General features: G+C 46.7%; 1 protein-coding gene, 1 long non-coding RNA gene and 1 pseudogene across 4 annotated transcripts; 2 read left to right on the top strand and 1 right to left on the bottom strand.

Moving 5' to 3' along the window:
• The first annotated feature begins 16,086 nt into the window (after nt 1-16,086).
• Nucleotides 16,087-16,961, top strand: LOC101950498 (olfactory receptor 5J3-like). The gene has a single exon (XM_065582391.1). The coding sequence runs from the start codon at nt 16,087-16,089 to the stop codon at nt 16,846-16,848; it is 762 nt and encodes a 253-aa protein (XP_065438463.1). The 3' UTR covers nt 16,849-16,961.
• A 35,228-nt stretch (nt 16,962-52,189) lies between these two features.
• Nucleotides 52,190-56,747, bottom strand: LOC135981226 (uncharacterized). 3 transcript variants are annotated; one of them, XR_010598158.1, is made up of 2 exons: nt 54,838-56,747; nt 52,190-53,480 (listed from the first exon to the last, which is right to left on the bottom strand). It is a non-coding gene; the product is annotated as an uncharacterized LOC135981226 (long non-coding RNA). The 3 variants fall into 3 exon arrangements; XR_010598160.1 differs by having other exon boundaries at nt 52,190-52,479; XR_010598159.1 differs by having other exon boundaries at nt 54,846-56,747.
• Nucleotides 56,748-61,047: 4,300 nt separating this feature from the next.
• LOC103307346 (olfactory receptor 5J3-like) lies at nt 61,048-61,975 on the top strand (annotated as a pseudogene).
• Nucleotides 61,976-71,821: the final 9,846 nt, after the last annotated feature.

Raw genomic sequence — 71,821 nt, 5'->3', positions numbered from 1 at the left:
AGTGACAGGTGGGAGGGACTACGGGTCAAGGCGTGGGGCTTAAGGAGTCAAGGGGTGGTGGTTGGGGTTTGATTGGCGGTAGGGCCCTTATAGTACTGATGGGTGTCCGAGTCAAGAATGGTGGAGTAGGTCCAGGGACGGAGGTTGATTAAAGGAACCCCTACATTTTCTAATGGTTAAGAGTGGTGCTAGAATCTAGGTCCAGGGACACACCAGGATCAAAACCGAGATCAGAGTGTATCAACAATTTTTTTTTTTAAGCAACTAACAAAATCATCCAAAGCCCAAGATTTGGTGGTGATGGGGGACTTCAACTATCCGGATATATGTTGGGAAAATAACACAGTGGGGCACAGACTATCCAACAAATTCTTGGACTGCATTGCAGACAACTTTTTATTTCAGAAGGTTGAAAAAGCTACTGGGGGGAAGCTGTTCTAGACTTGATTTTAACAAATAGGGAGGAACTCACTGAGAATTTGAAAGTAGAAGGCAGCCTGGGTGAAAGTGATCATGAAATCATAGAGTTTCCAATTCTAAGGAAGGCTAGAAGGGAGAACAGCAAAATAGAGACAATGGATTTCAGGAAGGCAGATTTTGGTAAGCTCAGAGAGCTGATAGGTAAGGTCCCATGGGAATCAAGACTGAGGGGAAAAACAACAGAGGAGAGTTGGCAGTTTTTCAAAGGGACACTATTAAGGGCCCAAAAGTAAGCTATTCCGCTGGTTAGGAAAGATAGAAAATGTGGCAAAAGACCACCTTGGCTTAACCACGAGATCTTGCATGATCTAAAAAATAAAAAGGAGTCATATGAAAAATTGAAACTAGGCCAGATTACAAAGGATGAATATAGGCAAACAACACAGGAATGCAGGGGCAAGATTAGAAAGGCAAAGGCACAAAATGAGCTCAAACTAGCTACAGGAATAAAGGGAAACAAGAAGACTTTTTATCAATACATTAGAAGCAAGAGGAAGACCAAAGACAGGGTAGGCCCACTGCTCAGTGAAGAGGGAGAAACAGTAACAGGAAACTTGGAAATGGCAGAGATGCTAAATGACTTCTTTGTTTCGGTCTTCACCGAGAAGTCTGAAGGAATGCCTAACATAGTGAATGCTAATGGGAAGGGGGTAGGTTTAGCAGATAAAATAAAAAAAGAACAAGTTAAAAATCACTTAGAAAAGTTAGATGCCTGCAAGTCAGCAGGGCCTGATGAAATGCATCCTAGAATACTCAAGGAGCTAATAGAGGAGGTATCTGAGCCTCTAGCTATTATCTTTGGAAAATCATGGGAGATGGGAGAGATTCCAGAAGACTGGAAAAGGGCAAATATAGTGCCCATCTATAAAAAGGGAAATAAAAACAACCCAGGAAACTACAGACCAGTTAGTTTAACTTCTGTGCCAGGGAAGATAATGGAGCAAGTAATTAAGGAAATCATCTGCAAACACTTGGAAGGTGGTAAGGTGATAGGGAACAGCCAGCATGGATTTGTAAAGAACAAATCGTGTCAAACCAATCTGATAGCTTTCTTTGATAGGATAACGAGCCTTGTGGATAAGGGTGAAGCTGTGGATGTGGTATACATAGACTTTAGTAAGGCATTTGATACAGTCTCGCATGATATTGTTATGGATAAACTAGGCAAATACAATTTAGATGGGGCTACTATAAGGTGGGTGTATAACTGGCTGGATAACCGTACTCAGAGAGTTGTTATTAATGGTTCCCAATCCTGCTGGAAAGGCAAAACGAGTGGAGTACCGCAGGGGTCTGTTTTGGGACCGGCTCCGCTCAATATCTTCATCAACGACTTAGATATTGGCATAGAAAGTACGGTTATTTAGTTTGCGGATGATACCAAACTGGGAGGGATTGCAACTGCTTTGGAGTACAGGGTCATAATTCAAAATGATCTGGACAAATTGGAGAAATGGTCTGAGTTAAACAGGATGAAGTTTAACAAAGACAAATGCAAAGTGCTCCACTTAAGAAGAAAATATCAGTTTCACACATACAGAATGGGAAGAGACTGTCTAGGAAGGAGTACGGCAGAAAGGGTTCTAGGGGTTATAGTGGACCACAAGCTAAATATGAGTCAATAGTGTGATGCTGTTGCAAAAAAAGCAAACATGATTCTGGGATGTATTAACAGGTGTGTTGTGAGCAAGACACGAGAAGTCATTCTTCCGCTCTACTCTGCTCTGGTTAGGCCTCTGCTGGAGTATTGTGTCCAGTTCTGGGCACCGCATTTTAAAAAAGATGTGGAGAAATTGGAAAGGGTCCAGAGAAGAGCAACAAGAATGATTAAAGGTCTTGAGAACATGACCTATGAAGGAAGGCTGAAAGAATTGGGTTTGTTTAGTTTGGAAAAGAGAAGACTGAGAGGGGACATGATAGCAGTTTTCAGGTATTTAAAAGGGTGTCATAAGGAGGAGGGACAAAACTTGTTCACCTTAGCCTCTAAGGATAGAACCAGAAGCAATGGGTTTAAACTGCAGCAAGGGAGGTTTAGGTTGGACATTAGGAAAAAGTTCCTAACTGTCAGGGTGGTTAAACACTGGAATAAATTGCTGGCAGGGACTGGACTCGATGACCTCTCGAGGTCGCTTCCAGTCCTAGAATCTATGAATCTATGAATAAACAAAGCAGAAACAGAACCAGAGCCAGTGTCCAAGTCCAGGCCATTACCCCCTGCTGTGAATCTCACAATTGTTGGCTCACAGGAAATCGGCAAAGCTTTTCATCCAACTTCATCTGCGAGGATTTCCAATCTAACACTTATTTGGGCAAGGGACAAATGGAAGACAGATTTCAAAACACACTATGGACATTTTAATTGTCTGATATGCCATTGGAGCTAACTAAGAGTCCCCTGACCTTGCAACCCTTCATCAGTGATGTATTTGGGGACAGTGTCATCTATTGAGGTGACCTACTCCTCTTTTTGGAAAACCCAGAGCAGTACACACACCTCATCCGAACTTGGAGATGTTTCGGCAGTGTGGTCTCAACACAGAATTGGAAAAGCGTACCTCCAGCCAACTCTCCACAGAGTTTTTGGGGTACATCCTCTCCCCAGAAGGTGTTACGATTGATGCAAATAAGGTGGAAGCCATTCATAAATGGGACAAAGTTTGAAGTCCTCAAGAAGAGCAGCGCTTCCTAGACTTCACCAGCTTTACTGCTGCGTCGGCCCAGGGTTCTTAGAGCCAGTAACCCCCACGAGAGCTCTCCTCCACAAAATGGCCGCATTCGTTTGGTCATCCAAGTTCTATCAAGCCCGCAAACAGCCCAGAATTGCCTTCACCACTGCATCTATTCTGACGCACAGCATTCGTCGTGAAAGTAGACACATCTACTTTGAGTACCAGGGCCTGCTTTATTTGGTGTTGCCAGACGTGGGCCGAAATTCAGACTTAGCTTGACTTTCCCTCTGTGCACGAGTACCTTCGGCTGAGAGGACAGATCAGCTCCAAATTTCCAAAGGCCAATGACACCTTTGTTTTGCTAACTCTAGATTTCCCACTGATTTCATGCCACACTACTAATGGCCTCTCCGAACTTCCCAGCTATTGACCTGGGTCAACAAATCCATTACATTCAAGAAGAACGAAGGGAGCCCCTCGAGGACACTAGGAAGGAGTCAGATATTATACAGACTGCTGATGACAAGAGGGAAGCCATTTGCTGAAGGGAGGTACCAAGTCCCTGGCACTGACCCAATCCCTATGCCCCGTCTGTTGGAGCAGTTCCTGACCCATCCCCCTTGGCTGACCTTCTGATCCCATCCTCCTCCCCTGGCTCTAGGGAGCAAACTCTGGGTCCCTTCCCTCACTCTGGCACAATCCATGCCCAGAGGGACCGAGCCCCTCACAGACAATGGGACTGTCCTCCCTCCTCCTGCTTGTGGGGGAGTCTACTACCCCCATTTTACAGACAGGGAATGAAGGTGATGAAGTGACCTCTCCAAAGTCAGACCTGGAAATGTGGAGGAGATCTGGGAACTGGACTGGGTTTTACAGGAGTGACCTCCCCACAGAGGCAGCTTCACTTTCTGCCCTTCGTTCTCTCCTCCCCTCGTGGCCCGTCTTCGATGGGGATCTCTGAACTGGAAATGAGCAGGGGCTTCCTCCCCCTCTGTCTCCCAATGTCTGGGATCTGTCCACAGCAATGCAGGCTGCAGCTGGCCAGCTTGGGGAGCCATCGCCTCATCCTGTGAAATCGAGAAGCGCTGGCTCTCAGTGATGCTTCGACGGAAAACCACGCACCCCACACAGAGGTTGGAACCAGCCATTCCCAGGTTGTTCTGAGGAGCCATGATTTCTCCAGGAGCTGGGTAAAGGGCACAGTGAGCAGTCTGTCAGAGGTAGGGGAGGATCATGTAAGGGGAGGGTCTAAGAGAGGAGGAGCGTCAGCTAGGCTCTGTATTTGAGCTTGGCAGGGATCAAGAGAAGGGACAGGGGCTATGAGAGGGCAATGCGAGGTGCAAGGGGTGTCGGAGATGGGGGCAAGGCCTGTCAAGTTCAGCTACTTTAGATCAGTTGTGCCAGAGAATCACCGGTGGAGGTGACTGAAAGCTCTGAACTGGGGCTGGCCAAAAGCATCCTCCTCAGATGGGAACATCCCAATAATCTGCAGAAGCTCAGCCTCTGAGGTGAACATTGTGGCCCAAACCTCTCTCTGCTCTGTACCTCGCAGGATTCCAGCCGGCTGTTCCAATCCAGGAGGAAAACTCTGCCACTGAAATCTCACAGCCCCTGTGCAGTGACGTGCCACTTAAACCCGCTGTGATGCACAGAGCTTGGCCTGGCTGTCCGCACAGGCCTGAATTTCACCCCTTCAGAGTGTAAGGAAATAATTGGCTGAAGGCCTTTTTCTTTTTGGATGGCTGTCTAGTGGGAAAAAACGATGGGGATTTTGAACCTGTTTCACTCCCATGACTGGTGCTTCAATGATGCAGAGAAGTGCTGATGCATTGGTTGATTTCCCCAACTTTTAATCTACTTTTTTCTTCTCTTTTAACAGGTATTCGAAGGGCACCCAATGCTTCATATGGGCATTCTTGGGTGGGCAGATTGCATCAGACCTGCACCCGAATAAATAACAGTGAATGAAATATGCAGACACTAAAGTTCTGCAGCCAAATTCTCAGAAACCTTCCTCCTGAATGTAGGAGCAGGATTTTGTTTCTAATTGATTTTTTTAAAAAGTGCTAAGCAGCTACTACACTGTAATAAGAGGAAACAGAAGCAAAAACTGAAAGGATGTTACTTAAACCAATGAACAGATGCAGAGAGTGGAAGCACGGCAAAGCACACAAATGAATACTATGAGTAAATAACCTGAAAGCAAATAGGGAAGAAAACCTCATCTGGGTAATTGTGGCTCTTGGGACAAAAATCAGGTTCCTGGTACGTAGCCTGGCTGAGATCATCCCTTTTCCCTGGATCCCAGACATGGGATTCAAACGTCATTCTCTGTATGGTGTTGTCCTTATTTTATTCCTAGGAAAAGGATCCCCAAAGGAGGTGTAAGGATCCTGGACTCTAATGTCTGCAAGAAGCTTCAGCCACCTTCACAGGTAGAAGTCACTGTCTTTCCTACAATGCCACTAGTGCTCTTTCTGCTCTCCAGATCTGCTCCCTCCAGCAGGACAGAGACACTGCTTAACTCCCCGAGTCCTAATTTCCTGCCATTCTAGGGTTTGAGGGGTTTGCATTGCCCCCACCCCCACCATCAGAGACTTTTCCTATGGGAATCTCCCTAGAGCAGGGGAGAAATCTGTTCTTCCATTAGAACCAGACTGCTCAGTAAATCCACCCACACTGACCTCATCTCAGCTGCTTTGTTTATCCGAGATTAGTGGTATCTTTGGAAAACCCTTAGAGTGCCGGGGTGTGAGGTGGAGCAGGGGAGACGGGAGCTCCAGGAGATTCTCCTGAAGAACACCACCCTGTCTTTCTCTGGTCAGGTTAAAGTTCGCCATCCATTAGGAGGTGAAGACCAGATGGGAGCTGCTGGATTGACCTTGATATACCATGTCCTTGAGTGGATGAAGGACCTACATCTCAGGGATGGCCAGCAGCAGATGTAACACATGTGTCCAGGAATAGGCTAAACAACCTACACTGATAGGTAAGTACATTCATGGCCACATGTAAACATCACAGGAAATGGTGGGGATTGAACCAGGGTCCTTCAGCACAAGCCCCTCTCACTCAGTGTCAACCAATCCAGCTCCAGCCATTAGACCGCGCCCCCTTCCAGAGCTGCTGAACCCAGGAGCCCTGATTCTCAGACCCGGGCCACACATCACAAGGCCAAACCTCCTCCCATTATGGGCACTGTAGAAGGGACCATTGGCAAAAAAACCCTCTTCATTCCCCCTATCAGAGACTGCAGCCACGGGTGACAAGTGAATGAGCTGAGATCTCCCCTGTGGGAATCCGAGGGGCTGCGCATTTGGGTTTCACAGGGAAGGCCTCTGGCAGCCGTTGACAGACTGTTCCTGTGAGGAGATTTTTCCATCTCTAACAAAGGGTTTCTGTTCCCCCAGATCTCAGCCGCTCAGCAGAATGCGGGAGAGCCGAGTGCTGATGGGCTAGAGGGATCCCAGGAGTCGCTGTGCAGCCGGTGCAGTGTCTGCAGTCACCATGGGCCAAACCCTGCGCTCCAGACAACCCCGGCTGTTCCCCTGGATTGCGAAGGGGACTTTGGCTTGGGGAATCGGTGGCTGGTGCCTGTATCCACAACTGGGACGTTTTCATGAGGCTACTGAATGGTCCATGAAGCGCCATGCAAGCAAGGGGAGAATGGACATTAGAGAGCGCGGCTGGGACCTCTGTGGAGCTGCTGCAGTCGAGCATCCACAGCCAGAAGAGAGACGACGGGAAAGGCGCTTAGATGGCTGCCACAGCCGCAGCAGCTGTCTCACCAAGCTCTGCTCACGCGCTAGCCAAGAGAGGCAGGACAAAGAGCCACCCAGTGACAGCCTGGGTTGCAATTCGCAATACGCGGTTTTTTCAGTGGATTCTGCTGTCCTGACTGTCTATTTCCTGTAATGTGCACATCCAGCCTCCCCGGCTGACCTCAATGGGAGTTAGGTTCTCCGTGCCCACAGGACAGGGCTGGCCTTACCATGAGGCGAACTGAGGTGGCCGCCTCAGATGACAGACTGTGGGGGGGCACCACTAGGACCCAGAGTGTAGAAAATGGTGTCTTCTGCTGGTGCATATGTATTCTCCCTGCTCCAGATGCACAGAGATGGCGGCGTGCTGGGCTGGAGGAAGGGGCCATCCCCCCCATCTCTCCCCAGGGAGCAGAGCCTCCTCTGCCTGCAAATCCTGCAGCCCGCCCGCAGTCGGAGCATGCCATGCAAGCCGGCCCCGGCTGCACCGCACGGACAGCACAGCTCAGCCCCAGCAGGGGGCTACAAGGGAAAGGAGCCATTACTGTGTCAATGTACCTATCTGTATCGAGTCACACGCAAAGGCCTTTGCTGGCTTTCTAAAGGGCATGAAAGCAATTCACTGGGAGTGTGGTTCTTACCATACACGTCCTCCCTTCCTACAGTCTGCGATCTGCAGCCAGCGTCTTGATTGGCAGCGGCGCCCCCAAATCTTGGCGCCCTAGGTTGCACCGTGCAGGCAGTCAGGAGAAAAGGTGAGAGGAGAATAACGGAAAGTAACAGGAGTTGCAGGGAGAGAAAGGAGGAGCCTCTTATGCACCTCTCTAGCACCTGCAGGAGCCTGGATTGATTAACATCAGCTTGTCAGGGAGCTTCCTGTTTCCTGCTGCTTTCCTGAACCCACTTGAGGAGAACAGGTGGTCAACTGAAATAGTAGGAGCCAGTTAGGCCCTTAAGAGGCTGATTTCTTCCCTCACTCAGGCCCTGCTACCAGCCTGCTTATTTGTCCCCTTCAATTGAGTGTTGAGAGCCACTCTAGCTGGCACAGAACAGCAGTCATGAGTGAAAGACGAAAACGCCCCCCTGGGGCAGCATTGAGAAAAAGAAAGCAAGCAAAGGAAGCTTTTCTATCTAAGCAGGAAGGAGCTCTCCTGAGATACACAGACACACATGTTCACGGTGAGCCTTCCGGCCCCAGTGAGATGTGAGTGGTGAGGAGATGCCTGATCTTCCAGTTAGTCAGAGTGCAGGTGACCTGGCAGCTACTGCAGCATCCATATCTCCATCTCAAATGGATGTAACCGTGCACATTCCTGAAGAAAAGTGTAGATCAGAGAAGAGTGTGGTGGAGGCGCAAGAAACAGCTGCTGCTGAGTTTAGTTCCTTAAATCTAGATGATCCAGGACTGTGGACCCACTTGAGCAGTAGCATGAGGGACTTCCTTGTACTGCATGGGCCACAGCAAGTAAAAAATTTCATGTCCTCCAAAGAGAATGAAAATAGAAGTTTCCATCCAACACAGTCCTGATGTGAAATCCCCAATGGTGACAAAGTGGAGAGACCATGGCGTATGTACTCAATAACCCAGAATGTTGCATACTGGTTTTGTTGCAAACTCTTCCAATGACACAGGAGAGGCTGGTCGGCCTTGCAACCATCTCAATGGAGCATGAGCTGGCCCAGACTGTGAACCTTCTGCAGGAAGCAGTTCATACCTTTGCAACCAAGAAGGCGCAGAAAGCACCACTTTGATTATTCAAACAGATAAAAATCCCAGTGTTTACTATGCAGACAAGAAAAGTGACATTTGCTGGTCAGGCATTTGAAAGTTTGTTACTTAAAATTTTTGAACAAGGCATTTTAAGTTTTTAGTTCTCCTTTATTGGGGTAGGTAGCAGAGCAGCACCATGAGAGGAGCAGAACAGGAAGAAGGCAGAATCGAGACCTTTCAAAGTTTTGGCCCAAGCTAGGGGTTATGGGGGCGTCATTTGAGCTCCCCGCCTCAGTGCCAAAATGTTGTGGACCAGCCCTGCCATGGGATCAGTGCTCAGTGTGCTCACGCAGCAACCTAGCATGCAATAGTGGAATATGATAGATGCAATGGTCCAAATAGTTAAAAACCCGTCCTCCCTCTTTTCGCTGCGGTTTTCACGTTTGCAATTAAAGGAAGCCAGATATCCAGCTACTGGAGAGCTCCCTTGTTCCAGTCAGTCTGAAGATCAGAGCTAGCATGCGCACAAATCATTATAGGGAAAAGATGGATTTTTAACTCAAAAGCCATACCCAGTTCAGCCACGTTTTCACAACTTCCCAGATGAGGCAGTGTAAGAAATGGCCGTGCTTTTGCCTGGATTTAACTCACTGTGCAATGACACATCACATTACCCAGAGTTGGATAACTAAGGGCCTATTGGACTGCAAAACGACCAGCAAATTAAACTGGAGGTGATCTTGTAATAATAAAGTGTTTATATTAACTATTAAGCCAACCTCTGCCCACGTCCAGGCATGCTTTGTGTTTGAACCCTAGGTAAAAGCCAGTGCATTCAGGCCACCCTGGGAGTTGCTGTTTGAAGCAGCTAATCTGGGCTTTTCAAAGGAATTTTGGAAAGTTCGATGTACTGATCCATTGCCGTCACATACTCCTCAGTAGCATGACAATTGCCCACCTCACAACCTTGCATGTATTTAGCCTCACTACACCCCTGTGAGGTCGGGAATTATGACTGTCCCCATTCCACTAATGGGGGACTGAGGCCCAATGGGATAAAGCAAGTTGTGAAGATAACTCAGGAAGTCTTTGACAGAACAAGTACTTGAATCTGGGTCTACCAAATCTAGGATTAACCCCTCAGCCATGGGAACATCCTTATGCCTGGCTCCCTTACCCTCCTCTGTATATCCCCGTCCTAGTTTAGGTTTCTTCCACTGCAGTTTCCTGTGCCTCCCATATGTTATTCATTGTCTTTAGACTTTGAAGACCTAAAAGACATCTGTGCCAGCTTTAGATGAGTAGAAACACAGATCTACACATGAGTAGAAACACAATCCACAACAAAAAAGAAAAAAGCAAGTGCAGTGGCCAACTCAGCCAACACAAAACACATCTGGACACAAACGTAACCTCACCTGGTCTCCTGCAAAACATGTACATCTCTTGTAATCAGGACTGGTGGAGCTAGATCCTGAGATGGTATAAACTGGACTAGCTTGAGGATCTGTAAATCAAGCACTTTAATACTTTGAGTGTCTATTTTGTTTTAAGTCTTTAACAAATAAAAAAAATATATGCTGAACAATATACACCTCTACCCTGATATAACACTGTCCTCGGGAGCCAAAAAATCTTACCGCGTTATAGGTGAAACCGTGTCCTTCCCTGTCCCCTTTTCCTCAAGAACTGTGGTCTGCGCTCTCTGGGCTAAGCGTGTCTACTTTTTGATCAGAGGCACCGTTTCCCAGCAATTTTCCCTCCCCTAGAAAAACAATAAAGAGAGAGTTACTATAGTCATTAGCATCTCACCAAAGATCACTGCTCACAGAGTGAAATATGGAGACCTCGCTCACGTCTGTGCAGAAGAAAGCTTGGGAGGCCATTCAGAGATAGATGGTCTGAACGTTCAAGGTGAGCAGTTCCTTTTTATAAAACAGACACATAAAATTATACCTCAGTTAAATGTGACCTCAGGGGGCATTTTTCAAAAAGAAGCAGGAATGGTTAGACAATGGGAACATCCATCTTTGAGTCACATATGACAAAAAAAGTTTGTCAAACCAATAGGTTTCCAAGAAACATTTCAGTTTAGACTGACCGGCATTTTTCAACAGAAAATAGTGTAGTCAACAATTTTTCAACCAGTTCTTCACATTAACTTTCCAATTAGATTTCTCCTTTCTCGCCCCCGCTGCCCTGTATCACAGGCTGTAGGTGCTCTTCCTAATTTGAAACACGTACATCAAAGCTGAAGATCTGAAAGACAAGTCCTAAGTTAGAGAATTGTCTTTTGTAACTGTAAAAGTAACCTACAAGTTTCAACCAAAGACCTGCTGGAGGCATCAGCCCATCCACACATCATCCCAAATCAAGCCTGGGAAAGAAGATGTGCTTGACCACATTCCCAGAATGGTAACATAGCCAAAGGATTGTGGACCAAAGTAGAAATGAGTGTGAAAGATGGTGACTCTCTCTCCCCAAAAGATGCCCTGTCCCTAGCTCCCAATTTGAATCAAAATATTTCCAGAGTAAAAGTTCTTCTTCAGAAGATACCAAGAGGAACTGCCCTCTTTCAAAACAGTTTGCATCTTCTATTCTCAAGGACAGCAAGGTGCATATGACCTTTGAAAGAGAATTGCTCTCTGTGCTGACGTGGACCACTAGCTTCTGTGAGGGCAGCTTGACTTTACTGCTGTTGGTAAGTAATGGCAGGTGGTGGTCCTATTGAAAGAGGACCTCTTTGCTTAAAGGCAGCTTTAGCCTTATTCCTGTCGACAATTACGAGAGCTGGTGGCGATTTTGAAAGGTTGCAATTCTCTGAAGAAGAACGATTCACCATTTTCCAAACTTTCGGGAAATGTTCCCCTTACCTATGGAGTTTTTACACACATACACATAAATTCTTATGTATCAACCATTTTAGCAGAAAACTTCAGCTTTTTCTCAAAAAAAAAAAAAAAATAAAGCCTGAACTCTTGACATTTTTATTTCTCTTCTCTGGACTTTTTCAGTTCTAATATTTATCCCTTTCCTAATGGTTCCTAACATTAAATTAGCTTTTTGAACCACCACTTCACCTAGTTTTCAGAGAACTGTCCACAATGACTCCTAACATCTCTTTCTTGACTGGTAACAGCTAATTTAGACCCATCATTTTGTATGTCTAGTTAGGATTATGTTTTCTAATGTGCATTACTTTGCATTATCAACACTGAATTTCATCTGTCATTTCCTTGGGTGATTGCCCAGTTTCGTGAGATCCCTCTGTCACTCTTTGCAGTTGGGTTTGGACTTAAGTATCTTGAGTAGTTTTGTATCATCTGCAAGCTTTGAAACCTCACTGTTTACCCCTTTTCCCAGATAATTATGTTTAATGAACATAAACATAATGAATATGTTTAATATAGTTCTTTATGGAACCCCGTTGTTATGGAGATTCCACAACCTCCCTAGGCAATTTATTCCAGTGCCTAACCTCCCTGACAATTAGGAATGTTTTCCTCATGTCCAACCTAAACCTCCCTTGCTGCAATTTAAGCCCATTGCTTCTTGTCCTATCATCAGAGTTAAGGAGAATAATTCTTCTCCCTCCTCCTTGTAACAACCTGTTAGGTATTTGAAAACTGTTATGTCCCCTCTCAGTCATCTCTTTTCCAGACTAAACAAACCTAATTCTTTCAATCTTCCCTCATAAGTCATGTTTTCTAGACCTTTCATCATTTTTGTTGCTCTTCTCAGGACTCTCTCCAATTTGTCCCCATGTTTCCTGAAATGTGGCGCCCAGAACTGGACACGATACTGCAGTTGAGGCCTTATCAGAGCTGTGTAGAGTGGAAGAATTAATTTCTCTTGTCTTGCTCACAACACTCCTGCTAATGGTAGATTGTCTGTCACTTGAAGTCATTCCAAGTGGATATCTAGCTAAAAGATGTGTGAGAGCTAGAAAAGATAATAACTATAGGCTCGATACATAAATTATTGGGCAAGGTTTTGTTATGCAGGAGGTCAGACTAGATGATCACATTGACCTCTTCTGGCCTTAAACTGTATGAAAAATCAGTTTGACTCAATCAGGGGCAGTAAATTGTAAGGCACTATTAGGCACTAATTGTAAGGGTAGGGTGATTGCTTGGCATCTACACGAACAAAGTTATAGTTGTTTGTTTGCTGTAACTGTGCTTTTTCCATAGTTTAACACATCTGGATTTCTTTTAAGCCTAACTTTGACGCTGAATTCACTGAGTGCTCCCTACAGAAAGAAAGACTGAGCCATTCCTTTCCAGTTACCCTGCTCCCGCCTGTATCATATTCCTGTGTCATGGCGAATGACCTAGAGAGATGAAGGACCTGGCAGTGTGCACCACTAGTAGGCGTAAGAAACTGGGACTGGAGACAAGTGGCCAGAAATCTCCTAGAGCAAGGATAGCATAGATTGAAGGCACAGTTACTAATTCTCACGGTATTTAATGCTTCTCTTAAAACTTCAGCTCCTTCAGTCATGTGATCAGTTAAGAATCTAAGAAAAGCTTGAAAACGGGACTGTCTCCAGGGCCCGGAAACATTGTTCCATTGCAATTTGCTGACTGAGTGAAATTGGAACATTTCGTCAAGAAGGGCCAATTTCACTGTAGCACCACGGAATGGAGGAAACTCTGCCTACATCAGAATCCTGCCTGGTTTCCGCTAGTTCACCTGCCCAGCTCCTTTGCAGCCTGTCCAGTGGCCTGCTAGCAACCTCAGAGCTTCCAGAGTCCATGCCTTGGAGCAGATACACATGCAGATTGCCTTGGGGGCTGGGAACATCCAAAATTGTCAGTGTCCATGACTCCAGGGATCCATTCCCTTTTCCAGAGACTTTTCAAAACCTGTGGGTTTGTTCCTAAACCAAATTCTGAAATATAAAAATCTTGTAGAAAACAGAATTACACTTCCCTTCCCCTTCGCTAAACCCGTTGTGTATTATTTTTAAAAGATCTCAAGGTTTTAAGCCAATTGCATGATTTTTGGAAGCCTGATAATAGTTTTCAAATGCTTGGGATTAGCAGCACTGCCAGGGGACCGATTTCTGGGTCTTTTTTCTTATATAGACTCCAATTACCTCCCACCCCCATCCCGATTTTTCACATTTACTGTCTGGTCACCCTAATCTGGAAGGATTTAAAGTATGAGTGCTTTCTAACTTACCCTTAGTGAGCAGACAATATAAAGGACCTAGCTCAAACTCAAACCCATGCCAGGTATATTTCATTGGAGAAAATTTGTGATAATGTACATGAATCCGGAAATGCCCTTGTGACGGGTTGGATCACAGAAACCCCCTTGGGAGCTGCCACCCGATGTGCAAAGACTACCCCTGCTTCTGTTTTCCCTGCCAGCTCAGGACTCCAGCACCCTGTCTTGCTGAGCCAGACACTCCTGTCTGGCTCCAGACACAGATCCAGGGTCTGAATCACTTGTCCCAAAGCTGCAGGTTTACCTGAAAACAGCTCACAGTAGTGTGCTTGTCTTTAGCACTCAGATGCCCAACTCCCAATGGGGTCTAAACCCAGAGAAATCCGTTTTACCCTGTATAAAGTTTATGCAGGGCAAACTCATAAATTGTTCGCCCTCTATAACACTGATAGAGAGATATGCACAGTTGTTTGCTCCCCCAGGTATTAATACATACTCTGAGGGAATTACTAAATAGAAAGTGATTTTATTAAATACAGACAGTAGGATTTAAGTGGTTCAAAGTAGTAACAGACAGAACAAAGTAAGTCACCAAGCAAAATAAAATAAAATGAGCAAATCTATGCCTAATCAAACTGAATACAGATAATTTCCTCACCAGTTCCAGAGTGCTCCGTTTTACAGGCTAATCTCCTTTTAGCCTGGGTCCAGCAATCACTCACACCCCCTGTAGTTACTGTCCTTTCAGTCTCCTTCAAGTATCCTGGGGGGGGGGGCGTGGAGAGGCTCCTTCTTTAGCCAGCTGAAGACCAAATGGAGGGGTCTCCCACAGGTTTAAATAGACTCTCTCTTGTGGGTGGAGACCCCCCTCCTCCCTCCTATGCAAAGTCCAGCTCCAAGATGGAGTTTTGGAGTCACCTGGGCAAGTCACATGCCCCTGCATGACTGTCTTGTCACCATCCCCAGCATGTATAACAGCTTATTCCACAAATCAGATATGTTCCACATCTTTAAAGGGTTTACCACTAGTGTGAATTCTTTTGTTTTATCCCATAGGTGAATTAGCAAAAGACACAAGGTTAACAGCAAATGTACAGTGGACAGGCTTCGTTCACTCAATTTGACTTGTTTAGCATCTATTGCATTTTCCCAGTTCTCTGTGCCCTCTGGTAGACCCTCTGATGCAGATTCCTCTGCCTCTTTGGGGAAGACTTCTAGTTCGAGCATGTGCTTGGGTCTTTGGCCAGGAAAGGGTGTACACAACCATACTTGTCCTCGGCCCCTCCCTCTGGAGTTTCTCTGGGCTGGGCCCCACTCCCTTGTGAAGTTCCTCCCATGAAGAGATTCCCCCCCCCCCGCCCGTCTTGGAGAGAGAGTTTTATCTCTTGCAAGTGTAGCAAGAACAGCAGCTTTCCCTGGGGTGCTCTGGACCCCTTTGGGCACCCCACTTTCTGTTTCCAATGGGTCAGCTGGATAGACCAAATGGAGGGGTCTCCCACAGGTTTAAATAGAATCTCTCTTGTGGGTGGAGACCCCCCTCCTCCCTCCTATGCAAAGTCCAGTTCCAAGATGGAGTTTTGGAGTCACCTGGGCAAGTCACATGCCCCTGCATGACTCAGTCTTTGCAGGCCGACGCTATTGTCCACATGGCATCTTGCATGTCTCCAGGAAGACTTCTCATGTGGCTTGGAGCATTCCAAGATGCGTTGTTCCCCAAGTGTCTCTTGATCAGGTACTTAACCTGGCGAATTCCTTCCTAAAGAAGCTGACCAAATGCCTCACAAAGCTTACTTAGAAATCAAGCAAGCATACAGCCCATATTCTTAACCTCGAGTAGAAAATGATATATATGTACAAATAGGATGAATAGATATAGTAGACCATAACCTTTACGGAGATATGTTACATGGCACAGGCAGCACAAAACATATTCCAGTTATGTCATACATACATTTATAAGCACACCCTCCCCATAAAGCCTTATGGGGTACACTGTCACAGCCCTATCGGGAACTGGATGCCTAATTCCAGTCAATTTTATGGAGTCTTGGATGTCTAAATCTCCTAGACAGCCTTGAAAATCTCAGCCCTGTTAAAAAGGGAGTGTAAATTTAAAGGTCCATCCCAGCTCTTCCAAGACATCACGGCGGCTGGTTTACTGTAAGATATTCACTACCCACATTCAGGCCCGGTGGTGTCATTCAGATTTAATTCATGCCATGAAATTTCCTTCTTCCATGCTGCTCACTCTTGTTATCCCGGCAGGTCTGGTTTCATGCACCCCGTATAAATGGCTGAGGGCAATGACAGCATGGTGACCCAGTTCATCCTCCTGGGGCTGACGGATCGTCAGGAGTTGCAGATACACCTCTTCGCGGCGTTCCTGGTGATCTATGTTCTTACGCTGGTGGGGAATCTTGGGATGATTGTGTTGATCAGGGTTGATCCCCAACTCCACACCCCCATGTACTTCTTCCTCAGTAACCTGTCCGTTGTTGACCTCTGCTACTCCTCAGTCTTCGCTCCAAGGATGCTGGTGAATTTTTTAGTGGGGAGTAAAAGCATTTCTTACTCTACCTGTATTGCTCAACACTTCTCTTTTGTTGTGTTTGTGACCACAGAAGGGTTCCTGCTGGCCGTGATGGCGTGTGACAGCTATGTAACCATCTGTAACCCTCTGCTCTACACCGCTGTTATGTCTAAGAGAGTCTGTATTCATCTAGTGGCCAGCTCATATGTAGGGGGGCTCATGAACTCACTGACCCACACATGTGGCTTGCTGAGGTTGTCATTCTGTGGACCCAACATCATCAATCATTACTTTAGTGACACTAACACATTACTGAAGCTCGCTTGCTCTGATAACCACATCAGTGAGATTTTGCTTGTACCGTTCTCTGGGGTTATTGCCATGTCCACCGTCCTGATTGTCATAATCTCTTATCTGTACATCCTCTTCTCTATCCTGAGGATCTACTCCGCCAAGGGCAGGCGCAAAGCCTTCTCCACCTGTGCCTCTCATCTGACAGCTGTCACCAACATGGACCTATGAGCTTAAGCCACATACAACCCAGTTCCAGCTACTCACTGGAATAGGAGAAAATCTCTGCTGTGTTTTATACCCTGGTGGTCCCCATGTTGAACCCCCTGATCTACAGCCTGAGGAACAAGGAGGTTAAGGATGCTCTTAAGAGGGTGATAGGCTGGAAAAACATTCTCAGCTAATTTGTTCACCATGACAATTCCAGTCAATTGAGAAGAACAATTGGACGAAGGATCGTAGGATGGTCTATGTGTTACTGCCTTGATTTGTGTATCACAAATGTCGTACAAGAATTAAATGAAACTCAAAGAACTGATGTAGTATGTGGAAATTATGTTTTACAATTGCTTGAGAGGAACAATGTTACGTAATGTCCTGTCATTATGTGGCTGTTGGAATATAGACACCTTTCCTTGTTTCTTGACCATTAATCTATTTGAAATGGTGCCCTGCAAGGTTATCTGAGATTAAAAATAAAATAAACTTGGTTCTAGGTTTAATTTCTTAATGTGTTACTTCAATTAATGCTCAGTATGTGACTCGCATTATGAGAATTCAACACTTTTGCTCTCTTTAGTGTCTGGGCCTCATACGGGGTGCCACAATTGATCTCTATCCCCTTTAGAACAGCCCTTAACGTAGTTGAAGACTGTTATCAGGTCCCTCCTCAGTCGTCTTGTCTCAAAACAAAACATGCCCATTTTTAAAAAAACTTCCCTAATCAATCAGGTTTTGTAAACCCTGTTTGTCATGTTTGTGGTTCCCCTCTGGACTCTATCCTATTCGCCCACATCTTTTCTAAAGTGTGGCTCCCAAACCTAGACACAGAACTTCAACTGAGGCCTCACCAGTGCCAAGCAGAGCCAAACAAGCACCGCCCTGGTCTGACATACAACATACCTGGTAATCCCCCCTAGACAGCCTGTTTCACAACTGCACCTCATTGTTGGCTCCTAGTCAACTTGTGATCCACTTGAACACCCAGATCCATCTCAGCAGCACTTCTCCCTAGCCAGTTATTCCCCACATTGTATTATGCATTTGATTTTCCCTTCTAGAGTGAAGTACTTTGCACTTGTCTTTATATTGATCACATCTATATTCATACTAGTGCTCCATACATCTACTCAGTGTTATTGTATATACTTAGGCTGGGAAGGAATAATTTTTTCTCAATAAATGTTGGTAAATATTGATTTCACCATATGCACACAAACCAATGAAAAAAATGTTGCCATCAATAATAATTGAAATTTACAGATAGGCAAAGTAAGAAAAATTGCAGCTTCAGAATGTATTCGAGTTCGATTTAAGGATATTTATTTTATCTATTTTGACAAGTGATGTTGACCATTTGTGTTTTAACAGTTATAAAGCTTTTTGAATCTCAGTGTCGACTGTCATTAAAAAAAAGTCTGACCTCCCAATGTCTGATCCCCCATAATTTCCCGCAATTGTAAAGGTTTAAACATTTAAAATAAAAAAGGCTTAAAAATAAACATCGATATTATCAATTAAAATGATAAAAAAAAATAAAAATCAAATTCTGACAAGGCTCTATATACTTCTTATACAGCTTTATTCTCAATCATCTTGATGTCACCTTGTGCTGGTCCCCATCTGTTTGTCATCTGTATCATTGTCTCTTATTTTAAGCTTACATTACAAGCTCGTTCATTCCAGCCGTTAACCACCCTCCCTGTTGAAAATGTGAGCCTCATGACTAATCTGAATTGGACTAGTTTTACTCTGAGTATCACGATATAGTGTTCATTAGAACTGGGGGGAGAGGGGAGTTGGACCAAAAACCTTTTTTTCTGAGCAAAGCAGATTTGGGTTAACTGAAATATTTTATGAATCTGTGTCAAATAAGCTGGATTGTTTTGCTTTGATCTAAAACCTCAGAAAAATCGAAAAGGTCTAAATATTTTAAGTTTCCCATTTAAAAGACTTTTTGTTTCAAAATTTACTTCAATTTTATTAAAAAATATAACAATTGCAAAAACTGCAACTGATCAAACAAAACATTTCATTCAACTTGTCAGTCAGCCAAAAAATGGAAATTTTTGAAAAAAATTGGGTCAGCCAGAAACTAAAGTATTTCATTTATGTTTCAGACTAGCCAGCAAACCAAGAAATCAGTTATTCACAGAGTTCTTTTGATCATACACTTTTTTTTCCTCATCATTGCTATATACTGATTAGCCCTATTCTCACCACTGACACAATTCTATTGCTTTAGGGCTGGTCGACACGGAAACTGACGCTACAGCTATTTAATGTAACTCCCTATATGGCCTTTGGGCTTGTCTTCACTACCGCCCGGATCGGCGGGTAGAAATCGATCTCGCGGGGATCGATTTATCGCGTCTTGTCGGGACGCGACAATCGATCCCCGAATTGACGCGCGTACTCCACCAGCCCAGGCATGAGTAAGCGCCGTCGACGGGGGAGCCGCCGTCCTCACAGCGGGGTAAGTCAGATCAGATACGTCGAATTCAGCGTCACTATCCCCGAAGCTGAATTTGTGTATCTGAAATCGATCGCCCCCCCGTAGTGCAGCCGTAGCCAAATAAGAATGCCATTTTCTGGTTTAGTTTAATCCAGTTAATTAAGAGTGTCCATACCTGGATAGCTCTAGTGCCTTAAATTCACATATTATCTTGCTCAGGAATAACTTCCCAATGCAAACAAACCTGTTCTCACCAACACTGATTTAGAGCTTTACTTTCACCCCCTCCATGCAGAGGTGGGACACTGAACAGCAAGGTTTAGCAGTGGGGAAATGAATTTATTTGATGTTTTTCCATCCCGAAGAACCCAATACAATTGGGCAAACATTCTGGTGTAGCTGAATATGCACTTTTCTCTGAAAAAAAGTTTCAGCCAAAGAATTTTGGCCAGCAGTAGTTAGGATACTTTCTACCCCACGGAAATGCCTTACACTTAAACTCTGCTAGGTAGACTTGAGCCAAGGGATAATAGAGTTTAGCCCATTGTGATTAATGGTGAGAGGACATAAATCCACTGAAGCACACTCAGACGCAACTTCCTCCGGGATTCAAGAGTGGACCCGCTACCCAACCCCATTCACGGGGGTTCTTTTTATCTTGCATTAATAAAGTTTCAATTAAAAATATTAGAGCACCATATTGGATCAATCATAGGACTGGAAGGGGTCTCCAGAGGTCAGAAGTCCAGTCCCCTGCACTCACGGCAGGACAAAGCACCATCTAGAACATCCCTGACAGGTGTTTGTCTAACCTGCTCTTAAAAATCTCCAATGATGGAGATTCCGCAACCTCCCTAAGCAATTTATTCCGGTGGTTAACCACCAGGACAGTTAGGAAATTTTTCCTAATGTCCAACCTAAACCTCCCTTGCTGCAATTGAAGCACAGTGCTTTCTACACTGGAAAATACTGATTAGTAAAAAATGAAATATTGGAATATTGGAATGAAGCATTGGAATAACAGAGACTTGGTGGGATAACTCACATGACTGGAGTACTGTCATGGATGGATATAAACTGTTCAGGAAGGACAGACAGGGCAGAAAAGGTGGGGGAGTTGCATTGTATGTAAGAGAGGAGTATGAGGTATGAGAGAGCTGTGGTATGAGACGGCAGAAAAACCTGAGAGTCTCTGGATTAAGTTTAGAAGTGTGAGCAACAAGGGTGATGTTGTGGTGGGAGTCTGCTATAGACCACCAGACCAGGGGGACGAAGTGGACCAGGCTTTCTTCCGGCAACTAGCAGAAGTTACTAGATCGCAGGCCCTGGTTTTCATGGGAGACTTTAATCACCCTGATATCTGCTAGGAGAGCAATACAGTGGTGCACAGACAATCCAGGAAGTTTTTGGATAGTGTAGGGGACAATTTCCTGGTGCAAGTGCTGGAGGAACCAACTAGGGGCAGAGCTCTTCTTGACCTGCTGCTCACAAACCGGGAAGAATTAGTAGGGGAAGCAAAAGTGGATGGGAACCTGGGAGGCAGTGACCATGAGATGGTCGAGTTCAGGATCCTGACACAAGGAAGAAACGAGGGTGATGCTGCAGCTGGGAACAGTGAAGATCCTGCCAATGTCCCTAAAGGCCAGGATGTGACCTCAGATTATATCAGGAGGACCAGTTTGGAGAAGATATCAGTGAAAACTGTGGAGAGGGGGATGTGCCTGGCCAGAGACTGGAAATCCAGGTGTTTACTGCAACTCTCTAACCCCTCCCTCCCATTGTTTTCTAGATAAATTGTACTTTCAACACTGAGGATTTTGTAGGTTATGGCCAAATAATTTACTGTCCTGGCTAATATGCTGTGCATTGCTGTGTGTGAAGCAACAGAGGGTCCCGTGTGTGTGTGTCTGTGGGGTAGTGCAGACACCACAACATTTGCATGGCCTCCTCTACCTTCCCCTCCCCTCCACCAGCCTCTGCTGGGCACAATCCAAAGTGGATACAGAGCACTGGGGGGAAAGGTTTCTAAAAAGCCAACTTTGCTGTTTATCCAAGAATTCAGAGTATGGGCTATACGGCTCATGCTGAAGCCCATGGTCTTTAGTAAGTTCACAAATAGAAATCAGTGCCCCTCTGTCCATTTCTCCGCAGGCAGGCAGGTGGGGGTGGAGAGGTTCAAACACCGCTTGGATCAATGCTCTCCATCCTAGCTCAGGCTTTGGTTCGTTTCTTTCAATTGCCCCCAGTCCTGGTAGCTTATTCTGGGAAGCTTCACAGGCAGCATGAATTCTCAATGGCCTTTCAGGAGAATTGGGAGTGCAAACCTGCTAGGACATCCATAATAGCCAGGTCCCTACCAAATTCAGGGCTCACTTTGACTAATTTAAAAACCCTCTGGCCTTGAAATTGAACAATGTCACCATTTCAATGTTTCACTCTGAAATGTCATGGTATTATAACCATGGGGGTCCCGACCAAAATGGGAGAATGGGGGAGTTCAGAGGTTGTTGTAGGGGGGTCACAGCATTGTCACCCTCACTTCTGTGCTGCCTTCAGACCTGGGCACCAAGGGCAGCAACCAGCAACCTTTCTGAAGCTAGAGGAGGTTCCCAGATGTGCAGGTGGGTCCCTGCTCTTGGGAGCACCTCAGCTCCTACCTACTACTTGGGAGCACTTCGGCTCATACCATTTTGGGGGCATCCAGAAAAATGGACACCTGAGCCCCAGAAGGAACTGCAAGGGAATCCCTGAGCCCTAGCTGCAGATGCCGGGCAGAAGCCCCGAGCTCAGGTACCCTGAGAGCCGACAGGAGTGGGGAGGGGCATGAAAGTCCTGAGCCCAGTGCCCAGCCCTGGCTACAGCCACAGGGGGGCCAGAAGCTCTGAGTCCCGGCACCCAGAGACGTGACTGGAGCAGAAGCTGCCAAGGCCAAAGCCCTGAGCCCAAGGCCGGGTTGATGCAGCGCACTCACTTCTGCATTGCCTCTGCAGGTGCATCTGATATCCCCACGGAGAGGAAATCCTGTCACCAGCCTGGCAGAGAAACAGCTAGGAGGCCCCTACTGCGTTCTCCTGGCTGGGGGGCTCCCAGCAGGACAAGGAGATCGGATTTCACGGGGCAGGGCTAATTCGATCTAGCCAAGAAAGGCACAACAAGAACCAAGGGCTGTCAGCTGAAGCCAGAGAAATTCAAAGGAGAAGTAAGACACGCATTTTTGACAATGAGGGAGACTAAGCACTGGAACAAATTACCCAAGGAAAAGGTGGATTCTCTGTTTCCTGGTGTCCTCATATCACAACGTCTCCCGGCAGCAGTAGGTAGTTAGACACCAATATATGGTTGTCATTCTGGAAGGTGCCTTTTAGTGAATTACAGGCAATTGGGCTTAATATGGTGCAAAATGTGTGAAATTTCATGGCCCGTGAAATGGAGGCCACATTAGGAGATTAAATTGTTTCACAACCGATGCCTCTATGAAAAACTCAGTGTGCGGTGAGGAACAGAGGATCCTGTGGCACCTTTAAGACGAACAGAAGTATTGGGAGCATAAGCTTTCGTGGGTAAGAACCTCACTTCTTCACATTTTACAGATTCAGACTAACACGGCTACCCCTCCGAAACTTGACACCGGGTGAGGAACAGACTCTGCTGTTTTACTGGGTAGCCTGCTTGCTCCCCAGAATCAATAATGAGCAAGTGGGGTGATCCGGGGTGCAGCTCAAACATCCAACTGGGCTGGCTAGGGGCAGACATCAGGCCTGCAAGGGAAAGGTGGGTGTGGTAGTGACTTCACAAAGGCCTTTGGCAGGAACTCAGCCTATTGGGCAAAGATGATGAGGCGTCAGTGACCTCACAGAGCTCCCTTGACAACAGCCAGGCAGGACAGGGTTGCAGGGCAGGGGGAACCTCAGAGACCCCCTGTAGCCTTGTTGCAGCAAGTCTCCATCTCGCGGTCTCTCTCAGAGGACCAAGAGACAGTCGGTGTGGAGGACATTCTGTGCGTTTATTTTTTCATATCTGTGTGGATTTTTTTGAAAGAAATCATCATCTGTGTAGAAGGTAAGAAAAAATATAGGCTCTAAGTACAAGATAAGGGACTCTATGGTAGCAGATTCAAAGGCGTCACCACCCTCCTAGTGAAAACATTTTTCCTAATATCCAAGCCTTCCACACTGCAACTTGAGATCATTGATCCTTGTTCTGTCATCTGCCAGCTCTAAGAATTTCATGAGAATCAACCTTTCATTAGGAAAATAATTCAAAAATACAAATACAAAAACCTTTGAGTGAAATCAATCCATCCTGATCTTTAGTGTCTGGGGGGTGGGCCTCGGGGGTCAGACTGAGACCCTCATTGGCTAGTAACACCCAGGATACCAATAAAAAAATTACAGTTCTCTTAGCAACCAAACCTCTATAATCCAAGGAACACCTGGGGGCTGCAGGAGACAGAGGGGTGCTGAGAATGTCTAACACATGATTGAAAATACAGAGATGTGTTATTGCCTTTGGTTGGGGGACAAGTAGCAAATCCATTGGGATTCTTGCCCCAAACAACAATCACTCATTGTCTTTCAGAACACAAGGGCCCTAACACGCCTGATGTGCTCAAATCTCTCTCCTGCTAGGACTTAGAGAATTGTCTCCATCCCCATGGTACAGAGGGAAAGAAAAAAGAAGTGACCTCTCTTTGGTCACACATCAAGGTCATGCCAGAGCTAGAAAGAGAAGCATAAGAAAAAAGTTGTCTCAAAATGTTTTGCATTTAAAACTAACTGATTTCTTAAACAAAGGAACTTTGATGTGTGGTTAGTGAACTGAAATGATACATTCTTGTATCCACGTGTTTCTAGATTGATGAACCAGTAGATCTATCCCCTCACACCTAGTTTTTATCCATAGATTGAGGGAGGAAAACAAGTTTGCCTGTTTTGTGAATTCCCAATGGCTTTCTTGAATATCAACAAACTGGTCGATTGAACTGAACTATTTGAATAAACTGAAATGAAAACAATATTTTCTGCACCTTTCAAGGAAGCTCCTGCTGTCCAAAGTTGAATTAGCATTTCAGCTAACTTTGCTTCCAGGGCCTTAGCTATCACATCAGTGGTGCGACTGTCTGAGAAACTTGGCAGTGAACATATTCCACTTAATGTTATTTTTTCTCTTCTATTTAAATTATTTAAAAGATTGTCATGAATTTTGCCCTTATCAAAGGTTGTCAATTTCAAATTTAATTATGACAGTGAGAGAGTCTAGCTACTAGAACAAATCACCCAGGGGAGAGGTGGCATTTCTGTTTCCTGGTGTCCTACCATCATAAGTGGTTAGGAAGGTGCCTTTTAGAGAATTACAAGCAATTGGGCTCAGTAGGGTGCTAAGAGTATGAAATTTCATAGCCCGTAAAATAGAGGCCACCTTAGGAGATCTAATTGTTTCATAACTGATGCCTCTATGAAAAACTCAGTGTGGGGTGAGGAACAGACTCTGCTGTTTTACTGGGTAGCCTGCTTGCTCCCCAGAATCAATAATGTGCAAGTGGGGTGATCCGGGGTGCAGCTCAAACATCCAACTGGGCTGGCTAGGGGCAGACATCAGGCCTGCAAGGGAAAGGTGGGTGTGGCAGTGACTTCACAAAGGCCTTTGGCAGGAACTCAGCCTATTGGGCAAAGATGATGAGGCGTCTGTGACCTCACAGAGCTGCCTTGACAACAGCCAGGCAGGACAGGGATGCAGGGCAGGGGGAACCTCGGAGACACCCTGTAGCCTTGCTGCAGCAAGTCTCCATCTCGCGGTCTCTCTCAGAGGACCAAGAGACAGTCGGTGTGGAGGACATTCTGTGCGGTTTTTTTCATATCTGTGTGGATTTTTTTGAAAGAAATCGTCATCTGTGTAGAAGGTAAGAAAAATGTAGGCTCTAAGTACAAGATAAGGGACTCTGTCGTAGCAGATTCAAAGGCGTCACCACCCTCCTAGTGAAAAAGTGTTTCCTAATATCCAACTTAGACCTCCCCCATTGCAACTTGAGACCATTGCTCTGTGTTCTGTCATCGGCCACCACTAAGAATTTCATGAGAATCAATCTTTCATTAGGAAAATAACTCAAAAATACAAATACAAAACATTTGGAATGAAATCAATCCACCCTGATCTTCAGTGTCTGGGGGTGTGGGCCTCTGAGGATAGACTGAGACCCTCATTGGCTAGAAACACCCAGTGAGCCAGTAACAAATTCCAGTCCTGTCAGCATCCAAGCCTCCATAATCCAAGGAATACCTGACAGCTGCGGGAGACGGAGGGGTGCTGAGAAGGTCTAACTCATGATTGCCAACACAGAGATGTGTTATTGGCTTGAATGGGGGACAAGTAGCAAATGCGTCAGTCACTACAACAGGTCACACTGGGAGCCAGGGAGACTGGCACTTCCCATCTCTAGAAGGGAGTGTTCCTCTAGCGGTTAGTGCGGGAGCCTGGACAAAGGACTCCTGGGCTCCATCCCCGGCTCTATCCCTGACTCCCAGTGCAACCCTGAGGCAGCGGCTTCTCCTGCCAAGGCCTCTGTTTCCATCAGTGGGGCTGGGGACACTCCCCTACAGCCCTTGGGCCATCACGCTTCAGGAATGTGCGTGAGGTACTAGGAGACCTTCAGATGGGAGGTGTCCTGCTGGCCGTCGGTCAGTGTTGTGAACCCCTGGCTGCTGGCCTGAGTTTATCCATCCCCTGGCAATAAAACATTGTCTTGTTTTCACAGTCAGTTTCGATCTCCCGACTTCTACCCCCTGCCCTGCTGGCAGGGGATTCTGCAGCACCCCTTACAGGCCACCTGGGTGCAGGAGATCGAGGAGGAGGGGAAAGGAAGGACCAACACCGAGCATCTGCCATCCAGCTCCATCCCATCTAGAGTAAGTAAGTGGAGTTCTCCAGAGACATCCCCAGTGTGGTGGAAATATCCCACCAATAGGGCTCCCAGCCCGTCCCTTGGCAGAGTTTGTTCCCCAGGTTGAGGGTTCCTGTGCCCTGGGGTGGGATGTGTGGGGAGGAGTAATTGCCTCAGCAGAGGGGAGGTGGGCCGGGGAGCAGGCAGTCCCCATTCATGAGAGGCTGCTTTGAAGCCAGACTCACGGCTGCTCCCCACTCAGTTCCAGGATGGAGCGGCTGAGGCAGATGCTCAGGAGGAAGGCTGGGCAGGTGGCTCCAGAGCCAGAGGGAAGGAGCATCCGGCTTTCCCAGGAAGAGAGCGGCCCCTCTGTCCCCACGGGCGGGGAAGAGGCTTGTGGACAGGCTAAAAAGAGGAGTTGCCTGGCATGCTTTAGGAGGAGGAAGACAGCTCCCCTAGCTGACCCTGAGGCACCTTCTGGGCCCAAATGGAGGTGGCCTCGGGTACAGCTATGGAGGAGGGAACCAGGAGAGGGCAGGAGCCAGGCAAGGCAGCTCTCGGGCTTCCTTCAGAGGAAGCCAAGGAGCCAGGAGCTGCGCCCCAGGGCCCAGCAGGAGCCATCCAGCACCATGGCAACTGAGAAGCCCTGCGCCAGCCCCACCCTGGCCACTGAGGAGCCCTGCACCAGGAGGAGGTGTCCCCTGAACAAGACACCATCATGAGGATTCAGAAGCACCTCCAGGGCAGAGATGAGGTACAAAAATCCCCCAATTGTTACTGCGCTGCCACCGGGTCTGTCCTGCTCCTTGTTCCATCCCCGCCCAGGCAGGGGGGTCTTGTCCCAGACAATCCCTCACCCCCAATGGGGGGACACATCTCCTCTGTTATCTGGCACCCCAAAGTGAGGACATTTGTCCCACACAGGCCAAGGTTTCCGCTCCCCGCAGACACTGTCCAAGTTACAAACCCGGTCTGTGCCGGGCAACACAGGTTTCAGGAAGGGGCAGCTTTCCCTGTCCAACCCCATGGAGGTCCTGAGCCCTGGAGCTGGTTTGGGTTGGGCGGGGAGGTCCCTATCTAACAGGCTCTCTCTCTCCCCCCTCACCCCACTCCTAGCTGGTGAAGGACAGGGCCAATCAGCTCCGCTTCCTCCACGCTGTGCCGAGTCTGTGTTCCTCGGCACAGCGGCAGGGGCGGGACACCCTGGAGCCCAACGTTTCCAAAGCAGCCCTTGTGGAGAGCATTGCGGTGAGTGGGACCCCGTGTCCGGCCCTGGGGCGAGGGAGCCAGACATGGGAGGAAGCGTTAGTGGGGCCGAAGGGGGAAGCAGAGGACAGGGTTTCCTGGGGCTGAGGGCTGGGGAGCAGGGGTGGGGATAATGGTGACACTGATCAGGAGCTGGCAGTGGGGGAATTGTAAGCCCGGAGGGGAGGGGAGGAAAGGGGAGGGAGGAATTGGGTGGGAGACGGGGAAGGAAGTTTGATGGATGGGAGGAATGGGGGCCCCAGCTGGTTGGGGGTGAGGAGGAGGAGAGCGGAAGGAAGGGGAAGGAGGAATTTGGTGGGAGACGGGGAAGGAAGTTTGATGGATGGGAGGAATGGGGGGGCCCAGCTGGTTGGGGGTGGGAGTGACACTGGCTGTTTCTGCAGAGCACTTTGGGCTCCTCCCTGGGAAGCGCCTGTGGGTCTGCGGGGCCAGAGTCTCACACGCGGTTTTGTTTCGTTGGGGTCTCCCAGGAGCTGATTGAAAATCTCCCGGAGGTGTCAGAGCCGAGCTCCATCATTTCCAGCTCCATGGCCGCGGTTTACAATCTCAGGTACCAGGACCCTCCCGTCCAGCTGCCCTAACCCTAGTGCTGATCGGGCCCAGAGCCGGGAGTCCCAGATCCTCCTCCGGCTAGGTTACCCCCAGCTGAGGCTGTTCCCATCCCCCAGTCCCCTCTTTCCTGGCTGGGGGGTTGATTTCACTCCAGGAACGTTACAGTGGCCGTAGGGAGGGGATCACTGCGGGGGAGGGGGTCATGTCCATGGCAGTTCCAACGCCACGCTGGTGCTGCAAAGTGTATGACAGGTTCCTCTCTCCTGCCAGCAAACTGAAGCCGCCACTGGCCCTGGAGCTGGAATCTCGCCTCCTGCGGGCTCTTCTCCACAGGATCATTACCATGGGCACTGGGAACGACACCCCCCAGTTCCGGGTAGGTCCTGATCCTATTTCTCTGTCCCAGGAGCAGAAGCAGGCTCTGGTCCCTGCTCCCTCGCTTTGATAGAGCTGCTGAGAAGAGGGGAGGGGTGAGCAGAGCTGGGAACAGGCCCGTGACAAACTGGCAGGGGGGCCCCATTCCCTCCAGGGGAGATTGCATTACCCCTCCGTGGCTGATCCCAGACTTTCCTCCTCTCCTCATTCTGTGCTCTGCTGCATGGACTCTCCCGGGGATCCTGCCTCCCACCCATTGCAGTTTGGCTGTTCCATAGTCTGCTGGGTACCAGGCCCTGCGCAGAGAACTGCTAGAGCAAGGATTGAAGAGGCAGCAGGCATCCGGCTATGAACTTTTGCTTAGTGTCCCTGGAGTGATGTGAATGGGAGAGGCCAGGTTGTGCCTTTTGAGTCTTGCCAGGGCTCCTGGAGAATCCTCCTAATTGTCCCTTGACTGGTGTGGCCCCATGTCCCTTGACTGGCGGGTGCTCCCTCCTCTTGCAGGCTCTGCACAAGAGCTATTTACAGAGCCTGGACAGCATGCTCAGGGGCCTGCTGAGCGAGACCCCCACCTTGGAGAAGCTGCAGCACCTCTTGGAGGTGAGTAGAATGGGACGGTCTGGGGTGGAATTGCCCCTGAACCCTGGGGGAGGGCAGCGAAGGAGAGATTAGAAGAGCCACATTTCCATTGTGTCCTTCCAGCTTGGACCCAGGCGGCCACACTTTCCCAGAGCTGCCAGTGCAGGGGGAAGGAGCTGGGACTGTCAGCCAGAGCTCTGCCCGGTTGCATTAAGCACTAACAGTGAGCACCAGGCCTGGCCGGGAACTGAGAGACAAACCCCTGTGAGATGCAGGACATGGGCCTCTGAGAAAAGTCACAGGCTCCTCTGTAGGGAGACCCTGAGATGCAGGAGGAGCCTCAGGGAATCAGCTCTTCTGTCCTAGGGACACTGCAGTTCCCGGAGGGATTGTTCTCACGGCTGTTCCATCCATCCTACCAAGGCCTGTGTGAATGGGGTCTGGGGTCTAGGGCATGTGCCTTGATCCTGTTGTGCTGTACATGGATCAGGGGTTCAGGGCAAATAGACCAGCCCAAAGACTGACCATTGTCCCAGCCTGGAGAGACAATGAGCTTGTGCGCAGCAAGACGTGGGCAGTGTCATGGACTGCCTTTTCAAGCTCTGTGACCAGGGCTCACCTATTCCACCCTGAGCACAAAGTCTCAGCCCCTTGGGGAGGGGGAGAGTCTCATTTGTAGAGCATGTACGTCTGCCCGCTGACCCTCCCCTTCCTCCTTCTCCTGCAGCATGTCCATGTCTGGCTCCATTCAAAAAAGGCCCAGGGGAGAGCTAGGGCCATACAAAGCAGCGCTGCCCTGCTAGAATTTGCCAGCTGCCTGCCTGGATTTGACGTAAGTGACCTTTGACCCCAGCATCCTGCAGAGTCAGGGCTTGAGTCAAGTTCCTCATCCCCTGACTAATTGGTCCCCCCTGGGTCTGTAAGGGACTGCGTTCCATAGGCCACTGGCTGGCAGATTTGTGCCTGGCCTCAGGGCCCTTGTTATTCTGGAGCAGCTAGGCAGCGAATGCTCCTAGAGCGCCCTTGCCCTGGTCCCTTTGCACCAAGCTCCCTTGGGGGCAGAGAGGAAGAGGGCTCTCGCTTCTCTCCCCCAGCGCCTCCTACAGAGGGGTGGGAGCAGAGCCCTGGCCCAGGGGCGCTGGAGAGCTGAAGGGAGAATGTTGATGGATTCCCCTCTTTTCCTCCTTCCATCAGACCTCCTCCGACTTCTCCAAGGCAGGCGACTTCGTGCTGCAGCTGGGTCTCCATATATCCCACCCAGCCAACAACATCGGTCCGCAAGCCAGGGGTGGGATATATTGGCTGCACAGGCTCCTGGTGCAGAAGAGGGGTAAGCTGGACAATGGGACCCCATGGAAACAAGCCTCTCGGAGACTAGTTCCAGCTGGCCATTGGGATGCCTATAGAACTAAGGCCAATCTGTTTAGACCCACTGTAGCGGGGAAGCAGAACCCCAATAGAAACAAGGCCCCTCCTTAGAGACTCCCTCTGCTGGGCAATGGGACCCTACAGAAAGAAGCCCCCTCCTCTGAGACCGATCCCACCTTAGATGATGACTCTTTCTCTTCCCCTCTCTCTGAATTAGGGAGATGAGTGTGAAAGTGCCAGGGAAATTGGCTGCTTTATGTCAGAGCCCGGCTCTGTCCCCCAGCCCAGAGAAATAGCCCACCCACAGGGCAGCCAGCTCGTGAGGGGACAGGAAGGGAGCTATTGAGACACATGGCGGGAAAGAGCCCATCATCAGGGGAGGGGGAGGAGCAGGGACCAATGGGAAGGACACAAAGCTTGTAGGATGTCACCAGTTGGGTAGTCAGGGCCAGATCCTGACTTCAGTGGGTGTGGGGGGTTCTCAGTATTAGACACCACCATTGACAGGCACCCACTCCCAGAGCACAATGACCGTTAGGGTCACAGGATTACTGTGATGACTGAAACAAATCCCCCTTCTGCTACTAAACCGCCTGCTATGGACCTTGCGATTCCATTGGGCCGTGGATGCCACCAGGACCCTGGCCAGTGTGCACCCAGAAGGAAACCGGCAGTGAAAGCGGAATGCCAAATCTCCCCAATGGGTGTGTCTTTCTCCCCCAGGGCTCAACATCACAGAGGAGAGAGAGCTGTGGTGCCGGGACGGGCTCCAAGACACCGAGCGTGTGGGGTACAAAAACCTGGCCAGGGTGGGAGAGGTAAGGACTGTCTGCCGGTGCATTGCAGCAGCTCCGGGGTGGAGTTGTCTCCCCCTGCAGTGAGTGTGTCATGGACACAGGGCAAGAGCCTGCTACTTATTTCCAGCAGAGTATGTGAGGCTCCTGGGAATGTCAGTGGGGTGAGGCGTGGGAATGAAGCAGACCTAAAAGACCCCTCACCTCTAGCGGTTGAGCTGCAGTTGATATCGCTGCTGGGAGCAGTAGTGTCCTGTGTTGTCTGTGTGAGCTGGGTTTCAGAGTGCGGAGACACATGTCCAGCATCTCATGGCACCTGCTCCAGAAAGAGCTATTTGAGGCCTCAGTGCCTGCAACCTCTTACTGAAGGGGGTTTCTTGGTCCATGGGACCCCAAAGGTTGGCTGCCTCAGGACTCTTCTCCACCTTGTGAGCCACTAGAGGGATTTGGAGCCTGGTTCTGAGCCATTGCAAGGGCTCTGGTTCTGTTGGTTTTAGGTCTTTGGAGATCTATTTACTGAAGATCAGAAAAGGACTTTCCTCCAGGCGGCGCTGCAGGCCATACACCACCCCCTGCTCCGTGTCAGCCAGGCTGGGCTGATGCTGACGTATTCCATTCTGGGGGAAGCCGGCCAGCTGCTAGGGGACGAGGTAACCAAAGAGGGCTCAACTGGGGAGGGAACCCCAGGGCCTTTCACCTCCAGGCCATTGAAAATCACTCCCATCCCATCCCCATGCGCTGACCTGGGAGCAAGGAGAGGAGGAACCCAGGCAGGTGCCATTGGTAGGTGCCAGCTTGTCCCCTGAGCAGCTCAAGGCAGGACAGACCCAGCTCTCCAAAAAGGCTATTTCCTAACAGGCATCACATCAAGACGACACGCTGCCATTGCTCATGCTAGGGGCTGCCAACTCCCCTAGCCACCTCTCGGAGCCTTTCATCCCCTCCGGGCCTCAGGACGGTTCCTAGTGCTCTGGGATCATGTTATCTCAGCCACCACCTGCTCTGGGAGAACTGGACGAGTCAGTCAGCAGAGCCTGCTTAAGTGCCCCATTCCTCAGAGCTACTGTCCATGGCATCATGTTAAGGACTGGGGGATCCCTTGGGGAAAGATGTCCACTTCCTCTCACCCCCCGACACTACTGCCCAGAGGTTCCCAGCCCCTCAGCTGGAGGGGGCAAGGGCGGCTGAGGGGATTCTCGGGAGCGGAGCTTAATTCCCAGCTGGGTTGGGAGATAGAACAGCTCTCAGTGGGGAACTGAGAGGAGTGGGGGCAGGAGTTCATTCCCCAATGGTGGGAGAGGGGATGGGAGTCACTAGAGAAGAGACAAGATTTCGGCTTGGGGGTTGGGTGGGGGAATCCGTCCCTCAGACATAGGGAGGGGCGGGGATGAAATTTTGCTGACTCCCGGTGCGGTTAATCCCCTTCGTTCTCGTGGGTGTCCAAGTCTCTGATTGATCCTTGTTCCCTTGCAACAGGGGGACATTACAGCAAAGGTGATGGCCGAGCTCTTTGCTATCAGGAGCTTGCGCCAGGTCCCCAAAGCGCTGCAGGGGCTGTGCTCTGCAGGGCAGCCTTGATGACCCACCCCCCTTCACATGATCAGGTACTGCTCTGTCTCACTGTGCCTGGGGGGGAAGGGCTGGGGGAAGCGGCCATAGAGCCCACAGCACTGAGAGAAACCAAGGCTGAGCACCTCACTCTCAACACCCTGCCCCACCCCGACCCCTGGAGCTGGGGCCAGGCCAGATACTGGTTCGGAAGAATCGGGCTGTGGGGCTGGCCCAGAAATGAGAGCATCCGCAGAACCCGGGGTTATGCTCAATAGCCATTGCAGTCTGGGAGGGGTGGCCTGACATGGAGCCCCTCCCCTGTCGTCACTGCTCAGACCTTCCCATGGCCCGTGTCACCCCTGCCGCAGCGAATGTCTGACCATCCCCCACCTGGGGCCCAATCCACCCACCTGGTATCTGAACCCTTCCCAGCCAGGAATGAAACTCCCCCCTAACAGTCTGGGGCAGGGAAGGATCCTCCCCATCTGGCAGGTGGGAACTGAGACGTAGAGGAAGGGCTGTGGGCCTGGTCACACAATCCTGGGTGGAGATCTGGAAAGTGGACTGGGTCCCAGCCTAGAGCTTTTCCCCCAGGGGCACTTTCACTTTCTGCCCTTTATTCTCCCCTCCGGCTAGGGGGTCTGTGAGTGTGAAATGAACAGGGGGGTGATGCGGTCCTGGCACACAGCCTGGATGGGAGCTCCCCTTGGCTTGGACCCCAGGGTCAGAGACATCTTGGTCATCCTGCTGTCCTTTTATTGCTCAGAAGGGAGTCCACCGATGAGGGGTTTCTAGGGCTCCAGTAAGTCATCCTCATTCCCGTCCGCATGTACCCCCCTGCCCAGCCCTGCCCTCCGGTTTCCTTGCTGTTGACTCTGGCTTGACTATTGACTCCGGTCTCTGGCTATGACTTTGGCATGACCCTTTTTGGCTCCAGATTTTGGTTATGAACCCCGGCTAAGTTTTCTCCTTGCCTTTCTCTAGCCTCGGTCCAGGCCCTCCACCCACCCGCGCCAGCATTACCTCCTCATCCTGATCTTCCCCAACCCCTCGGATTTTGACTACCCGGATTTGACCTTCGGCGTGTCTATGGACTTTGGCTTGGGCATGGACTTGGATGATCTTTGGTCTGACCACCCGGCTTCGACCTCTGGCCTGGACTTGGAGACTGGCTCTGGTTCTGCTTCTGCTTTGTTGATGGACTCTGATCTCAGTTTTGATCCTGGTGTGTCACTGGCCCTTGATTCTAGCACCACTCTTAGCCTAGGTGCCATCCATATGCAAAAGGGGACCCATCACACCAGGTATGAACCATGGCCTCACTACATGAGCCTGGCTCGGTGCTGCCCCTACTGGAGTTGGGCAGTGGAAATGACTGAAAATGCAGGGGTTCCTTTAAACAACCTCCGGCACCATTCTTGACTTGGCACCCGGCCGTAGTATAATGGCCCTACCATCAATCAAATCCTAACCCCCCCCCCTTGATTCCTTAAGCCCAATCTCTTGACCCGTTAGTCCCTCCCACCTGTCACCGGAAGTCCCGCCCCATGGAGGTATTACTTCCGGGGTCAAGGTGGCCACATGACCAGATGCAAGGTGTGTCATCTGACCACTCTAAGAACTCCTCCCACCACCCTCTACCAATCAGGATGGGTTTTGTCCTGAAAGGACCGCCCCAAGAGGAGATTTGACCATTCAGGGTGCCTTCTGGGGTGGGGTGACCTGTCTGGAAGTGGGCCATGTGACCCCTCTAAGAACTCCTCCCACCATCCTCTACGAATCAGGATGGGTTTCGTCCTGAAAGGACCATCCCGAGAGGAGATTTGACCAATCAGGCCGAATTCTAGGGCAGGGTGACCCTTCTGGAAGTGAGCCGTATGACCCCACTAAGAACTCCTCCCAAGGCTCTCTACCAATCAGAGTGCAGCACCATTACCCCATCAGTCCCAGTGCTGGACAGAGGAGGCCATCTCTTACCAACGACACGTGTTTTAGAAATTGTGGAAAGGCTGCTGAGAGGAAAGTTGGACTCCTTCACCACCCCCGTGAAAACTTCGGACTTTGTTTTAGCCCCGAGTGTCTTTGACCATCTGCAGAGAAAGTGCTACATCAGGAACAGTTCCGAGGAGGAGGAGGGAGCGACCGAGGGGAGCCCTTTGGCCCGGCCGTTGATGGATACGTCGGAACCCGAACCCCAAACCAAAACCAAAGTGCTTGTGAGACACCCCGATGAGCATGGTGGCCTCTCTTTGTCCACCCCCTTAGAGCTGGAATGCGATCACGGCTTGCGGGAGTCACCGGTGGACAAGGTGAACGGAAAAGACAGCGCTCAGGTAAATGAATGATTAAGAAGAGACATTCGAGGTCTTGCGGCCAACAGAGATCTTTTGGAACGTCTCATTGCCCATGAGGGAAGAGGGTATGTTCAGTTCTGCCATGGCATTCAGAAACACACCCCATCGGTTAGGTCCATGTCTGCTAGGAACAGAGCACGTCTGGGTGACGGCCCTGCCTAAGTCGAGCATGTTAGAACCATTAGCCACAGAGCCTTTGTACACAACAGCCCCTTTATCATTCAACGAAGAGAGATTTGTATCCTGGCCCAGCTTAGTTAGCAATACTAATGCCTTTTTCTTATAACGCTTATTGACGTTCTCCAACTTCTCCTGAGCAACAGAGTCTGAGGTCTTTGGTGTTTCTGGGGGTTTGGCAGTTACACTCTGTTCCTGTTCTGGTAGAAACAGACCTATTTTCCCTGATCCGCATCGCTCTGCTTCACGTACATTCGGTACCTTTGAAGCACGGCACTGTAAAGTTGAGCCTTTTCGTATTCGGCTCAGTCAGTTCTTAGAAGAACAGACTTCATTTCAGCATCCAATAAGCGAGTTGCGGTCATTCTCCTATTTTCCTCTGCCAGAGGGGGAGCCCTTAATTGCTCCGACTGGCCGCTGGGCACCAGGTACGTTTTTTCTGCATACTCCATTATCGATTACTTATCAGAGGGATAGCAAAACTTAACAGAGGGCTGATAAACCCCCCAGACTGCTTCACCAGATGCTTCTTTCTTTGAAGTGAAGCCCTTTTATTACATAAAGTTTTTATAAGCATGCGTCTCTTTTTCAGCACACGCACTTGATTCTGTGTTAAAGGTACGTTTCCTTTGAAGGTAATGAGCGCTGTTTCTGAGATGGCCACTACTGGATCGTCAGAGGCCTAACACAGTAGAGCCCTCCTTTGCTGCGGGGACAATTTGCTAAGTCGTTTTAGCAGGCCCAGGTTTCTCTTCACACAGCTAGACATGTTTTCGGTCAGCAGCCCCGGCTGTTAAAAGGGGCCTGCCAATAATTCATCTCTTTATATACCCGGCTGTTGTTCTTTTCAAAGTATAAACCGCCGGCCAGTCTGGAGGGAAAAGAGCATTTCTTAGTCTATAAGCTTCTGGTGTGGAAGCATTGAAATCCACCACCGGGTAGCCATAAGGTCTTTTGGTAGCATCCTCAAAAGCTTCTAGAAAGAATTGAGCTTTGCCGGGGTACATTTGCCGAGCGAGCGTAGCGATTTGTAATTTATCCCTGGGGTTTTTGAACAGAACCAGGTACTTTGTGTTTAGTTTAATCGTGCGACTCTTTTTTCCCTGACAAACTCCAGCATCTCAGGAGTTTTCAATCCTTCGTTTTTTATTCACACCCCCTAGAGTGTGTGCTCTGGGTTTGTGAATGTATGTGGTTCTGTGCACATTCAGAGCCCCTAGAGTGTGTGCTCTGGGTTTGTGAATGTGTGTGGTTCTGCACACATTCAGAGCCCCTAGAGTGCGTGCTCTGGGTTTGTGAATGTGTGTGGTTCTGCACACATTCAGAGCCCCTAGAGTGCGTGCTCTGGGTTTGTGAATGTATGTGGTTCTGCGCACATTCAGAGCCCCTAGAGCGCATGCTCTGGATTTGTGAATGTGTGTGGTTCTGCGCACATTCAGAGCCACTAGGGTGCATGCTCTGGGTTTGTGAATGTGGGCGTTTTCACTCTCAGTTTCCTCAGGGTTTGGTGTGGCGGTGGCCGCTAAGGAACTGGTGTTGTGATTGTGTTGTTGCAATACCTCGGGGAGGACAAAAAAAAAAAAAAAAATTTTACAAAACTGAACTTTACCATCTTTCTCACCCAAATCTATGTATTTACTTAAAATACAAAATCTCACAGAACAACCAAACCAATAAGCAAAATGTATTTACTGGGCTTCATCCATCCATCAATCACTGATGCTGATGAATTTTCCTTTGCAGCTCTCTCTTTCCTTTTTCTTTTGAACTTGTTTTTCCTCTGGTGTAAGGATCTCTCATGTTTTGACCGTACTGCGGGGCAAACAACATTATTATAAAACTCATGAAACCGTCTTGTAAACTTAAAAAATAAAATATTTATTAAGGTGTTTTTCTATTTAAAAAGTCACAGCTTTAAACAAATAATCCATTTCAGGCTGTACAACAAACACAGGTTTTGAATTTATTTCTACCACTTAAAAAACAAAACAAAACAAAACAAACAAGCCACAAAAAAACCAAAACTATTTTTTTAAAAATACATCTCATTTTGCAGAATAAAAAACTAAACTGCTTTTAAAATCCATTTAAAAACATATTTTGCACAGTAAAAAACCTTGTTAGTTTGAAGCAAACCAAGTCCTTTTTAATAACCTACACCTATGCCTTGCACAGACCCCTCTCACACACAAACCAGCAGCTTTAGAAAACACACCAAACCAAGTATGCAGCCATATACTTTTCAATAACCCCCGCATGCATTTAAAAGGCCCATGCTTGTTCTGTCCCCCAGCCATGTGTGCTTGGGCCTTTGGGTTAGTTAGTATTATTCCCCCAACTGCCTCAAACCCATTTTAAAAACACATCACATTATGCACAGTAAAAAAAACCTGTTAGTTTGAAACAAACCAAGTACTTTTAAAAAACTTACACCTATGCCTTGCACAGACCCCTCTCACACACAAACCAGCAGCTTTCTAAACACACCAAACCAAGTTTACAGCCATATACTTTTCAATAACCCCCCTCCCCGCATGCATTTAAAAGCCAATTGCTAGGGTTATCCTATATAACAAATAAAAAAAGATGACCCTCCACGGGGCTTTTCCCTAAGGCAGTGTTTAAGGACAGCATAAACAGCAACGCGTACAATAGTTTGCATGACTTTTTTATGCTCACGGGGAGGCACTGGCTCAGTTAATACTATGCCAAGCCTCCTCCTAAACTCCTCATAGCCGTCATCCTCAGAGTCCTCTTCAACAATTTGTATCGACGTTGAGCAAAGACAAGGTGGGCCCGGTTCATCTTCGCTGCTTGATGCAACGCTGTTCCAGGGCCTCCAGGACCTCTAGAAAGGCATCGTCGAGCTCTTGAGAGATTTTCAGAAAAGATTCAGTGTAAGCACCCCACTGCTTGTTTTTAGATTTACACAACCCCCAGTTCCTAACCCATTACACATCCTCCTCGACCGTCGCTTCTTAATCATTCATTTACCTGTGAGACGTCTTTTCCGTTCACCTTGTCCGCCGGTGATTCCCCAAGCCGTGATCGTATTCCACCTCTAAGGAGGTGGACAAAGAGAGACCTCGGGGCTAAAACAAAGTCCAAAGTTCTCCCGGGGGTAGTGAAGGAGTCCACGTTTCCACTCATCAGCCTTTCCACGATTTCTAAAATACATGTCCTTGGTAAGAGATGGCCTTCTCTGTCTGGCACTGGGACTTACGGGGTAATGGTGCTGCACTTTGATTGGCAGAGGGCCTTGGGAGGAGTTCTTAGTGGGGTCATATGGCCCACTTCCGGACGGGTCGCCCTGCCTCGGAAATCACCCTGATTGGTCAAATCTCCTCTCGGGATGGTCCTTTCGGGATGAAACCCATCCTGATTGGTAGAGAGTGGTGGGAGGAGTTCTTAGAGGGGTCACACGGCCCACTTCCAGACAGGTCACCCCACCCCAGAAGGCACCCTGATTGGTCAAATCTCCCCTCGGGGCTGTCCTTTTGGGATGAAACCCATCCTGATTGGTAGAGAGTGGTGGGAGCAGCTCTTAGAGGGGTCACATGACACACCTTGCTTCTGGTCATGTGGCCACCTTGAAACCAGAAGTAACACCCCCATGGGGCAAGACTTCCAGTGACAGGCGGGAGGGACTACGGGTCAAGGAGTGGGGCTTCAGGAGTCAAGGGGTGGTGGTTGGGGTTTGATTGGCGGTAGGGCCCTTATAGTACTGATGGGTGTCCGAGTCAAGAATGGTGGAGTAGGTCCAGGGACGGAGGTTGATTAAAGGAACCCCTACATTTTCTAATGGTTAAGAGTGGTGCTAGAATCTAGGTCCAGGGACACACCAGGATCAAAACCGAGATCAGAGTGTATCAACAATTTTTTTTTTTTAAGCAACTAACAAAATCATCCAAAGCCCAAGATTTGGTGGTGATGGGGGACTTCAACTATCCGGATATATGTTGGGAAAATAACACAGTGGGGCACAGACTATCCAACAAATTCTTGGACTGCATTGCAGACAACTTTTTATTTCAGAAGGTTGAAAAAGCTACTGGGGGGAAGCTGTTCTAGACTTGATTTTAACAAATAGGGAGGAACTCATTGAGAATTTGAAAGTAGAAGGCAGCCTGGGTGAAAGTGATCATGAAATCATAGAGTTTGCAATTCTAAGGAAGGCTAGAAGGGAGAACAGCAAAATAGAGACAATGGATTTCAGGAAGGCAGATTTTGTGAAGCTCAGAGAGCTGATAGGTAAGGTCCCATGGAAATCAAGACTGAGGGGAAAAACAACTGAGGAGAGTTGGCAGTTTTTCAAAGGGACACTATTAAGAGCCCAAAAGCAAGCTATTCCGCTGGTTAGGAAAGATAGAAAATGTGGCAAAAGACCACCTTGGCTTAACCACGAGATCTTGCATGATCTAAAAAATAAAAAGGAGTCATATGAAAAATGGAAACTAGGCCAGATTACAAAGGATGAATATAGGCAAACAACACAGGAATGCAGGGGCAAGATTAGAAAGGCAAAGGCACAAAATTAGCTCAAACTAGCTACAGGAATAAAGGGAAACAAGAAGACTTTTTATCGATACATTAGAAACAAGAGGAAGACCAAAGACAGGGTAGACCCACTGCTCAGTGAAGAGGGAGAAACAGTAACAGGAAACTTGGAAATGGCAGAGATGCTAAATGACTTCTTTGTTTCGGTCTTCACCGAGAAGTCTGAAGGAATGCCTAACATAATGAATGCTAATGGGAAGGGGGTAGGTTTAGCAGATAAAATAAAAAAAGAACAAGTTAAAAATCACTTAGAAAAGTTAGATGCCTGCAAGTCAGCAGGGCCTGATGAAATGCATCCTAGAATACTCAAGGAGCTAATAGAGGAGGTATCTGAGCCTCTAGCTATTATCTTTGGAAAATCATGGGAGACGGGAGAGATTCCAGAAGACTAGAAAAGAGCAAATATAGTGCCCATCTATAAAAAGGGAAATAAAAACAATCCAGGAAACTACAGACCAGTTAGTTTAACTTCTGTGCCAGGGAAGATAATGGAGCAAGTAATTAAAGAAATCATCTGCAAACACTTGGAAGGTGGTAAGGTGATAGGGAACAGCCAGCATGGATTTGTAAAGAACAAATCGTGTCAAACCAATCTGATAGCTTTCTTTGATAGGATAACGAGCCTTGTGGATAAGGGTGAAGCTGTGGATGTGGTATACCTAGACTTTAGTAAGGCATTTGATACAGTCTCACATGATATTCTTATCGATAAACTAGGCAAATACAATTTAGATGGGGCTACTATAAGGTGGGTGCATAACTGGCTGGATAACCGTACTCAGAGAGTTGTTATTAATGGTTCCCAATCCTGCTGGAAAGGCAAAACGAGTGGGGTACCGCAGGGGTCTGTTTTGGGACCGGCTCTGTTCAATATCTTCATCAACGACTTAGATATTGGCATAGAAAGTACGCTTATTTAGTTTGCGGATTATACCAAACTGGGAGGGATTGCAACTGCTTTGGAGGACAGGGTCATAATTCAAAATGATCTGGACAAATTGGAGAAATGGTCTGAGTTAAACAGGATGAAGTTTAACAAAGACAAATGCAAAGTGCTCCACTTAGGAAGAAAAAATCAGTTTCACACATACAGAATGGGAAGAGACTGTCTAGGAAGGAGTACGGAAGAAAGGGATCTAGAGGTTATAGTGGACCACAAGCTAAATATGAGTCAACAGTGTGATGCTGTTGCAAAAAAAGCAAACATGATTCTGGGATGTATTAACAGGTGTGTTGTGAGCAAGACACGAGAAGTCATTCTTCCGCTCTACTCTGCTCTGGTTAGGCCTCAGCTGGAGTATTGTGTCCAGTTCTGGGCACCGCATTTTAAAAAAGATGTGGAGAAATTGGAAAGGGTCCAGAGAAGAGCAACAAGAATGATTAAAGGTCTTGAGAACATGACCTATGAAGGAAGGCTGAAAGAATTGGGTTTGTTTAGTTTGGAAAAGAGAAGACTGAGAGGGGACATGATAGCAGTTTTCAGGTATTTAAAAGGGTGTCATAAGGAGGAGGGAGAAAACTTGTTCACCTTAGCCTCTAAAGATAGACTAAGAAGCAATGGGTTTAAACTGCAGCAAGGGAGGTCTAGGTTGGACATTAGGAAAAAGGTTAGATAAATGTCTATCAGGGATGGTCTAGACAGTATTTGGTCCTGCCATGCTGGCAGGGACTGGACTCGATGACCTCTCGAGGTCCCTTCCAGTCCTAGAATCTATGAATCTATGAATAAACAAAGCGGAAAGAGAACCAGAGCCACTGTCCAAGTCCAGGCCATTACCCCCTGCTGTGAATCTCACAATTGTTGGCTCACAGGAAATCGGCAAAGCTTTTCATCCAACTTCATCTGCGAGGATTTCCAATCTAACACTCATTTGGGCAAGGGACAAATGGAAGACAGATTTCAAAACACACTATGGACATTTTAATTGTCTGATATGCCATTGGAGCTAACTAAGAGTCCCCTGACCTTGCAACCCTTCATCAGTGATGTATTTGGGGACAGTGTCATCTATTGAGGTGACATACTCCTCTTTTTGGAAAACCCAGAGCAGTACACACACCTCATCCGAACCTGGAGATGTTTCGGCAGTGTGGTCTCAACACAGAATTGGAAAAGCGTACCTCCAGCCAACTCTCCACAGAGTTTTTGGGGTACATCCTCTCCCCAGAAGGTGTTACGATTGATGCAAATAAGGTGGAAGCCATTCATAAATGGGACAAAGTTTGAAGTCCTCAAGAAGAGCAGCGCTTCCTAGACTTCACCAGCTTTACTGCTGCGTCGGCCCAGGGTTCTCAGAGCCAGTAACCCCCACGAGAGCTCTCCTCCACAAAATGGCCGCATTCGTTTGGTCATCCAAGTTCCATCAAGCCCGCAAACAGCCCAGAATTGCCTTCACCACTGCATCTATTCTGACGCACAGCATTCATCGTGAAAGTAGACACATCTACTTTGAGTACCAGGGCCTCCTTTATTTGGTGTTGCCAGACGTGGGCCGTAATTCAGACTTAGCTTGACTTTCCCTCTGTGCACGAGTACCTTCGGCTGAGAGGACAGATCAGCTCCAAATTTCCAAAGGCCAATGACACCTTTGTTTTGCTAACTCTAGATTTCCCACTGATTTCATGCCACACTACTAATGGCCTCTCCGAACTTCCCAGCTATTGACCTGGGTCAACAAATCCATTACATTCAAGAAGAACGAAGGGAGCCCCTCGAGGACACTAGGAAGGAGTCAGATATTATACAGACTGCTGATGACAAGAGGGAAGCCATTTGCTGAAGGGAGGTACCAAGTCCCTGGCACTGACCCAATCCCTATGCCCCGTCTGTTGGAGCAGTTCCTGACCCATCCCCCTTGGCTGACTTTCTGATCCCATCCTCCTCCCCTGGCTCTAGGAAGCAAATTCTGGGTCCCTTCCCTCACTCTGGCACAATCCGTGCCCAGAGGGACCGAGCCCCTCACAGACAATGGGACTGTCCTCCCTCCTCCTGCTTGTGGGGGAGTCTACTACCCCCATTTTACAGACAGGGAATGAACGTGATGAAGTGACCTCTCCAAAGTCACACCTGGAAATGTGGAGGAGATCTGGGAACTGGACTGGGTTTTACAGGAGTGCCCTCCCCACAGAGGCAGCTTCACTTTCTGCCCTTCGTTCTCTCCTCCCCTCGTGGCCCGTCTTCGATGGGGGATCTCTGAACTGGAAATGAGCAGGGGCTTCCTCCCCCTCTGTCTCCCAATGTCTGGGATCTGTCCACAGCAATGCAGGCTGCAGCTGGCCAGCTTGGGGAGCCATCGCCTCATCCTGTGAAATCGAGACGTGCTGGCTCTCAGTGATGCTAAACGGAAAACCACGCACCCCACACAGAGGTAGGAACCAGCCATTCCCAGGTTGTTCTGAGGAGCCATGATTTCTCCAGGAGCTGGGGAAGGGCACAGTGAGCAGTCTGTCAGAGGTAGGGGAGGATCATGTAAGGGGAGGGTCTAAGAGAGGAGGAGCGTGAGCTAGGCTCTGTATTTGAGCTTGGCAGGGATCAAGAGAAGGGACAGGGGCTATGAGAGGGCAATGCGAGGTGCAAGGGGTGTCGGAGATGGGGGCAAGGCCTGTCAAGTTCAGCTACTTTCAATCAGTTGTGCCAGAGAATCACCGGTTGAGGTGACTGAAAGCTCTGAACTGGGGCTGGCCAAAAGCATCCTCCTCAGATGGGAAAATCCCAATAATCTGCAGAAGCTCAGCCTCTGAGGTGAACATTGTGGCCCAAACCTCTCTCTGCTCTGTACCTCGCAGGATTCCAGCCGGCTGTTCCAATCCAGGATGAAAACTCTGCCACTTAAACCCGCTGTGATGCACAGAGCTTGCCCTGGCTGTCCGCACAGGACTGAATTTCACCCCTTCAGAGTGTAAGGAAATAATTGGCTGAAGGCCTTTTTCTTTTTGGATGGCTGTCTAGTGGGAAAAACGATGGGGATTTTGAACCTGTTTCACTCCCATGACTGGTGCTTCAATGATGCAGAGAAGTGCTGATGCATTGGTTGATTTCCCCAACTTTTAATCTACTTTTTTCTTCTCTTTTAACAGGTATTCGAAGGGCACCCAATGCTTCATATGCGCATTCTTGGGTGGGCAGATTGCATCAGACCTGCACCCGAATAAATAACAGTGAATGAAATATGCAGACACTAAAGTTCTGCAGCCAAATTCTCAGAAACCTTCCTCTTGAATGTAGGATCAGGATTTTGTTTCTAATTGATTTTTTTAAAAAGTGCTAAGCAGCTACTACACTGTAATAAGAGGAAACAGAAGCAAAAACTGAAAGGATGTTACTTAAACCAATGAACAGATGCAGAGAGTGGAAGCACGGCAAAGCACACAAATGAATACTATGGGTAAATAACCTGAAAGCAAATAGGGAAGAAAACCTCATCTGGGTCATTGTGGCTCTTGGGACAAAAATCAGGTTCCTGGTACGTAGCCTGGCTGAGATTATCCCTTTTCCCTGGATCCCAGACATGGGATTCAAACGTCATTCTCTGTATGGTGTTGTCCTTATTTTATTCCTAGGAAAAGGATCCCCAAAGGAGGTGTAAGGATCCTGGACTCTAATGTCTGCAAGAAGCTTCAGCCACCTTCACAGGTAGAAGTCACTGTCTTTCCTACAATGCCACTAGTGCTCTTTCTGCTCTCCAGATCTGCTCCCTCCAGCAGGACAGAGACACTGCTTAACTCCCTGAGTCCTAATTTCCTGCCATTCTAGGGTTTGAGGGGTTTGCATTGCCCCCACCCCCACCATCAGAGACTTTTCCTATGGGAATCTCCCTAGAGCAGGGGAGAAATCTGTTCTTCCATTAGAACCAGACTGCTCAGTAAATCCACCCACACTGACCTCATCTCAGCTGCTTTGTTTATCCGAGATTAGTGGTATCTTTGGAAAACCCTTAGAGTGCCGGTGTGTGAGGTGGAACAGGGGAGACGGGAGCTCCAGGAGATTCTCCTGAAGAACACCACCCTGTCTTTCTCTGGTCAGGTTAAAGTTCGCCATCCATTAGGAGGTGAAGACCAGATGGGAACTGCTGGATTGACCTTGATATACCATGTCCTTGAGTGGATGAAGGACCTACATCTCAGGGATGGCCAGCAGCAGATGTAACACATGTGTCCAGGAATAGGCTAAACAACCTACACTGATAGGTAAGTACATTCATGGCCACATGTAAACATCACAGGAAATGGTGGGGATTGAACCAGGGTCCTTCAGCACAAGCCCCTCTCACTCAGTTTCAACCAATCCAGCTCCAGCCATTAGACCGCGCCCCCTTCCAGAGCTGCTGAACCCAGGAGCCCTGATTCTCAGACCCGGGCCACACATCACAAGGCCAAACCTCCTCCCATTATGGGCACTGTAGAAGGGACCATTGGCAAAAAAACCCTCTTCATTCCCCCTATCAGAGCCTGCAGCCACGGGTGACAAGTGAATGAGCTGAGATCTCCCCTGTGGGAATCCGAGGGGCTGCGCATTTGGGTTTCACAGGGAAGGCCTCTGGCAGCCATTGACAGAGTGTTCCTGTGAGGAGATTTTTCCATCTCTAACAAATAGTTTCTGTTCCCCCAGATCTCAGCCGCTCAGCAGAATGCGGGAGAGCCGAGTGCTGATGGGCTAGAGGGGTCCCAGGCGTCGCTGTGCAGCCGGTGCAGTGTCTGCAGTCACCATGGGCCAAACCCTGCGCTCCAGACAACCCCGGCTGTTCCCCTGGATTGCGAAGGGGACTTTCGCTTGGGGAATCGGTGGCTGGTGCCTGTGTCCACAACTGGGACGTTTTCATGAGGCTACTGAATGGTCCATGAAGCGCCATGCGAGCAAGGGGAAAATGGACATTAGAGAGCGCGGCTGGGACCTCTGTGGAGCTGCTGCAGTCGAGCATCCACAGCCAGAAGAGAGACGACGGGAAAGGCGCTGAGATGCTGCCACAGCCGCAGCAGCTGTCTCACCAAGCTCTGCTCACGCGCTAGCCAAGAGAGGCAGGACAAAGAGCCACCCAGTGACAGCCTGGGTTGCAATTCGCAATACGCGGTTTTTTCAGTGGATTCTGCTGTCCTGACTGTCTATCTCCTGTAATGTGCACATCCAGCCTCCCTGGCTGACCTCAATGGGAGTTAGGTTCTCCGTGCCCACAGGACAGGGCTGGCCTTACCATGAGGCGAACTGAGGTGGCCGCCTCAGGTGACAGACTGTGTGGGGGCACCACTAGGACCCAGAGGGTAGAAAATGGTGTCTGCTGCTGGTGCATATGTATTCTCCCTGCTCCAGATGCACAGAGATGGTGGCGTGCTGGGCTGGAGGAAGGGGCCATCCCTCCCATCTCTCCCCAGGGAGCAGAGCCTCCTCTGTCTGCAAATCCTGCAGCCCGCCCGCTGTCGGAGCATGCCATGCAAGCCGGCCCCGGCTGCACCGCACGGACAGCACAGCTCAGCCCCAGCAGGGGGCTACAAGGGAAAGGAGCCATTACTGTGTCAATGTACCTATCTGTATCGAGTCACACGCAAAGGCCTTCGCTGGCTTTCTAAAGGGCAGGAGAGCAATTCACCGGAAGCGTGGTTCTTATCTTGATTGGCAGCGGCTCCCCCAAATCTTGGCACCCTAGGTTGCACCGTGCAGGCAGTCAGGAGAAAAGGTGAGAGGAGAATAACAGAAAGTAACAGGAGTTGCAGGGAGAGAAAGGAGGAGGAGCCTCTTATGCACCTGTCTAGCACCTGCAGGAGCCTGGACTGATTAACATCAGCTTGTCAGGGAGCTTCCTGTTTCCTGCTGCTTCCCTGAACCCACTTGAGGAGAACAGGTGGTCAACTGAAATAGTAGGAGCCAGTTAGGCCCTTAAGAGGCTGATTTCTTCCCTCACTCAGGCCCTGCTACCAGCCTGCTTATTTGTCCCCTTCAATTGAGTGTTGAAAACCACTATAGCTGGCACACAACAGCAGTCATGAGTGAAAGAAGAAAACGCCGCTCTGGGGCAGCATTCAGAAAAAGAAAGAAAGCAAAGGAAGCTTTTCTACCTAAGCAGGAAGGAGCTCTCCTGAGATACACAGACACAAATGTTCACGGTGAGCCCTCCGGCCCCAGTGAGGATGTGAGTGGTGAGGAGATGCCTGATCTTCCAGCTAGTCAGAGTGCAGGTGACCTGGCAGCTACTGCAGCATCCATATCTCCATCTCAAATGGGTGTAACTAGGCACATTCCTGAAGAAAAGTGTAGATCAGAGAAGAGTGTGGTGGAGGCGCAAGAAACAGCTGCTGCTGAGTTTAGTTCCTTAGGTCTAGGTGATCCAGGACTGTGGACCCACTTGAGCAGTAGCCCGAGGGACTTCCTTGTACTACATGGGCTACAGCAAGTAAAAAACTTCATTCTCCAAAGAGAATGAAAATAGAAGTTTCCATCCAACACATTCCTGATGTGAAATCCCCAATGGTGACAAAGTAGAGAGTCCATGGTGTATGTACTCAAAAACCATACATAACTTCAAATTTCTGTGTTGCTTAGTGTTGTGGCATGACATACCGTTTGAAATAAATGTTGTAAGCAAGAGACTTTAAGGTGTTGACCTTGATATATCTGGAGCAATGGAACAACTGGACAAAGCAAAGTCATTCCTAAAGTCTTACCGGCCAGATGAGGGATTTCAAAATGTTCTGAAGAGTGCACAGAAGTTGGCAGAGAAACTTCACACCAAAGCTATTTTACCACCCATCAAAAAATACAACAGTCACCAAAGAAGAAGACATTTTGATTACGAGTCACAGGTAATCCCATAAGAGACCCCAAACTGAAAGCCCTTTCAAGTTACATTTCAGCAGGATCTACCCCAAAGGCAGTTCTGGAATATATGTGCACAAATAAGACGACCAGCCTCTTTCCAAATGCTTTTGTTGGTCTGCGCATACTTCAAACACTTCCTGTAACAGTGGCCAGTGAAGAATGCAGGACCAGCCCTGCCATGGGATCAGTGCTCAGTGTGCTCACGCAGCAACCTAGCATGCAAAAGTGGACTATGATAGATGCAATGGTCCAAATAGTTAAAAACCCATCCTCCCTCTGTTCTCTGCGGTTTTCACGTTTGCAATTAAAGGAAGCCAGATATCTAGCTGCTGGAGAGCCCCCTTGTTCCAGTCAGTCTGAAGATCAGAGCTAGCATGCGCACAAATCATTATAGGGAAAAGATGGATTTTTAACTCAAAAGCCATACCCAGTTCAGCCACGTTTTCACAACTTCCCAGATGAGGCAGTGTAAGAAATGGCCGTGCTTTTGCCTGGATTTAACTCACTGTGCAATGACACATCACATTACCCAGTGTTGGATAACTAAGGGCCTATTGGACTGCAGAATGACCAGCAAATTAAACTGGAGGTGATCTTGTAATAATAAAGTGTTTATATTAACTAATAAGCCAATCTCTGCCCATGTCCAGGTATGCTTTGTGTTTAAACCCTAGGTAAAAGCCAGTGCATTCAGGCCACCCTGGGAGTTGCTGTTTGAAGCAGCTAATCTGGGCTTTTCAAAGGAATTTTGGAAAGTTCGATGTACTGATCCATTGCCGTCACATACTCCTCAGTAGCATGACAATTGCCCACCTCACAACCTTGCATGTATTTAGCCTCACTACACCCCTGTGAGGTCGGGAATTATGACTGTCCCCATTCCACTAATGGGGGACTGAGGCCCAGTGGGATAAAGCAAGTTGTGAAGATAACTCAGGAAGTCTTTGACAGAACAAGTACTTGAATCTGGGTCTACCAAATCTAGGATTAGCCCCTCAGCCATGGGAACATCCTTATGCCTGACTCCCTTACCCTCCTCTGTATATCCCCGTCCTAGTTTAGGTTTCTTCCACTGCAGTTTCCTGTGCCTCCCATACGTTATTCATTGTCTTTAGACTTTGAAGACCTAAAAGACATCTGTGCCAGCTTTAGATGAGTAGAAACACAATCCACAACAAAAACGCAAAAGCAAGTGCAGTGGCCAACTCAGCCAACACAAAACACATCTGGACACAAACGTACCCTCACCTGGTCTCCTGCAAAGCATGTACATCTCTTGTAATCAGGACTGGTGGAGCTAGATCCTGAGATGGTATAAACTGAACTAGCTTGAGGATCTGTAAATCAAGCACTTTAATACTTCAAGTGTCTATTTTGTTTTAAGTCTTTAACAATTAAAAGTAATATATGCTGAACAATATACACCTCTACCCCAATATAACGCTGTCCTCGGGAGCCAAAAAATCTTACTGCGTTATAGGCGAAACCGCATTATATCGAACTTGCTTTGATCCGCCAGAGTGCACATCCCCGCCCCCCCGGAGCACTGCTTTACCACGTTATATCCAAATTCGTGTTATATCAGGTCACATTATATCAGAGTAGAGGTGTATGTGCATGAATATTCTCTCATTTCTCCTGGGATATGTGTCAAACTGCCTCTCCAGGGCAACCTCTTGTTACTTTTTGATTCAGGCTGCATTTGCTCACCAATGTCTCTGCATGTTGCTGATCCTTTGGGGAGCTGTCTCCCAACCCCAGGACTGTACCTATGCAATCCCGTTTTGGGGTTGTAACCCTGTGTTTCCCTCTCCCAGCACTGAGTCCTTCCCTGTCCCCTTTTCCTCAAGAACTGTGGTCTGCGCTCTCTGAGCTAAGCGTGTCTACTTTTTGATCAGAGGCACCGTTTCCCAGCAATTTCCCCTCCCCTAGAAACACAATAAAGAGAGAGTTACTATAGGCATTAGCATCTCACCAGAGATCACTGCTCACAGAGTGAAATATGCAGACCTCGCTCACGTCTGTGCAGAAGAAAGCTTGGGAGGCCATTCAGAGATAGATGGTCTGAACGTTCAAGGTGAGCAGTTCCTCTTTATAAAACAGACACATAAAATGATACCTCAGTTAAATGTGACCTCAGGGGGCATTTTTCAAAAAGAAGCAGGAATGATTAGACAATGGGAACATCCATCTTTGAGTTACATATGACAAAAAAAGTTTGTCAAACCAATACGTTTCCAAGAAACATTTCAGTTTAGACTGACTGGCATTTTTCAACAGAAAATAGTGTAGTCAACAATTTTTCAACCAGTTTTTCACATTAACTTTCCAATTAGATTTCTCCTTTCTCGCCCCCGCTCCCCTGTATCACAGGCTGTAGATGCTCTTCCTAATTTGAAACACGTACATCAAAGCTGAAGATCTGAAAGACAAGTCTTAGGTTCGAGAATTGTCTTTTGTAACTGTAAAAGTAACCTACAAGTTTCAACCAAAGACCTGCTGGAGGCATCAAGCCATCCACACATCATTCCAAATCTAGCCTGGGAAAGAAGATGTGCTTGACCACATTCCCAGAATGGTAACATATCCAAAGGATTGTGGACCAAAGTAGAAATGAGTGTGAAAGATGGTGACTCTCTCTCCCCAAAAGATGCCCTGTCCCTAGCTCCCAATTTGAATCAAAATATTTCCCGAGTAAAAGTTCTTCTTCAGAAGATACCAAGAGAAACTGCCTTCTTTCAAAACAGCTTGCATCTTCTATTCTCAAGGACAGCAAGGTGCATATGACCTTTGAAAGATAATTGCTCTCTGTGCTGACGCGGACCACTAGCTTCTGTGAGGGCAGCTTGACTTTACTGCTGTTGGTAAGTAATGGCAGGTGGTGGTCATATTGAGAGAGGACCTCTTTGCTTAAAGGCAGCTTTAGCCTTATTCCTGTCGACAATTACGAGAGCTGGTGGCGATTTTGAAAGATTGCAATTCTCTGAAGAAGAACGATTCACCATTTTCCAAACTTTCGGGAAATGTTCCCCTTACCTATGGAGTTTTTACACACATACACATAAATTCTTATGCATCAACCATTTTAGCAGTGTCGGAGAAAAACAGAGTTCTCACTATTTGTTTGGGTACATCAAGTCAGATGCTTTATTAACTCTCACAACTGCACAGATGGAGAGAGCTAAGCAGGTCTCTCAACAGGTAAACAATTACAGTAAGCACTTATACCTTTTGTTACAGAAAATAATAAGCAACAGCTGCATTTTGTTTATATATAGGTCATTCTGATATCTTGTCTTGCTCACTAATGTAGACTCTTAGTCTACATTCCATATTATCTACACAAGGTCCCAGCAACTTCTCACACAGCCCCCTGTGAGCAATTTGGGTATGTAGAGGTAATCTGGAAACTGGATAAGGGCAATGAAAATTTAACAGTCCCTAGTGTAGCGTTAATCACAGTCCATTGATATCCTAATACATCTCTCTTTGGTGTAGTACTATACCACATCTGTTGGTTGAACACCTTTATGTACTTCCGGGAGGCATTGATATTAATGGCATAAGGGGGGGTGTATTGCAATAAGGTACAGGTCACATTATTAGTCACTGGAATAATTTCTATGCAGGTAAAATTTCCAGTGGCAAAACAAACTCTGGGTATTCGTTTAATTGTTCACTGATTGGGTGACCAAATAACAATAAGGGCCTCTCTCATTTAACACAGTGCAAATTTCTGGAACATTCGCTATAGAACCCATCAATTGCAATTACAGATACTTGGGGTTCACTGGTAGTGATATCATATACTTTTATCTCCACTGATCCATTCAATTGTTCGCTTATATGGGATATCCTGAACCTTAAAAATATATTTAAATAAATCACTAAAGTGTGAAGGCCTTAGTCATTGGTTTTATCAAATATATGGCATTGTCTGTATTTGGATGTGTTACAGGGGTAATAGTGTAATGGAGGAGATGGCAGGGGCAATGGCAACAAGGTGCCTTTGGTACTTATCATTTAAAATCCAATTAGGGAGGGCAATACATGCTGAAGGACTTATCCAAAACACAGGGCGCAGCCTGTAGAATAAACCCCAAAATCCAATCAATACCACGTTCCCAAGCATGGGTCCCACAAGTTTCTTCCTGCCAGTGTATAATTCTTTGTTTCTTCACCAGGGTCAGTTCTTAATGTCTCTTGTAGTCAGGAATCCCTGGACTTTGTGGTTTCAATGAAGCAAGTGTTCCTTCTTCTCTTTTCCTGGTACAGTGTTGTTTAGCATCATACAGGGGAGAGGTTACTAGCACATCACCCTGTAATGGTTTTGCTTCTTCTAGAACAATCCAAAGGCACAGTAGGTCTGTCAGTGGACAAGGGAGAGGTTACTAGCACTTCACCTTGTCTTTTTTTTTTCCTGCTGTCCAGAAGACACAGCAGAGCTAGAAGGAGAAATAGGCTTATCAGTCGGAGAGTCCTCCCGAGGTGGAGGGGTCTTTTTACAGTGAAAAGCATGGGTCCAGGCAGGTAGTCCTTGGCACTTCACAGCGGTGTTGGTGGTTAACAGCACTTGGAAAGGGCCTTTCCAGTGTGGAGCCAAAGCAGTCTTTCGTTGATGGACTTTACATAGACTCAGTCTCCTTGTTTCAATGAATGGCAGGGCTGCTAGGGTCTTTGGGTAGCACTTCTTTTATCTGTGAGAAAAGAAACCTAACACATTTCATTAATGCCTGGCAGTGTTTTGCAGATCTCATAGTTGCTTGGGCACATTCAGGCCCCCCTTTTCTTGGCTGTCAGCCAAGTCTTAGCTGTGGGCAGTATCCTTGGATGGGGCCAGCTCTTATCTTTGGACTGAGCTTGCTAGCTATTTTTTCCTCAGTTAACTCGTTCTGTTCTTTTTCCTTCTCCCCTTCTTGGCTTCTTTTAACCTACAAAGGAAACTTCCATTCTTCACTCATACACCTTTTCCCAACAATGAACACATACACATTGCCATTATACAGTACATTAGTCTTATTATTCAATGTATGCCATGTACACCCTTCCAGTAAAATAACTTTATTACAGAGCTTTGGAGCAACAAATCAGGACAAGCACACCCACTTTTGAGGAGTTCACTCGGTACAACCTCAGGTGTCCAATAGCTTTCCTCCCTCCCCATCCCTCTGGCTAGAAATCTGAGGTAGCCAGAAGGATCCCATGGCAATATGGGGAGTGGGTTAACCGTCCATGTCCTTGCTTCCAAAGACTGCTGGTATGCAAATTTTAACAACAATTTTTTTCAATTAAAAAAATCTGGCCAATGAAGTTTCTTTTTCTTACTTAAGCAACTGTATTAGACTTTAGTATATCACATTTTCCTGATTTATCCAAACACTTTTTGTATTCCAAGTTGAATAAAACAAGTGTCTACTTTTTGATTTAACCCTTCTATTTAATTTTGAACTAGACTGTCTTATGAAAATATTACACCCAACAATTCTGGCCACAAGACAAACACCACAAGACAGGACAAAGGACATAAAAATAATTCCTATTGTACCAGTAAATGCATGGTACATTAAAGGCTTTTCAGCTGGCATCCATTTTCTTTGATGATCTGAAAGATAAAAGAACAGAGGTCTACCCCTTCTGGGCAGTCAGTCATTGCTTAAAATATTTCCTTTATATACACATACTCTTGTTGATTTTAGACAAAACAGAGGAATTACCCCATATTTCCTTGTATTTGTTTCATAGGCAGCCCAGATTTCAGTGGCTTCTACCTTATTAGTTAGAAAATTGCATTAATACAGATGCTTTCTGGCTTGCTTCCAGATCCAAAGCTATCCACAGCTTAAAGATTCTTACTTAAAAAGGGTCACAATTAACTTTCCCAGACTTTTGATTGCCTTTTACTTCTAACTCCTGCTTTCAAACACCCAGTGATCTGAAAGAGACGACACAACCTATATTGGTAGGTTTGCATTTCTTTTACCTCTGCTACAATATACACTGCACATGTTCTGGGGAAAATGCACCTCCTCTCCACAATTCAATTTCCACAACACTAGCCACATCAATTTCTACACAAGGTGTAACTATTTCTTTTTAAACACCGGGTAAAGACCATTTACTTAACATATAATCTAAAGGGCTATCCTCAGAGGGTTTTACCAGAGACCCACCCATCTGCCTGCTGACACTCTAACAGAGAATTACACAGAGAACAGAGGGAATTATGGCCTAATAGGATCCTATTACAGGAATTTCTACTAATACTGACCGCTACAGGGGACGGGACAGAAGGATCCCAATTCGACCTCAGAGCTTCATCGCACGCGATAGCTTCCACTCTGAGGAATTACGAATGAGAGGCTCAGTTCCGTCCACACACCTAACGCCCAAATGTATAAGACAGAAATTCATTAACCGGAGTTGCCAGTAACTGTCACCAAAATATCGGGTCCACCTAGCTGAGAGCCAATAACAGCCAGACAGGGATAAGGAAGAGTTGCTTTATTCAGCAGAAGAAAGGAGAGCCTTGCATCTTGGTACAAAGACTCTGTCTTACACACATTTTACCATTCCAATTATTATCCTGGGGATTTGAAATCCCCATGCTTATAATTACTTACTCCTTTCCTTCCACTATGCCCTCAAAGTTTACAACCTGTTCTCCAATCTCTCTATCTATTGCCTGCCCCTTTGGGCCCGATCCTGCTTTTCTCGCTGAACCGTCCCTTCCATGGGCACCGGCTTTTTCACTACCAATTTAGATAGGAGGGTGGGCTTCTCAACTAGCCCCCACCCTTCCTGGTCTCTTCTCTTAAGCATTCTTACTCACAAGGCTACCCGAGTCCTCCCTCGTGAGGCTTGCCACTTGGGCAAAACGCATGACCCATTGGCGTTTAACGATTCAATTTTCTCTTGTGGCAAACACACTGCTCTTACAGCATATGCAAACACAAATGGTTAAATTCTGACAAGTCCCTGAAGGACCGGTACTTGCTTAGCCAGTGCTTCCTTTTCTGCCTGGAAGTCCTGTCTCAAGGCTTGCAACTTGCCCTGGGCGTAGGTTTGAGTTGCTGCCTGGTTCATGATCTATGCTCTTAATTGCTCAATTCTAGTTATCAAGTAAACAACTCTTCTCTTTTCTCCAACTTCTCTATTGCCCAGTCCTGCTACGACTGGGGTAGATCCACCTGACACCCTTCCCGGTCAGCCGGGGTGGAAAGAGGAATGCTAAACCCCTCTCCGGTTCTCAGACTTACTGCGGCTGACAGTAGGCACACTTTCATACTCACACACGTACGTCCAGACTGGCCACGTCTGTGTATAACGTTCAGAGAAGGTGCTGTGCAATCTCCAACTTGCTTCCTCTCTTGGGAGGGCAGTTCTTTTACACCCTGAGGTCTCCTGGGGCGTCTTTTCAGTGATTCCAGTCCAGGCTGGCTGCCTGTGGCTTCTTCAGTGTCCCCAAACCACGCCGGCTCCAGGGTCGCAAAGGCAGACTGTTGGATCTCACTGGACAGTTAAGCTTTGCAAATGTAATCTCAGCACTGTAACTTGTATTGCCTTTGGTTTGACTATGTCTATATTTTTTCACAGCCAGCTGGGGCCGAAAGCAGTTTTTCTTTGTACTTAGCCTGGTCTGCATTGAATCTTGACCTTGAACGCAGATTAACTTTCTCTTTATCTCTGGACCAAGCTGAATTTCAAATTAACCCGTTCCTTTCCTCAATAGACAAATTGCTCCCCTTGTGTGTCAGAGGCTTTTTGGTGATTAAAAGCTCCTCTGAGATAAATGATCTTATCTAGATTGAAGGTACCTTCTAGTGGGCATTGTTTAGATGAATTTTCACGCGTGTAATGATTCCAATTCTCTACATACCTGCAGGTTTTAGTACCATAATGTACGTACATGAAATAAGCTGGGGTACCCTTAGTGAGTGAGAGGGAATCCTTAGACTGTCCCCCACCCATTTTCCAATCACACACACAGGGAGGAGGATGCCCTGTCCGCGCTAGCGGAACATAAACTAAGGATCTCTCCCTACAGGATACTCACACAGGAGAGACTAACGAGGATGGCCACGACCCTCCTACACCTCCCTTCAGCAAAGAGTGTCGGCTAGTCTCAGAGAGACGGCACCGCTTACTCTGTTGCATCCAGTGAGATGATCAGACTGTCAGTGGCTCACACGGAGAGGAAAAGGGGAGGGAAGATGGGTTCACACACTCCTAGACCCAGGTAGCCTCCTCGCCGGACGATGCCAGGCCGAGTTAGCCCACCAAGGGTTGGATCTCCTAAAAGATCCTCTAGTTACCGGGCTTGCATTAGAGTAGTTCTGGTCACGAGCCAAAAGACTTCGCAGAGTACTCTGGGCGTCTTCCAGTAACACTCAATTCACACTGGTGTACACACACACACACACACACACACACACACCAAGGCCTTATTCCAGGTACTATTCCCAAGTACCTCCAGGTACTATTCCCAAGTACCACGATGCATCACTCGAGGCAGTAAAAACCCCTCCTGAGGCGGTAACAACCCCTCAACACCGGTGCATACCTATGCACCTCGCATACGCATACAGGGGGCGGCAACAATTCCCCTAACCGCTCAGCATTTGACCTTGCTGCACAGTCAATAAGTCCGGATGGCGAGAGCCCAACAGGGACAGACGGCCCCATGGACAGTCCTCCTCCGACACCCCAATAGAGATTTCAAAAGGTCTCCTACCTCTATTGTGGCGCCATGGGGTTCGAAGGGGAACGATCCGTAGCAGCTGCCGGTGCCTCTGCGGGCATTGCCATCCCGGACGAGCCCCCAAATTGTCAGAGAAAAACAGAGTTCTCACTATTTGTTTGGGTACAGCAAGTCAGATGCTTTATTAACTCTCACAACTGCGCAGAGGGAGAGAGCTAAGCAGGTCTCTCAACAGGTAAACAATTACAGCAAGCATTTATACCTTTTGTTACAGACAATAATAACCAACAGCTGCATTTTGTTTATACATAGGTCATTCTGATATCTTGTTTTGCTCACTAATGTAGACTCTTAGTCTACATTCCATATTATCTACACAAGGTCGCAGCAACTTCTCACACAGTTCTTTCCCACTCGCCTCACACATTCCTGGCTTCTACAAATCTCGCGTTATTCGGGTTACAGTTAGCCTAACTCTTGCTAACGAACTGTCATGCATTGCATCCCCTTCCTGTCAGTTCTTTCTCTGCTTCCACAGCAGAAAACTTCAGCTTTTTCTCAAAAAAAATAAAGCTCAAAGTCTGGACATTTTTAGTTCTCTTCTCTGGACTTTTTCAGTTCTAATATATCCTTTTATTTTTTAGATTGGGCAACCAGAACTGCACAAAGTATTCAGGGGCTGAGGATACAATGTATTTATATATAGGCAATATAATAGTTTCTTTCTTATTATTTATGACTTTCCTAATGGTTCCTAACATTAAGTTAGCTTTTTGAACCACCACTTCACCTAGTTTTCAGAGAACTGTCCACAATGACTCCTAAGATCTCTTTCTTGACTGGTAACAGCTAATTTAGACCCATCATTTTGTATGTCTAGTTAGGATTATGTTTTCTAATGTGCATTACTTTGTATTATCAACACTGAATTTCATCTGTCATTTCCTTGGGTGATCGCCCAGTTTCGTGAGATCCCTCTGTCACTGTTTGCAGTCGGGTTTGGACTTAACTATCTTGAGTAGTTTTGTATCATCTGCAAGCTTTGAAACCTCACTGTTTACCCCTTTTCCCAGATAATTTATGAATATGTTTAATACAGTTCTTTATGGAATCCCGTTGTTATGGAGATTCCACACCCTCCCTAGGCAATTTATTCCAGTGCCTAACCTCCCTGACGATTAGGAATTTTTTCCTCATGTCCAACCTAAACCTCACTTGCTGCAATTTAAGCCCATTGCTTCTTGTCCTATCATCAGAGGTTAAGGAGAATAATTCTTCTCCCTCCTCCTTGTAACAACCTGTTAGGTATTTGAAACTGTTATGTCCCCTCTCAGTCGTCTCTTTTCCAGACTAAACAAACCTAATTCTTTCAATCTTCCCTCATAAGTCATGTTTTCTAGACCTTTCATCATTTTTGTTGCTCTTCTCAGGACTCTCTCCAATTTGTTCCCATGTTTCCTGAAATGTGGCGCCCAGAACTGGACACGATACTGCAGTTGAGGCCTTATCAGAGCTGTGTAGAATGGAAGAATTACTTCTCTTGTCTTGCTCACAACACTCCTGCTAATAGTAGATTGTCTGTCACTTGAAGTCATTCCAACTGGATATCTAGCTAAAAGATGTGTGAGAGCTAGAAAAAATAATAATTATAGGCTCGATACATAAATTATTGGGCAAGGTTTTGTTATGCAGGAGGTCAGATTAAATGATCACATTGACCTCTTCTGGCCTTAAACTGTATGAAAAATCAGTTTGACCCAATCAGGGGCAGTAAATTGTAAGGCACTATTAGGCACTAATAGTAAGGGTAGGGTGATTGCTTGGCATCTACACGAACAAAGTTACAGTTGTTTCTTTGCTGTAACTGTGCTTTTTCCATAGTTTAACACATCTGGATTTCTTTTAAGCCTAATTTTGACACTGAATTCACTGAGTGCTCACTACGGAAAGAAAGACTGAGCCATTCCTTTCCAGTTACACTGCTCTTGAGACTTCTTCCTGTGACTTAGCAAAACAGCGAAACCTTTCCATAAAACTGAGCAAAGACAAATAAACAAATCTACTTAGCATGTTAGAGCACCAAGGAGGGCATTGTAATGAGCCCCTCTGTGCCCGGCTTGAGACTATCATTGTAGGTGTGACGTCAGAGACTTGATCCTTAAATGCCACAGAAATGAATATATGAGGTGTTTGGTGCCCTAATGTGATCCCTTAGGGATAAAGAGTGATTGAACACTCTCTTCCACCAGTAGCTATGATAGAATACTTCTTTCCTTCAGTGGAGGTGGGATAGCTATTTTCCTTCAGTTCTGATTCCTGAACATAACTTTCCATTTTCTCCATTTACTTGGAAATGTGACGTTAGCGCAGTCAACATTGCAACTTGAGACAGACATTGTTTGTTTGTTTATTTTTCTGTCTCAGGGTAAATTACAGTGGCAATGGACATGGTTCATGGAAGACCCTGAAAGGTCCAGATGGATCTTAGGTAAGAATCCAGGATTATACATAGAGATGAATCTGAGTTACACACTTCAGATCTGGAATCAGATTCAGATCCGACTTCTTCAACCTTTGAGGATTTTCAGATTCTGGGCTTTCCAGCCAATTATAGAGCTAAATCGGGGTTATAAAATTTGTATTTATGGTTGTCGTGTTATCAATTAGAGGTCAATGCCCCACTGTACTAAGTTCTCTGGAAAAACATAGTAAGAGAGGGAGTGTGAAGCAGAGCCAGGAATTAAAGGACTATCTCAGTCTAGTGCCCCTACTGCCAGTCTGACCATTATCCAGTGTTGTGTATGTGTGTGAGTGGGGGAGGGGGAGGGGGAGGATGGACACTTGGATCCAGTGGGTTCTGGTGTGGCCGATCTCTAACCGTAAGGGGGAAATAACAGGAATTATTTGCACTGCGGCAGCCCCAGTCAAGGTCGTGTTTGTTTGAAAACTGTAACCAATGGGAAGCAGTGGGAGGGCAGAGGCGATAGATGACATTGCAATAGCAGATGAGCCTCATGGTGTTGATAGACTGTGAAGGGGCTTGGATTGAAAACAAGCTGTTTGTGTTCGAATAAATGGGGACGGGGGGAGCCAGAAGAAGGAAGCAAATGGAGAAAGCCTCACTTTTGAGGTGTTACATAGTTTTGCCTTCGTGTCTCTTCAGCCTTCTTTCTTCCTTCTTTCTCTCTCCACTCTCCTCACACTCCTCTCTGATACAGCATTTTCTCCTTTTATCTCATTCTCTCACCTGTGGCTTCATGTAATCCCCCTATGCTCCCTCTTCCAAGCATCCTCCCTCCCTCCTTCAGAGCCTTGCACACAGCCTTCCATTGTTGCTTCTGTGCCAATGTTATTCCTTCGCCATTTCCCGCCTGTATCATATTCCTGTGTCACGGCGAATGACCTAGAGAGATGAAGGACCTGGCAGTGTGCACCACTAGTAGGCGTAAGAAACTGGGACTGGAGACAAGGGGCCAGAAATCTCCTAGAGCACAGCTAGCATAGATTGAAGGCATAGTTACCAATTCTCACGGTATTTAATGCTTCGCTTAAAACCTCAGCTCCTTCAGTCATGTGATCAGTTAAGAATCTCAGATTTTTTTAAGTATGTTTCTAGCCCTCAGAGTGGTTAAGAAAAGCTTGAAAACTTGACTGTCTCCAGGGCCCAGAAACATTGTTCCATTGCAAATTGCTGACTGAGTGAAATTGGAACATTTCGTCAAGAAGGGCCAAATTCACTGCAGCACCACGGAATTGAGGAAACTCTGCCTACATCAGAATCCTGCCTGGTTTCCGCTAGTTCACCTGCCCAGCTCCTTTGCAACCTGCCCAGTGGCCTGCTAGCAACCTCAGAGCTTCCAGAGTCCATGGCCTTGGAGCAGATACACATGCAGATTGCCCTGGGGGCTGGGAACATCCAAAATTGTCAGTGTCCATGACTCCAGGGATCCATTCCCTTTTCCAGAGACTTTTCAAAACCTGTGGGTTTGTTCCTAAACCAAATTCTGAAATATAAAAATCTTGTAGAAAACAGAATTACACTTCCCTGCCCCCTCTCTAAACCCTTTGTGTGTTATTTTAAAAAATCTCAAGATTTTAAGCCAATTGCATGATTTTTTGGAAGCCAGATAATGGTTTTCAAATGCTTGGGATTAGCAACGCTGCCAGGGGATGTGTTATGAAGCAGCAGTAACCAAGTGACTGGGACATAACAGACATTGCAGTCATCTAAAAGGATTATCTGGAATAGGGTGACCAGATGTCCCGATTTTATAGGGACATTCCCGATTTCTGGGTCTTTTTTCTTATATAGGCTCCAATTACCTCCCACCCCCATCCCGATTTTTCACATTTACTGTCTGGTCACCCTAATCTGGAAGGATTTAAAGTATGAGTGCTTTCTAACTTACCCTCAGTGAGCAGACAATATAAAGTATCTAGCTCAAACTCAAACCCATGCCAGGTATATTTCATTGGAGAAAATTTGTGATAATGTACATGAATCCGGAAACTCCCTATGGGGAACTGGATGCCTAATTCCAGTCAATTTTATGGAGACTTGGATATCTAAATCTCCTAGACAGCCTTGAAAATCTCAGCCCTGTTAAAAAGGGAGTGTAAATCGAAAGGTCCATCCCAGCTCTTCCCAGATATCACGGCGGCTGGTTTCCTGTAAGATATTCACTACCCACATTCAAGCCTGGTGGTGTCATTCAGATTTAATTCATGCCATGAAATTTCCTTCTTCCATGCTGCTCACTCTTGTTATCCCGGCAGGTATGGTTTCATGCACCCTTTATAAATGGCTGAGGGCAATGACAGCATGGTGACCCAGTTCATCCTCCTGGGGCTGACGGATCATCAGGAGTTGCAGATACCCCTCTTCGTGGCGTTCCTGGTGATCTATGTTCTTATGCTGGTGGGGAATCTTGGGATGATTGTGTTGATCTGGGTTGATTCCCAACTCCACACCCCCATGTACTTCTTCCTCAGTAACCTGTCCGTTGTTGACCTCTGCTACTCCTCAGTCTTTGCTCCAAGGATGCTGGTGAATTTCTTATTGGGGAGTAAAGGCATTTCTTACTCTGCCTGTATTGCTCAACACTTCTCTTTTGTTGTGTTTGTGAGCACAGAAGGGTTCCTGCTGGCCGTGATGGCGTATGACAGCTATGTAACCATCTGTAACCCTCTGCTCTACACCGCTGTTATGTCTAAGAGAGTCTGTATTCATCTAGTGGCCAGCTTACATGTAGGGGGGCTCATGAACTCACTGACTCACACATGTGGCTTGCTGAGGTTGTCATTCTGTGGACCCAATGTCATCAATCCTTACTTTTGTGACACTAACCCATTGCTGAAGCTTGCTTGCTCTGATAACCACATCAGTGAGATTTTGCTTGTAGCGTTCTCTGGGGTTATTGCCATGTCCACCCTCCTGATTGTCATAATCTCTTATCTGTACATCCTCTTCTCTATCCTGAGGATCTGCTCCACCAAGGGCAGGCGCAAAGCCTTCTCCACCTGTACCAGCTGTCACCATGTTCTATGGACCTGTGAGCTTAAGCCACATACAGCCCAGTTCCAGCTACTCACTGGAACAGGAGAAAATCTCTGCTGTGTTTTATACCCTGGTAGTCCCCATGTTGAACACCCTGATCTACAGCCTGAGGAACAAGGAGGTTAAGGATGCTCTTAAGAGGGTGATAGGCTGGAAAAACATTCTCAGCTAATTTGTTCACCATGACCATTCCAGTCAATTGAGAAGAACAATTGGAAGAAGGATCGTAGTATGGGCTATGTGTTACTGCCTTGATTTGTGTATCACAAATGTCGTACAAGAATTAAATGAAACTCAAAGAACTGATGTAGCATGTGGAAATTATGTTTACAATTGCTTGAGTGGAACAATGTTACCTAATGTCCTGTCATTATGTGGCTGTTGGAATATAGACACCTTTCCTTGTTTCTTGACCATTAATCTATTTGAAATGGTGCCCTGCAATGTTATCTGAGATTAAAAATAAAATACATTTGCTTCTAGGTTTAATTTCTTAATGTGTTACTTTAATTAATGCTCAGTATGTGACTCGGATTATGAGAATTCAACGCTTTTGCTCTCTTTAGTGTCTGGGCCTCATACGGGCTGCCACAATTGATCTCTATCCCCTTTAGAACAGCCCTTAACGTAGTTGAAGACTTTTATCAGGTCCCTCCTCAGTCGTCTTGTCTCAAAACAAACATGCCCATTTTTAAAAAAACTTTCATAATCAATCAGGTTTTGTAAACCCTTTTTGTCATTTTTGTGGTTCCCCTCTGGACTCTCTCTTATTCGCCCACATCTTTTCTAAAGTGCGGCTCCCAAATCTAGACACAGAACTTCAACTGAGGCCTCACCAGTGCCAAGCAGAGCCAAACCAGCACCGCCCTGCTCTGACATACAACAGACCTGGTAATCCCCCCTAGACAGCCTGTTTCACAACTGCACCTCATTGTTGGCTCCTAGTCAACTTGTGATCCACTTGAACTCCCAGATCCATCTCAGCAGCACTTCTCCCTAGCCAGTTATTCCCCACATTGTATTATGCATTTGATTTTCCCTTCTAGAGTGAAGTACTTTGCACTTGTCTTTATATTGATCACATCTATATTCATACTAGTGCTCCATACCTCTACTCTTAACAGGGTTATTGTATATACTTAGGCTGGGAAGGAATAATTTTTTCTCCATAAATGTTGGTAAATATTGATTTCACCATATGCACACAAACCAACGCAAAAAATGTTGCCATCAATAATAATTGAAATTTACAGACAGGCAAAGTAAGAAAAATTGCAGCTTCAGAATGTATTCGAGTTTGATTTAAGGATATTTATTTTATCTATTGTGACAAATGATGTCGACCATTTGTGTTTTAACAGTTATAAAGCTTTAACTTTTTGAATCTCAGTGTCGACTGTCATTAAAAAAAATGTCTGACCTCCCATTGTCTGATCCCCATAATTTCCCGCAATTGTAAAGGTTTAAACATTTAAAATAAAAAAGGCTTAAAAATAAACATCGATATCATCAATTAAAATGATAAAAAAATAAAACTCAAATTCTGACAAGGCTCTATATACTTGTTATACAGCTTTATTCTCAATCATCTTGATGTCACCTTGTGCTGGTCCCCATCTGTTTGTCATCTCTATCGTTGTCTCTTATTTTAAGCTTACATTACAAGCTCCTTTGGCCAGAGGTTGGGTTTTTTTGTTTTGTTTTGTTAGATGTTGGTACAGCACCTAACAGAATGGGGTTGGGATTAAGCCCAATACTAATGAATTAATGAAGTAGTATCAATAATAATGCTCATGTAATGTTACTCCCACCAATGCCATATATTTCAGAGTGTTAGTCGTGTTAGTCTGTTTCAGCAAAGACAACGCGGAGTCCTGTGGCACCTTAAACTAACAAATGTATCTGGGCATAAACTATCGTGATACATTTGTTAGTCTTTAAGGAGCCACAGGACTCCTCGTTGTCAATGCCATATAGTGATTTTATAGGTTTACTTACAGCAATGCTAGACATTTATCATAGATTTTAAGGGCTAGAAAGGACAATAAGATCATTTAGTCTGACTGATTAACTCAGGTCACAGTCCTATACAGTTATCCTCGGTATTAAGCTCATTAACTGGCATTTTATTAAGTGTATCTTCCGGAGAGCCATCGGGTCTTGATTTCACAGCCGCTCTAGCTGGATAAACCGTCACTTCCCATGGTCGTTCATTCCAGCCGTTAACCACCCTCCCTGTTGAAAATGTGAGCCTCATGACTAATCTGAATTGGACTAGTTTTACTTTGAGTATCATGATATAGTGTTCATTAGAACTGGGGGGAGAGGGCAGTTGGACCAAACTCCTTTTTTTCTGAGCAACGCAGATTTTAACAGAAATATTTTATGAATCTGTGTCAAATGAGCTGGATTGTTTTGCTTTGATCTAAACCTCAGAAAAATCTAAAAGGTCTAAATATTTTAAGTTTCCCATTTTAAAGACTTTTTGTTTCAAAATTTACTTCAATTTTATTAAAAAATATCACAATTGCAAAAACTGCAACGGATCAAACAAAACATTTCATTCAACTTGTCAGTCAGCCAAAAAAATGGAAATTTTTGAAAAAAAAATCAATTTGGGTCAACCAGAAACGAAAGTATTTCATTTATGTTTCAGTCTCGCCAGCAAACCAAGAAATCAGTTATTCACAGAGTTCTTTTGATCATACTCTTTTTTTCCTCATCATTGCTATATACTGATTAGCCCTATTCTCACCACTGACACAATTCTATTGCTTTAGGGCTGGTCGACACGGAAACTGACGCTACAGCTATTTAATGTAACTCCCTAGATGGCCTTTGGGCTTGTCTTCACTACCGCCCGGATCGGCGGGTAGAAATCGATCTCTCGGGGATCGATTTATCGTGTCTCGTCGGGACGTGACAATCGATCCCGGAATCGTCGCGCGTACTCCACCAGCCCAGGTAGGAGTAAGCGCCGTCGACGGGGGAGCCGTGGCAATCGATTTGTCGCCGTCCTCACAGCGGGGTAAGTCGGATCAGATACGTCGAATTCAGCTACGCTATCCCCGTAGCTGAATTTGTGTATCTGAAATGGATGCCCCCCCCCCCCGTAGTGTAGCCGTAGCCAAATAAGAATGCCATTTTCTGGTTTAGTTTAATCCAGTAAATTAAGAGTGTCCATACCTGGATAGCTCTAGTGCCTTAAATTCACATATTATCTTGCTCAGGAATAACTTCCCAATGCAAACAAGCCTGTTCTCACCAACACTGATTTAGAGCTTTACTTTCACCCCTCCATGCAGAGGTGGGACACTGAACAGCAAGGTTTAGCAGTGGGGAAATGGATTTATTTCATGTTTTTCCATCCCGAAGAACCCAATACAATTGGGCAAACATTCTGGTGTAGCTGAATATGCACTTTTCTCTGAAAAAAAGTTTCAGCCAAAGAATTTTGGCTCGCTGTAGTTAGGATACTTTCTACCCCATGGAAATGCCTTACACTTAAACTCTGCTAGGTAGACTTGAGCCAAGGGATAATAGAGTTTAGCCCATTGTGATTAATGGTGAGAGGACATAAATCCACTGAAGCACACTCAGACGCAACTTCCTCCGGGATTCAAGAGTTGACCCGCTACCCAACCCCATTCACGGGGGTTCTTTTTATCTTGCATTAATAAAGCTTCAATGAAAAATATTAGAGCACAATATTGGATCAATCATAGAATCATAGGACTGGAAGGGACCTCGAGAGTTCAGAAGTTCAGTCCCCTGCACTCATGGCAAGACAAAGCACCATCTAGAACATCCCTGACAGATGTTTGTCTAACCTGCTCTTAAAAATCTCCAATGATGGAGATTCTACAACCTCCCTAAGCAATTTATTCCGGTGGTTAACTACCAGGACAGTTAGGAAATTTTTCCTAATGTGCAACCTAAACCTCCCTTGCTGCAATTGAAGCCCAGTGCTTTCTACACTGGAAAATACTGATTAGTAAAAAATGAAATATTGGAATATTGGAATGAAGCATTGGAATAACAGAGACTTGATGGGATAACTCACATGACTGGAGTACTGTCATGGATGGATATAAACTGTTCAGGAAGGACAGACAGGGCAGAAAAGGTGGGGGAGTTGCATTGTATGTAAGAGAGGAGTATGACTGCTCAGAGCTCTGGTATGAGACTGCAGAAAAACCTGAAAGTCTCTGGATCAAGTTTAGAAGTGTGAGCAACAAGGGTGATGTTGTGGTGGGAGTCTGCTATAGACCACCAGACCAGGGGGACGAAGTGGACCAGGCTTTCTTCCGGCAACTAGCAGAAGTTACTAGATCGCAGGCCCTGGTTCTCATGGGAGACTTTAATCACCCTGATATCTGCTGGGAGAGGAAAACAGCGGTGCACAGACAATCCAGGAAGTTTTTGGATAGTGTAGGCAACAATTTCCTGGTGCAAGTGCTGGAGGAACCAACTAGGGGCAGAGCTCTTCTTGACCTGCTGCTCACAAACCGGGAAGAATTAGTAGGGGAAGCAAAAGTGGATGGGAACCTGGGAGGCAGTGACCATGAGATGGTCGAGTTCAGGATCCTGACACAAGGAAGAAAGAACAGCAGCAGAATACAGACCCTGGACTTCAGAAAAGCAGACTTTGTCTCCCTCAGGGAACTGATGGGCAGGATCCCCTGGGAGAATAACATGAGGGGGAAAGGAGTCCAGGAGAGCTGGTTGTATTTTAAAGAATCCTTATTGAGGTTACAGGAAAAAACCATCCCAATGCGTAGAAAGAACAGTAAATATGGCAGGCGACCAGCTTGCCTTAACAGTAAAATGCTTGCTGACCTTAAACGCAAAAAAGAAGCTTACAAGAAGTGGAAGATCGGACAAATGACCAGGGAGGAGTATAAAAATATTGCTCAGGCGTGCAGGAGTGAAATCAGGAAGGCCAAATCACACTTGGAGTTGCAGCTAGCAAGAGATGTTAAGAGCAACAAGAAGGGTTTCTTCAGGTATGTTAGCAACAAGAAGAAAGTCAAGGAAAGTGTGGGCCCCCTGAATGAGGGAGGCAACCTACTAACAGAGGATGTGGAAAAAGCTAATGTACTCATTGATTTTTTTGCCTCTATCTTCACGAACAAGGTCAGGTCCCAGACTGGTCAGCTCCCGCTGGGCAGCACAGTATGGGGAGAAGGTGACCAGCCCTCTGTGGTGAAAGAAGTGGTTGGGGACTATTTAGAAAAACTGGATGAGCACAAGCCCATGGGGCCGGATGCGCTGCATCCCAGGGTGCTAAAGGAGTTGGCAGATGTGATTGCAGAGCCATTGGCCATTATCTTTGAAAACTCATGGCGATCGGGGGAGATCCTGGATGACTGGAAAAAGGCTAATGTAGTGCCCATCTTTAAAAAAGGGAAGAAGGAGGATCCGGGGAACTACAGGCCAGTCAGCCTCACCTCAGTCCCTGGAAAATCATGGAGCAGGTCCTCAAGGAATCAATTCTGAAGCAGTTAGAGGAGAGGAAAGTGATCAGGAACAGTCAGCATGGATTCACCAAGGGCAAGTCATGCCTGACTAACCTAATTGCCTTCTATGAGGAGATAACTAGATCTGTGGATGAGGGGAAAGCTGCGGATGTGTTATTCCTTGACTTCAGCAAAGCTTTTGATACGGTCTCCCACAGTATTCTTGCCAGCAAGTTAAAGAATTATGGGCTGGATGAATGGACTATAAGGTGGATAGAAAGCTGGCTAGATCGTCGGGCTCAACGGGTAGTGATCAACGGCTCCATGTCTAGTTGGCAGCCGGTTTCAAGTGGAGTGCCCCAGGGGTCGGTTCTGGGGCCGGTTTTGTTCAATATCTTCATTAATGATCTGGAGGATGGCGTGGACTGCACTCTCAGCAAGTTTGCAGATTACACTAAACTGGGAGGAGTGGTAGATACGCTGGGGGGTAGGGATAGGATACAGAGGAACCTAGACCAATTAGAGGATTGGGCGAAAAGTAACCTGATGAGGTTCAACAAGGACAAGTGCAGAGTCCTGCACTTAGGACGGAAGAATCCCATGCACTGTTACAGACTAGGGACCGAATGGCTAGGCAGCAGTTCTGCAGAAAAGGACCTAGGGGTTACAGTGGACGAGAAACTGGATATGAGTCAACAGTGTGCCCTTGTAGCCAAGAAGGCTAACGGTATTTTGGGCTGTATAAGTAGGGACATTGCCAGCAGATCGAGGGACGTGATCATTTCCCTCTATTAGACATTGGTGAGGCCTCATCTGGAGTACTGTGTCCAATTTTGGGCCCCACACTACAAGAAGGATGTGAACAAATTGGAAAGAGTCCAGCAGAGGGCAACAAAAATGATTAAGGGGCTGGAGCACATGACTTATGAGGAGAGGCGGAGGGAACTGGGATTGTTTAAGTCTGCAGAAGAGAAGAATGAGGGGGGATTTGATAGCTGCTTTCAACTACCTGAAAGGGGGTTCCAAAGAGGATGGATCTAGACTGTTCTCAGTGGTACCTGATGACAGAACAAGGAGCAATGGTCTCAAGATGCAGTTGGGGAGGTGTAGGTTGGATATTAGGAAAAACTTTTTTACTAGGATGGTGGTGAAGCACTGGAATGGGTTACCTAGGGAGGTGTGGAATCTCCTTCTTTAGAGGTTTTTACGGTCAGGCTTGACAAAGCCCTGGCTGGGATGGTTTATTTGGGAATTGGTCCTGCTTTGAGCAGGGGGTTGGACTAGATGACCTCCAGAGGTCCCTTCCAACCCTGATATTCTATGATTTTATATATTGCGGTATTAATGTTAACAGAATACATGGGCCAAGCGGCTAGCTACATTTCAGGGCCCTGGGGAGGTTCCAGTTGGAAGTAGAAACTGATGGGCTCTAGTATTTTGTTTTAATGCAGTCTTCTGTTTCTCTGAACTCAGGAGGGCCTAAGAAAGAAAGGACCAATTTTTTTACTTTACCACCCCCAGCTTATGTAGCCAGCAGTGACAGAAGCTCTCTCTAGCTTTTCCCAGGGTTATGCTGTGCTCATGCCTACTGCTTGACTTTCTCACTTTTTAGTTAGTTGAGATGGTCTGGAACTGTTATTAGTGCTCCTGTTGTTGTTGAAGTCTGATCCTGTTTTTAGAAGACAAAACAAGACAAAGAAACACAAAAAGGAAAAGTCAAGAACAGCAAAGATAGAAAATGCAGCTTCTGTCTGTAGTGTTAACTTTCACTGCTGTCTCACTTCTGGAGAAAAACAGGGATGGGACACAATCTTATTAGCCACTCTGCTCATGTTATTCCAGGCCAAGAAATGATCTGTGAAACTAGTGTCCCATATTGCCTGTGTGAAGAACAATGTCAATTCTTCATCTAGCCATTAGTCCAGAGATACAGAACATGCCAACTGAGATTAAAATCTTTGTTATCAAATATATGTCACAATGTATTCCTGGCAGCGATGGGACTACCAGTGGAGAATTGCTCTGATTCAGGGCAATGGGGGCAGCTCATCTGGAAACTAAAAGAAGGAGAATACAGAGGACACTTGAACTTATGCCCAACTATTGGAGACAACAAATCTTTGTGATTATCCCCAATCTACAAAAGGATGTACAGGATTTTTAAGGATCTCATTTTTGCCTCGCCTGTGATTCTCAGTCTTGAGGTGCTGTCCCTAATGGCCACTGAAGCAAATATAAATACTCTGTGTCATCAATACGCCAGTGTTTAGAGAGAAGAATGAAATAGCTCTCTTCACTGGTAAGTCTCACAAGTATGGCTCCATCCGAAGTGGAATAAACATTCTCTCTGATTATTCTTTTGCAGTTAGATTTTTCTGCACTCTGATTTTTGGCTATTTCAACCTAGTTTCTTTTGTTTTTGCTTCAGCACAAAATGCAGTTTCCTGACTGCTGGGGATATTTATTTTGCTAAGAACAAAACAGAGTAAGTGAGAAAATGGAAAATAAGGCATTTGGATGTCTAATACTTTATGTTTTGTGTAACTTAGTCAGTCGAAAAGACTTTCACTTTTCCTTAAATGCCAAGAATTTTGTTAAGTGGTTTTATTACTGGTTTAAGGGCATGGAATGACTTCCATAGGGCTGGAAGTTCTCAGTCTATACACAGAATATGTGCAGCCTAAATCAGATCCAATACATCCATGGTCTTCAGATATTCTCCGCAGCTCAGAATTCACAGTCGGAGGAAGAGAAAACAGGGACGAGTCTGTGGGAAGGGTGAAAAGCGCTTTCCTCACGGTGCCTGTTCTGAGACCAAAAATAGGATTTCAATTCCAATAGCCTCCAACAGCCCCTTAGCCAGCAAGGGGTCAGATCTCCAAATGGTGTCAGTCAGTAGAGCTCTGTTGCAATGAATGGGTCAAAGTTTCAGCTGGTGTAAGTGGGCCATAGTTCCATGGAAGTCACTGTAGATTGGAGCCATGTAATTAATCTATTGAATCTGTCCTCATATACCCTTCTCTCTAACTATCTGCTTAATCATCCAAAAAAGGATTTGACATAGGTATGAATATTAAGAATATTTGTATTTTACAGTGGAATGGAGATGTTTTGGGACATGGGGCTTGATGCAGATTATAGACTGAGGAGGAAACTCCCCCCATTATTTTAGTCCATAATGCTTATGATGATGGCTTGCATCTAACTCTGAATCATACTGTAATGACTATCACAGTGAAGATATAGATCATTGGGGGACCTGTTCTGGAAATTCCTGGGTTCTGTATATTTAAGTTAAATAATTTAACTTTTTAAACCCCTGACGCAGGTAACATGACAGAAGGAACTGGCGGGATTGAGAGCAGTTTGTTTAATTAGGAATTACCCAAGCTATTTTCAGGTAACTTTCTATCTAGACTAAAAATCCGAAACAGGAACGAGATACTTCAGCGCCATCGGCATACAGCTCATATTAATTTCAGCAATGGTGCTGACCGCATACTGTTCTCATGCACACAGAGTAGCTCGGCTGAAGTCATTGGGCTAATGGGCTAAGCCCATTTCCTGTTTTCTTAGCCACGCTGTTTTGACAGTGAGGGAGACTAAGCACTGGAACAAACTTTTTGCAAGAGAGAGATCTCTCTTTCTTGAACTCAAATGGATTATGTAAGGGGTAATTGGAGGTGGGGTTTATTTGTTCTGCGAAGACAAGGGGACAGAATTCCTCAGAGCTCTGAATCTCAGGTCAGGCACAGGCGGCATACGTGTGTCGTTAAAATACCAGTTGCATCTCCCGGCAGCAGGAGGTAGTTAGACACCAATAGATGGTCTTCAAATATTGTTCAAGTTCTTAGACAGGTTGATGCTTCTCTTTGTCTTTCCCTCTATTTTATGCCATTCATATATCTGAAAATCCCCCCTAGCAAGAAGCACGTCCAATCACAAATACGCTTAGAGGAGCACGGCAAGATTCTGATCACTATGTGCCAGGATTAGAGCTGTGAATACGCTTTCTTTCCGAGCAGCAGGACTAGATGTCTGTCTGTCGCACAGCCAAAGGGCAATGAGCATTCTGCTGCTCAGCGCGGAGAGAGAAGGAAACATTTGAAGCAGCAGCATGAGAGGGTCCAGGATTCCAGTAAAAAGTCAGGAAATGCACCTGCACGTGCTCATCCGATTCAGAGCTCGATTGGGCGCTGTCAAGGGCCTCAGCAAAGAGCCTGTCATGAACCATGCCATTTAGCTGAGCCCTGGCTGGATCCTTATCAGGCAGGATAACAAGGGTGATGCTGCAGCTGGGAACAGTGAAGATCCTGCCAATGTCCCTAAAGGCCAGGATGTGACCTCAGATTATCTCAGGAGGACCAGTCTGGAGAAGATATCAGTGAAAACTGTGGAGAGGGGGATGTGCCTGGCCAGAGACTGGAAATCCAGGTGGTTACTGCAACTCTCTAACCCCTCCCTCCCATTGTTTTCTAGATAAATTGTACTTTCGACACTGAGGATTTTGTAGGTTATGGCCAAATAATTTACTGTCCTGGCTAATATGCCGTGCATTG

The sequence above is a fragment of the Chrysemys picta genome, chromosome 2, assembly GCF_011386835.1.
Source record: "Chrysemys picta bellii isolate R12L10 chromosome 2, ASM1138683v2, whole genome shotgun sequence".
Lineage (NCBI taxonomy): Eukaryota > Metazoa > Chordata > Testudines > Emydidae > Chrysemys > Chrysemys picta.
This window is presented reverse-complemented; position numbering and strand designations above follow the sequence as displayed.

Excerpts from the sequence above, each read along its gene's own strand:
- LOC101950498 (XM_065582391.1), top strand. The coding sequence starts at position 16,087 with ATGGCTGAGGGCAATGACAGCATGGTGACCCAGTTCATCCTCCTGGGG.